Source organism: Triticum dicoccoides, chromosome 3A, assembly GCF_002162155.2.
Source record: "Triticum dicoccoides isolate Atlit2015 ecotype Zavitan chromosome 3A, WEW_v2.0, whole genome shotgun sequence".
Taxonomy (NCBI): Eukaryota; Viridiplantae; Streptophyta; class Magnoliopsida; order Poales; family Poaceae; genus Triticum; species Triticum dicoccoides.
The window spans coordinates 378,770,060-378,842,148 of NC_041384.1; the positions used below are offsets into that span (position 1 = coordinate 378,770,060).

General features: G+C 46.4%; 2 pseudogenes; both read right to left on the bottom strand.

Moving 5' to 3' along the window:
* Positions 1 to 4,495: 4,495 nt before the first annotated feature.
* LOC119268250 lies at positions 4,496 to 9,609 on the bottom strand (annotated as a pseudogene).
* Positions 9,610 to 10,118: 509 nt separating this feature from the next.
* Positions 10,119 to 47,918, bottom strand: LOC119272315 (annotated as a pseudogene).
* Positions 47,919 to 72,089: the final 24,171 nt, after the last annotated feature.

The window sequence follows — 72,089 nt, forward strand, 5'->3', positions numbered from 1 at the left end:
ATGGTTTAGGGCAGAACAGGACCAAACCTAATATATGCACATGGGGATTTACCGGAATTGTTGTTCGTTGTTTCCAGCCTCATTTAAACTTGCCTAGATAGGTAGTTTTCTTTTGCTTCACCCTCTTGCCATGTTTAACAACATTTAATATTGTTGGGTACATAAACGAGATCGAACTAAATAACTTATCGTGGTGTTTCGTCAATATGCAACTCGTTGCATATTGAGCTCCACTTAATTTGTAGGGTTGCTTGTGCATTTTGCCATGCCATGCCTCTTTAAACCGGACATGCATCATACTTGATTGTGCATCATGCCATGATTATGTGTTGGTTGTTTACTATGTTGTGTGCTCCTTTCCGGTATTGCTTCTTCAGGTTGGTTCCGATAACGTCGTGTTGTGAGGATTCGTTCGACTTCGTCCGTTTGTCTTCTTCATGGACTCGTTCTTCTTCCTTGCGGGATTTCAGGCAAGATGACCATACCCTCGAAATCACTTCTATCTTTGCTTGCTAGTTGCTCGCTCTTTTGCTATGCCTATGCTGCGATACCTACCACTTGCTTATCATGCCTCCTATATTGTTGAACCAAGCCTCTAACCCACCTTGTCCTAGCAAACCGTTGATTGGCTATGTTACCGCTTTGCTCAGCCTCTCTTATAGCGTTGTTAGTTGCAGGTGAAGATTGAAGTTTGTTCCTTGTTAGGACATGGAGATGTTGTTCCTTGTTGGAACATGTTTACTTGTTGGGATATCACAATATCTCTTATTTAATTAATGCATCTATATACTTGGTAAAGGGTGGAAGGCTCGGCCTTATGCCTGGTGTTTTGTTCCACTCTTGCCGCCCTAGTTTCCGTCATATCGGTGTTATGTTCCCGGATTTTGCGTTCCTTACGCGGTTGGGTGAGAATGGGAACCCCTTCACAGTTCGCCTTGAATAAAACTCCTCCAGCAATGCCCAACATTGGTTTTACCATTTGCACTAACAACCTACCACCTTCCCTTGGGTTCTGCAGACTCAAGGGTCATCTTTATTCTAACCCCCCCGGGCCAGTGCTCCTCTGAGTGTTGGTCCGACCGAGCAGACTGCGGGGCCGCCTCGGGGCAGCTTGAGGTTTGGTTTTACTCGTAGGATGTCTCATCTGAGTGTGCCCTGAGAACGAGATATGTGCAACTCCTATCGGGATTTGTCGGCACATTCGGGCGGTGTTGTTGGTTTAGTTTTACCTTGTCGAAATGTCTTGTAACCGGGATTCCGAGTCTGATCGGGTCTTTCCGCTAGAAGGAATATCCTTCATTGACCGTGAGAGCTTGTGATGGGCTAAGTTGGGACACCCCTGCAGGGATTTGAACTTTCGAAAGCCGTGCCCGCGGTTATGGGCAGATGGGAATTTGTTAACGTCCGGTTGTAGAAAACCTGAAGTTGACCTTAATTAAAATGCATCAACCGCGTGTGTTACCGTGATGGTCTCTTTCCGGCGGAGTCCGGGAAGTGAACACGGTGTTGGGGTAATGCTTGACGTAGGTTGTTTTAGGATCACTTCTTGATCATACTTTTATCGACCATGCTTTGCCTTCTCTTCTCGCTCTCATTTGCGTATGTTAGCCACCATATATGCTAGTCGCTTGCTGCAGCTCCACCTCATACCTTTACCTTACCAATAAGCTTAAATAGTCTTGATCGCGAGGGTGTGAGATTGCTGAGTCCCCGTGACTCACAGATACTTTCAAAACCAGCTTGCAGGTGCCGATGAGTCCGTGCAGATGATGCAACCAAGCTCAGGAGGAGCTCCATGAAGATCTTGTCCTTTGTGTTGTTTCGTTCTAGTTGATCAGTAGTGGAGCCCAGTTGGGGTCGATCGGGGATCTGTGTAGCATTTGGGGTAGTCTTCTTTTGTTTTGATTTCGTAGTCGGACCTTGATTGTATCTAGGTGATGTAATGCTTTATTCATGTATTGTGTGAAGTGGCGATTGCAAGCCAACTATGTATCTTTCCCTTATGTATTACATAGGTTGTGTGAAGATTACCTCACTTGCGACATTGCTTTCAATGCGGTTATGCCTCTAAGTCGTGCTTCGACACGTGGGATATATAGCCGCATCAAGGGCGTTACAATTAGTTACTCCTTTGTAAGATTTGTCTCGTCTATAAAATATAGGGGGGTGTTGATACTAGTATGTGTACCATGCAGTCCAAAGCACATCTCCAGAGTGCACACATCTAAGGGGAGCCCGTCTATATTTTATATATGTTGGGTTTGCCTATGCTTTATTTATATTCCTATGTGCAAATCCCGTATTGTCATCAATCTACCAAAAAGGGGGAGATTTAAGGACATATTTATCCCTTAGTAGTTTTGGTGATTGATGACAATGCTTTTGCGGACTAATCGTGTGCATTGAGATTTCAGATATATCATGTCTAGGCACAAGATGATCTGGTGCCCCTCGAAGACTATTGAAGATGGCGTTTCTCTACGTTTCTTTTCGGTGGTTTGAGTCGTAGGAAAGTCATACTATTAAGAGGGGGTCCGCGTTGGAAAGGTTTGGGTGGAATCGTACACGTCTGTTCCTTTTGCACCACCTTTCCTTTGGCTCTTTGGAGCATTCTTCGTTTCTCCGAATCTCTGCAAAATGATTGACTTCGAGTGTTGCTGAACTAGGGCATGCGGTAGTATTGCTCCTCAGAGCAGTAGTACCGCAGGCCCCTGCGGTAGTACCGGCCTTGGGCGCGGTAGTACCGCAGGTGCTCGCGGTAGTACCGCTTCTCTGACCCGGTAATACCGTGGCCTCAGGTCTGGCTCAGCAACACGAGCGGAAGTAGGGGCGGATGTAATTTTTTTACATCCGCACCCTACGCGGTAGTACTGCTCCTGGCTTCCGGTACTACTGTGTCGGATTTTTGCATAGATCTAAACTCAGTGGAAGTTGCCACGGATGTATTTTATATGTCCGTGCCTTGTGCTAGTACTGCAAGGGGGAGCGATAGTACCGCGCCAGCGGTTCTACCGCCCTCTGCTTCATCGCATCAGGGCTGTTTTGGATACTGTTGTGTGGGCGGTAGTACTGCAGTGCCTTGCGGTAGTACCGCAGGCCCTGGCGGTAGTACCGCGTCTCCGGTGCGGTAGTACCGTGCGTCGCAGGCTGAGTTGGTGGATAACGGTTGGATTTGTTATTTCACTATAAAAGGGGAGTCTTCTTCTCCGAGTTGACTTACCTCTTCCCCCCCAAGCTCCATTGTTGCTCTAAACTCCATTTTCGCCCGATCTCTCTCCCTAGCCAATCAAACTTGTTGATCTCCTAGGGATTGGTTGAGAAGGCCTAGATCTACAGATCCACCAAGAGATATTTGATTCCCTCCACTAATCCCTCGCGGATCTTATTACTCTTGGGTGTTTAAGCACCCTAGACGGTTGAGGTCATCGCGGAGCCATACTCCATTGTGGTGAAGCTTCATGGTGTTGTTGGGAGCCTCCAATTAAGTTGTGGAGATTACCCCAACCTTGTTTGTAAAGGTTCGGTCACCGCCTTCAAGGGCACCAATAGTGGAATCACGACATCTCGCATTGTGTGACGGCGTGAGGAGAATACGGTGGCCCTAGTGGCTTCTTAAGGAGCATTGTGCCTCCACACCGCTCCAATGAAGACGTACTTCCTCTCAAAGGGAATGAACTTCGGTAACACATCGTCGTCTTCACCGACTCCACTCTTGGTTATCTCATCCCTTTACTCGTGCAAGCTTATCTTGTGTTACATCCCTTGCTTGCTTGTGTACTTATTGTTGTTGCATCATATAGGTTGCTCACCTAGTTGCATATCTAGACAACCTACTTTGATGCAAAGTTTAAATTGGTAAAGAAAAACTAAAAATTGTTAGTTGGCTATTCAACCCCTCCTCTAGTCAACTATATCGATCCTTTCAATAAGTCTATATATAGCTTAAATATGAGATCATGATGAGTATGTTGAGTCATGGTTGGTCAAGTGTTGAAGCAAGTAATTCAAGTGAAGGATTCATTGTGCCTCTTAAGAGCATGTGATGGATAACGAACAATACCATGCGATGACCAATATGATACTTGGTCATACGAGAATTGAGATCATGATAGATCGTGGAGTAAAGATGAAGGTTTACCAAGATAAATATCAAAGATTAATTTACCACATGGGATCCCTATGGTAAGAAATTATGAACTGCGCTTTGTGGACTAACTCATCTTAATTGAGCTTTTGTCCAAGCAAAAATCTAAGTGTCAACAAAATGCATTTTGGAGCTAGGGCTCTTTGAGCTCCTTCTCAAAAGAAGAGATCAAAAATAAAATTTTGAAGTTCCATTTTTTTTGGAACCACATCCATGTGTAATATTAGCAGAACATCGATCTACAAAAAAGAGACAAATTCATTTGCTATTAAAAATCCATGATTTTGTCTTCTATTTGTATAGCTTGCATGTTAGTATCTCATATCAATACATTCATATGTACATGTGGAATTGTTTTCAGAAATTATTACACTTTGGATGTGATTTTTTTTAAATGAAAATTTCAGTCCACACAGCCCAAGGTTCAAAACACCTCTCTATAATAGTTCCACATATTTTACAGCATACTTTTCCAACTATTTAGTTAATAAATAACGCAAACCTAAAGCCTTGCAATGCTTTATTGCTTATTATATCCCGGAACTAAGAAGTAGAATGACCATGATCTAGAATTGTGGTGTTGTTCGGAGGGGAGCTTCTGTAAAGCAGAACTGTTGTACAAAATCCTACAGCAGAAATCCATCAGAATTCATTGATCTTCTAGCGTGGTATCACTGGTCTGCCAAATCAATCATCGCAGTGAAATTAAAGGCGCTGTCAAACCAGAAGCGATACTGCAGAGAACGACATATAAAATGGCATTCTTCGGTACCTTGTTGGATGTAATGAAACCCACTACAGCATCAGAAAGTTCTTTACGATGTCTGGTGTAGCAGTGATCTGCTCCCTCGATGACACACAGTTTGTGGGTCGGTATATGCTTTGCAAACTCATATGCATCTTCCACGGGAATGATCTCATCAGCAGAACCATGAACTATGAAGAAGCTGAATAAAGACAGTAAATTAATTGCCTGATATCTGCAACACGGGGGGTTTATTCTAGCACAATATGAAACCTATGCCCAACTGCAAACACGAGATATTTAATGTTTTCAATCCTGGGAATGCATGGGAATGACTATTTAAATGAAGGTAAATGTGTCATGTCGGTGCCATGGTGCCCCTTGTTTCAGTTGGTAGTTGGAATACGAAGGTAGTTCATTCCTCAAGTAGTTTCCTGACCTGCATTCCTTGCTAATGGAGAGGCTTGTTGCACGCATGTCAGTGTTCAGTCGTTCCATCAAGCTCTCTTTTGTTACCCTGTATAAAACATTTCCTACATTGCAACCATTGGATAGTCAATATATGACAACGAAAGAGAAGCTATATACACAGTACACAAAATTGCTACCTGACTTGTTTGTGACATCAATGTAACCTTCCTTATTTATTCTGTCAAGAAATTCTTTCCCTAGGCGTTCCTCAATGCCTTTCTCCAAATAAAATCGGCCGGATAGGTTAACAACCATACGGACATCGTCATATAGGGAAGCATAAAGAACAACCACATCTCCTCCTGAATAATAATGTAAATTAAGTGACTACATTTTCTAATTTGCGAGTTAAAAGCACAACGACATACGGTAACACTCAGGTCATGAAGGGGTGTGATCTGTGAGTGTCAGGACATCTACAATGGTAGATAAGGCAGCCTTTTTTAAGCCTCAATGTCATATATGATGAAAACAGAAACACACCATAAAATGGATTATCTTATCTGTAACAACTAATGTTTACATGCTCTTAACATTATGGTGATTAAAATAAACTAGAAAACATTTGACTAGGATGAGACATCCCCTACAATGGAGAAAAATGCCATATCTTTCATACCGAGAAATCTCTTCGCTATGACAATTCGAGCATCTTGTTTTCATTTCTCTCTTCCAACTCAGCAATCATCCTATGTGGCATGCTAAGGCAACGGCATTGTAGGTGCCCTCAGGGATTATGATCTGGCCCCTAACTCCGTTGGAGACAAGGAAAATGATATAAAAGATATATTTAGTTGGGGAAGAAGTGACTTAGTTAGGAAGATAACAATGTGGTGTGTTAGGCAATTAGGGATCCTATTCTTAGGGGTCAAGTCAGCCTTCCCTATTAAAAGGATATAAATATTGTGTAGGCATGTACTCCAATATGAATTATCCAAGAAATGAGAGAGCAAAAACTAATCCCAGTGGCCAACCTTCTCTCCCTCTCATCCCCAGAAACATTGCCGGCCTGCCCTTGCTTCTCGGAGCCGTACCCCTATACTTGGCATGCAGCAGTGAGCGAATAAAATACTGCCAGCAAAAGTATTGTGATTAACTGTTTAGGGAATTCATGGTATTCCTAGTGATAGATATCTGAGCAACCTGATCAGGGTTGGACTAAGCTAAATGTAGATGACTCCTTTGTTACTGCTACTGTCCAGGGAGTGCTGGAAATCTGGGCAAAAACCGCAAAGAGGATGTTCTTTTCTCAGGATGCCTTGCTTGGTCAGATGAAGATGGAAGTTAAAGTGCCCCTCTATGCTGGTTGTGCCGATGAGATTTGTGATGGCGGTTGGTGGTGGTAGTGCGTCCGGCTTCAGGTCGTCAGTGGTTTGAGCTTCTCGGGGCCTGATAACGACAGTGCTTGGTATTGTTGAGCGGCCAATTTCTCCCTGTGTGCTCTTCTTTGGCAGTTTCTGGGGTTCGGCTGTAGGCGCGGGTGTGTTGTTTCGGTTGTGTCTCTTCTCCCCTTGTTCCCCCTGTGTACTCTGGTTCACTTGAACCTATCCTGTATGGAGCCGTGAGGCTTCTAGGCAAAATCGGTTGAATATATTTAGGTGACGATCCACTTCCCACATTGACCATTCAAAAAAAAAGTGTGACCCCAAAAAGCAATTACTAGATGAAATATGTTGTGCTCTCACTGTGCAGAAGTTCAGGATGTGCAAATGGAATATGTTTTATAGGTAAAACAGACAAGGACATCCAATTAAGTATACATATAGTGCCAGCAGAAACCAATCTTACGGAGATGTCACAACTAGATTTTAATGTTATGACTAATGGACTACATATGCAGGCAAGAGACTCCACCATTTTTACTTTTGCAGAGTGTATGTGCAAGTTGCTGAAAAACAAAACAAGCTCTTCCACGTGCTAATGATAAAATTCAGTGAAACAACTTAATAATTATTGTGCCGCCTATTCAGCCGGATGATTTCTTAGAGAAATCATCCGCCTATTCAGCCGTTGGATTAGCGTGCTGGTGACAGTTGGATCACAACAGCGCCACAGCAGCAGCGAGCGCGACAGCTTCGACACGGTCAACACGGTGCCATCGCAGCCCCGGCGGAGTTCCAACGAAGCGCCGAGGGCGTCTGGCGAGCTCCATTGCAGCTCCACCGAAGCACCGATGCTCCGGCGAAGCTCCATTGCAACTCCGGCCAACTTCCATTGCAGCCCGGATGGAGCTCCAACGCAACGCCGACGGCTCCGGCGAAGCTCCATTGCAACTCCGGCGGAGCTCCAACGCAGCACCGATGGCTCCGGCGAAGCTCCATTGCAACTCCGGCGGAGCTCCAAGGCAGCGCCGACGGCTCCGGCGAAGTTCCATTGCAGCCCTGACGGAGCTCCAACGCAACACCGAGGCCTCCGGCGAAGCTCCATCGCAACTCCGGCGGAGCTCCAATGCAGCGCCGATGGGCTCCGGCTCCACGAGTTGTGTGCAGCTTGCTGCACTGTAGATCCGCCGCCATGGCGAGATTCACGTTGCAGCGTACCTCATCGACGGCGAAATCGTGGGTCGCAGGCTCGCAACGCTGATGTGCTTGCGTCTAGAAAGAAAAGAGAGGAAGCAAGTGGAGCGATTGCAGCAGCTGGTGGCGATTGGTTGGCTCTTGCAGCGGTGGCTGCCGCCGGTGACGACAGGCCGGTGGCCGATGGTGTCTTGCTGTTGCTGCGTCGGAAGGAGATGGGGATTTGAACAAGCGGATAAGATTTCAGCGGTGAGTGGTGGAAGACGAGGAAAACAGGGGACACGCGGAGGGGATAAGCCGTGCGCGTTGCCGGTCCACGTGGGGACACGCGTCGCTAGGACGAGGCGACTTATGTGTCGCTGTTATCATCCGACTGAAAATAAACGATTTCCTTGCAATAATAAACACAACTATACAAACCAAACAACGTATATCACCAACCTTTGCTGTGACCAACAACAGCTGCTACATCATACTTCTCCTGATACAGATATGAGACAACAGAATGCAAGTCTTCAGCCTCTTTCCCGTAATTGCCATACTGGAATACGCCTTCGCTCTCTCTGAAAAGCAATATGATCAAAGGGACAACATGAATGAGGTTAGAAACCATGCATATGCCTATTTCAAATAAAGTTTATTGAAAAAATTGTGTACCAACAAATATATATTAAAACAACAAAAATGCAATTCATAAAATTTAAATGGAAAAGAATTTCTGCCATATTTTTGTCCATGAAAAAGGTGCAGGTCTAACAGATAAAATAAAACCAGAGGATCAAAATGATAGTATATGTCATACATGAACCTGAGCTCATTCAGTTATAAAGACTTTCAGAAAAGGCTAGACTAGCATTTAGCACAACAACTTTAGTGAAAATACAAGCAACAGCATATCCATGATTCTATGAGTAACTTACCCGTTTCCACTAAAGTCAAAGCGAAAGACACTAATCCCTTATTTTATTATTCATCTGCCAAATCAACAATAACGCCAGAACTCTGAAGATAAGTGTTAAACGTCAGTAGAAGGGTAGTAAAAACTACTACTCCAACGGTTCAATTCGCTGCATCTCACATAAGCAAAATGAAACCTGGCCTTAGCGGCCCTAATCTTGAAGTGGACAAGGCGAATTTATTGTGGTCACGAAATAGTTATGTACCTTGGAGGCCGTAAAGCCATGGCACAAGACTACAATCCTGTTCAAACCCGTGGGATGCAGCAGCCCCACAAGTTTCTCTCTATGCTTGTTCGTTATCAATACCCTGTGTGTAGCAGCTGTTTCATAAAACCACACGGTGTCAACAGTTTGGACTCAAAATTAGCTTCACGTATCTTCTCTTCTGTGACAAGGATATAGGAGTAACTTCAACTCAGATGAAACCATCCTTTGACTGAGACTACTAACACTATTCGGATTTGCAAATAGCTCCAAAATCCTTAGGTTTATGCGGCCATCTGAGCGATTCATAGTAGCACAAGAAACCATCTATACTAGTCTAAGATGGCTATGCAGATTCTTGAGATCAAATTTGAAGTATGGTAGTTGTCGCCCAAGAGAAGGTACGGAAGGTGAAATCAAGAAAAGGGGCTTACGGGGATTGGAAGCATCCCGGGAGGAATTGAGCGGTTGCGACATGGACGACAGATGGCGGCGGCAGCCTCGTGGGGTTTGGGGTGGGAGGAACCCGAGGCTAGTCGACCCGCCGGCGGTGTCACGAGCAGGATGAAGGTTAGATTCGCCGGGCAAGTGGAGGAGGCCAGGAGGAGGGCGTGGAATTTAAGGTGTCCAAAAAAAGAACGCACTAAGAAGGCCCATTGGATGGACCCAACGAGGCCAACTCTACCTCGCGACCTCGAACGAACGTCCACTTTGCTTTGATAGGCCCATAGGGTCGTGTCCGGACCTGTTCTGAGATACGGTGGTCGTGCGTCCAGCGCGCGGCCACATTCTTTGGCCCCATCTTGTCCGTCTCCATTTTAAAAACAAGTACCAAGCCCTAGTTTAGGGCAGCGGCCCTAGTTCACGCCGGTAACGGAGCTAGCGGCCTACACGTCCTCGCCGACAACACACCTAGCCTCCAAAATGAATAGTTTCGTTCGCTGGCAACACAGCCAGCGGCCGGCAACACAGACAGCCTTCAAAAGCGAATGTGTTTCTCGCCGGCACACAGCCAGCGGCCCAGCGGGCGGCACCCATGCCAGCCTCCAAAAAAGAACGATTACGGTCGATCGGACGACCTAGTTCAGGTCGTCGGCGTCGAACATCTCCTTCTACCTGGCCTCAAACCATCTCCTCGTCTTCTCGCTCATCTTGGTCAAGTCCACACTCATGATCGCAAGGGTCACCTCCTTTGCTTTCGTTGCGACATTGGTGGCCTTGATGTCGAGCCGCCTCTGCCTGATCGTGACATTGGCGGCCTCGATGTCGAGCTGCCTTTGCCGGGACGCCTCCTCCAAGTCGATCTTCCTCTTCTTGGCCGCCTCCTCCATCTCCAGCTTCTTCCTTTGAAATTCTAGGTATTTCTTCATTTGCTCGTCTTTGCATTGCCGCTTCTTCTCGCCCCTCGCATCCTTTTGAGACATCATGCCATGCAAAGTCTCATGCAAGGCCATGGATGAGGCACCACGTACGTCGTCCACCTTGGAGTTGGTCTTGCCCCTCGGCCTCTTCAATGCCTCGCCATCTCCGCCTCCGGCGAACTTGGCCGTCTTCTTGCCTCTCTTCCTTTGAAGTTCATGGTATTGATCCTTGAATTTAGGGCAATTGTTGATAATCGTCCAACAATGCATAAGAGTGAATGGCTTGTCATTGTGCCAGGCCTTGAATGCTTCCAAAGATTGAAATGCCTACACTATATTTAGATACATTAAAACTAAGCGTCTTTCCAACCCTCTCAGGGCATCAACACTCCCAGCCATCTGATCGTCAGTTTGAAGCATTTTTGGCCGTTAGATAAGCTGTGAATCGCTCCTAATCCGGTTCCGTTCGCTAATAACGGTTGCTAACCATCCCGGGCCGCTGCTCCGGTCACTTTTTTGAGCGCTCGGGATAAATTGGGCCTAATGGGCCTCTAGCAGTCTCCTTACAGACATGATGTTACGGAGCCCTAAAAAAATACCTACAGGCGAAGGAGGCACGACGATGCCGGTCTCCTATTCCCTAGGTACGCCGCCGCCGCGTCTGTCGATCTCTCTTCGCTCTAGGCCACTGCTACTCTTGCAGCCGTCGTTTCCAGTTTCCACTCATCCCCAAACCTGGTTCCTCCCGATCCCTCACCTCTTACAACCGAGGATGAATCATTGGTGTGCTGCCACCTTGAGCGAGATGCCGCCGATGCGCAAGGAAGATGTGAAGGGGCAGAACTACACTCGCAACCGGCAACCCTATTGAGGCTGCAGCGGTGGACGCCCCTTGACGGGCAGGCGGCGAGAATGGCGCGGTGAAGAACTCTCGCGTCCTGATTCCAGTTCGATGTCGCATTTGACAACCGGCGCCAGGGAGAAGGTCAATGCTAAGGTATTTCGCGGAACTCTGCCCTACACACCTGATTCCATTTCACTTCATGACGATGCCGCTAACGCCCATTCTGAATTTAACAGCAACCAAGCAGTAGGATTATCCGTCCGGTTCTATCAATTTTTGCAGTCGTTGTGTCCGTGTTGTGTTCGTTGGCCGGTGACCGGTAAGCATCCACATTTCCCTTCCCCTTTCATTTCAGATGTTTACTTTTTTGGTACAAGGTACTGTGGTTGAGCTCCTACTTCACAATACTAATTTACACGTCAGTCAAGTAACTATTTGTATATATTGTGCAGATTCAGTTTTGCATATGGGGATACTAATGTGGATATTTGATTTTTAGTTCAAGTAATTGGGTTCCTGCCATTTCTATCTGTACATACATCCAATTTCTAAGCATCAGAGGTAATCAGTCCAGTCAACCAGAAGGTTTTGATTCTCTACCTGTCGGCATTAGTCTGTACTGTACTCTTGTGCCTGTTTTCTGCCTGCCCCCTGTCTCCTATGTGGCTCTCTGAATCCTGCTGGCATGTAGATGACTTATTTGGCCTTCTGGAAGATGTCTCTTGATTTATGTAAGTATTTTTTTGATCAAGCTTACCTGTTAAATTTTCAGATGGCTCTTTATTCATTTCAGATTTCACACATGCTCTAGCTACTCATTAGTCATTAGTCCAAGCTAATTGGAGTTTCATATACTGATCCATGTTGAATGTAGCGTATAGATGAAACCAAACAAGAGGCTCAAAACCATATTCTATGTGTTACAACATTTTTTAATGTCTAATATATTCGTCAGCTTATGCAATTTCAATTTTATGTTTCATAATTTTGTAAAATATTGTAGAAACTCGAGATGGTTGGTGTGGATTATGAGCACACACGCACACCTTGCCGCTGGTTGGTGTGGATTCGTAAAGCAGGAGCCTCTCCTTCAGCGAGGCGGCAGGTGGGAGAAAGATTGATAAAATGGTGGTGCCCGGCGGCTGGGAGGACCACGGCGAGCCTCTCCTTCAGTGAACTTTGTTCCTTGAGTTGATCACATGGCTGAAGAAAATAACACGCGAAGATATTAATTATTATATTAATGTACGTACAACATATGTTAGTTCCTCTGAAGAAAATAACATGTGAAGATATATTCTTATTAATGTATAGCATATGTCGACTTTGATGATTTGTACTTATCAAGTGTTAAGATTTTGCTTATTTTTCTTTTAGGAAAGGAAGCTATTTTCTGTATTGTACCAATATATTCCAATGTTCTTTTATTATTGTACAACATATGTAGACTTTGCTGATTTGTGCCTATCAAGTGTTAAGATTTTATTCAATTTTTTTTAGGAAAGGACGTTATTTTCTGTACTATTTACTCATACAGAAAGAATCTAAAATTCAATATCCCATTCATTGTGTGGTCAAATTAAACTATGGCATACTCGTGATTATGTGGTCAAATTAAATGGTCAACTAAAATATTTCTAAGTGTGCTGCAGTTTGTTTGGCATATTTGGACCATCTAGATAATGCAAAGCTTATCTTGTGTGCGTGTAATATATATTTGCACAAAGAACATATCTTAGTATTGAACTTTAGCCTCAACAATCACGGAGGATTATAATTCAAGCTCTTTTTTGCGAATGAATTCAAGCTTGATATCCGAAGAAGTATTCTTCTAAAACCTCTATCAAAGCAATGGTTTTTCAATTGGTATATGTACTGTTTTGTCGCTCAATATATTTGTCTGATGTAGGAGAACTGAAACTACTAGATTTTGATGGATTTATCAGTTTACACAACCACGAATTGATAAAATGCATTAAAATAAGGAAAAATGTGTGCCTTATGATCAGAAGGTCAAACAACCAGGTACAATCAACAAGAGAAACCAAGATTGCACATGGTGACCTATGTGCTTATGATTTTAGTTCTTAGAGAGGTCGTTTGAGGCTGATCGTGTGTCGCCTTCAGAGTTCTGTGTGTTTTTTGCTAAAACTTCTAGCATATAAGAACACACCTATGATCAGGCTTTGCTGATTTATCTTACATGAGACATTTGCTATATGTTTCATTGTATATATTTAAATAAATTCCTTGTATGCTACCAGAAAAGAGATGTGCATGGCAATGTACAGGTGCTCAGGCATCGACGTACTAATAGAGCACCAAAATTTCATTTGGCAAGATGTTATCTCTGAGGAAATTCCATCTTTTTTGTTCAAGAATCAGTTATACTACCGATGATGACGATGACGACGACGACGATGATGATGATATCTTTCCACATTTATGGTATGGGTGCCTAATAATGTTTAAATTTTGTATAAGGCATGAAATTGCTGAGTTAATGCCCTGGTTGGACTCCACTAACATACTCCTACAAAAAGATACTAATTAAGTTACATATTATATCATAATTCATATACTAATTTTGTTAAGAGTAAAATACCTCAAATAATTCCATCTATCTCTAACATTACAGTGCCAAAGTAGACGGGCGCAGCAACGCGCGCCTTCAATGATCTAGTGATCAACAACAATTGAACATGCAAACATATACAAGGCCGAAGTCTCTTGGCCGTAGCAAGGAAAGAACTAGGATGAGGAGAGCATACCATGTCCCCAACGCCGAGACCACTCACGGGCCGTGCTTCAACGCTCTCAAATGCGGCGCAATACTTGTTGCACTCTTGTTGGATGAACAACCACCTCTTCTGAATCGAGGTGATGTCATGGTTGCTTGTAATTTGGTAGTGTTGGGGAACGCAGTATTTTCAAAAAAATCCTACCACACGCAAGATCATGGTGATGCATAGCAAGGAGAGGGGAGAGTGTTGTCTACGTACCCTCGTAGACCGTAAGCGGAAGCGTTATGACAACGCGGTTGATGTAGTCGTACGTCTTCACGATCGATCGATCCTAGTACCAAAGGTACGACACCTCCATGACCTGCACACGTTCGGCTCGGTGACGTCCCACGAACTCACGATCCAGCAGAATGTTGAGGGAGAGATTCGTCAGCACGACGGTGTGATGACGGTGATGATGATGCTACCAGAACAGGGCTTCGCCTAAGCACCGCTACGATATGACCGATGTGGATCATGGTGGAGGGGGGCACCACACACGGCTAAGAGATCAATGATCAACTTGTGTATCTATGGGGTGCCCCCTCCCCCGTATATAAAGGAGTGGAGGAGGGGGACGGGGCGGCCTCCTAGACGCGCCCCAAGGGGAGTCCTACTCTCATCGGGAGTAGGATCCCCCCTTTCCCTAGTTGGATTAGGAGAGAAGGAAGGAGGAGGAAGAAGGAAGGAAAGGGGGGTCGGCCCCCTTCCCAATTTGGATTGGGCTTGGGGGGGCTCCTTTGCTCCCTTCTCCTTTCTCCCACTATGGCCCAATAAGGCCCATATACCTTCCTAGGGGTTCCGGTAACCTCCTTGTACATCGGTAAATGCCCGATCTCATCCGGAACCATTCCGATGTCCAAATATAGTCGTCCAATATATCGATCTTTATGTCTCGACCATTTCAAGACTCCTCATCATGTCCGTGATCATATCCGGGACTCCGAACTACCTTCGGTACATCAAAACACATAAACTCATAATACGATCGTCACCGAACGTTAAGCGTGCGGACCCTACGGGTTCGAGAACTATGTAGACATGACCGAGACACGTCTCCGATCAATAACCAATAGCGGAACCTAGATGCTCATATTGGTTCCTACATATTCTACGAAGATCTTTATCGGTCAAACCGCATAACAACATACGTTGTTCCCTTTGTCATGGTATGTTACTTGCCCGAGATTTGATCATCGGTATCTCAATACCTAGTTCAATCTCGTTACCAGCAAGTTTCTTTACTCGTTCCGTAATGCATCATCCTGCAACTAACTCATTAGTCACTATGCTTGCAAGGCTTATAGTGATGTACATTACCGAGAGGGCCTAGAGATACCTCTCCGACAATCGGAGTGACAAATCCTAATCTCGATCTATGTCAACTCAACAAACACCATTGGAGACACCTGTAGAGCACCTTTATAATCACCCAGTTACGTTGTGACGTTTGGTAGCACACAAAGTGTTCCTCCGGTATTCAGGAGTTGCATGATCTCATAGTCATAGGAACATGTATAAGTTATGGAGAAAGCAATAGCAACAAACTAAATGATCATCGTGCTAAGCTAACGGATGGGTCAAGTCAATCACATCATTCTCTATTGATGTGATCCCGTTAATCAAATGAAAACTCATGTAAGAAAACTCATGTATATGGTTAGGAAACATAACCATCATTGATTCAACGAGCTAGTCAAGTAGAGGCAAACTAGTGACACTCTATTTGTCTATGTATTCACACATGCACTAAGTTTCCGGTTAATACAATTCTAGCATGAATAATAAACATTTATCATGATATAAGGAAATATAAATAACAACTTTATTATTGCCTCTAGGGCATATTTCCTTCAGTCTCCCACTTGCACTAGAGTCAACAATCTAGTTTACATCGTCATGTGATTTAACACCAATAGTTCACATATTTATGTGATTAGTTCACATCTCCATGTGACTAATACCCAAAGGGTTTACTAGAGTCAATAATCTAGTTCACATCGCTATGTGATTAACACCCAAAGAGTGATCATGTTTTGCTTGTGAGAGAAGCTTAGTCTACGGGTCTGCAACATTTAGATCCGTATGTATTTTGCAAATTTCTATGTCTACAATACTCTGCACGGAGCTACTCTAGCTAATTGCTCCCACTTTCAACATGTATCTAGATCAAGACTTAGAATCATCTAGATCGATGTAAAAAGCTTGCATCGACATAACTCTTTACGACGAACTCTTTTATCACCTCCATAAACGAGAAATATTTCCTTAGTCCTCTAAGGATAACTTTTGTTGTTGTCTAGTGATCTACTCCTAGATCACTATTGTACTTCCTTGCCAGAATCATGCTAAGGTATACAATAGGACCGATACACAACATAGCATACTTTATAGAACCTATGACTGAGGCATAGCTAATGACTTTTCATTTTGTTTCTATTTTTTGCTGTGGTCGGGTTTTGAGTCTTTACTCAAATTCACACCTTGCAACACGGGCAAGAACTCCTTCTTTGACTATTCCATTTTGAACTACTTCAAAATCTTGTCAAGGTATGTACTCATTGAAAAATCTTATCAAGCGTCTTGATCTATCTTTATAGATCTTGATGCTCAATGTGTAAGCAGCTTCACCGAGGTCTTTCTTTGAAAAATTCTTATTCAAGTATCCTTTTGTGCTATCCAGAAATTCAGTATCATTTCCAATCAACAATATGTCATCCACATATAATATCAGAAATGTTACAGAGCTCCCACTCACTTTCTTGTAAATACATGCTTCTCCAAAAGTCTGTATAAAACTATATGCTTTGATCAACTCATCAAAGCGTATATTCCAAATCCAAGATGCTTGCACCAGTCCATAGATGGATCGCTGGAGCTTGCACACTTTGTTAGCACCTTTAGGATTGGCAAAACTTTCTTGTTGTATCATATACAACTCTTATTTAAGAAATCCATTAAGGAATGTAGTTTTGACATCTGTTTGCCAGATTTCATAAAATGTGGCAATTGCTAACATGATTCGGACAGACTTAAGCATCGCTACGAGTGAGAAAATCTCATCGTAGTCAACATCTTGAACTTGTCGAAAACCTTTTTGCGACAATTTGAGCTTTGTAGATAGTAACACTACTATCAGCGTCCGTCTTCCTCTTGAAGATCCATTTATTCTCAATGGCTCGCCAATCATTGGGCAAGTCAATCAAAGTCCATAATTTTTTCCTTATACATGGATCCCATCTCAGATTTCATGGCCTTAAGCCATTTCGCGGAATGTGGGCTCATCATCGCTTCCTCATAGTTCGTAGGTTCGTCATGGTCTAGTAACATGACTTCCAGAAAGGATTACCGTACCACTCTGGTGCGGACCATACTCTGGTTGTCTTACGAGGTTCGGTAGTAACTTGATCTGAAGTTTCATGATTATCATCATTAGATTCCTCACTAATTAGCATAGAAATTACTAGAACTAATTTCTGTGATGAACTACTTTCCAATTCGGGAGAAGTTACAATTACCTCATCAAGTTCTACATTCCTCCCACTCACTTCTTTCGAGAGAAACTTCTTCTCTAGAAAGGATCCACTCTTAGCAACAAAGATCTTGCCTTTCGGATCTGTGATAGAAGGTGTACCCAACAGTTTCTTTTGGGTATCCTATGAAGATGCACTTTTCCGATTTGAGTTTGAGCTTATCAGGCTGAAACTTTTTCACATAAGCATCACAACCCCAAACTTTAAGAAACGACAACGTAGGTTTGCCAAACCATAGTTCATACGGTGTCATCTCAACGGATTAGACGGTGCCCTATTTAATGTGAATGTAGCTATCTCTAATGCATAGCCCCAAAACGATAGTGGTAAATTGGTAAGAGACATCATAGATTGCACTATATCCAATTAAGTACAGTTATGACGTTCGGACACACCATTATGCTGTGGTGTTCCAGGTGGCATGAATTTGTGAAACTATTCCACATTGTTTTAGTTGAAGACCAAACTCGTAACTCAAATATTCGTCTCCACGATCAGACCGTAGAAACTTTATTTTCTGTTTATGATGATTTTCCACTTCACTCTGAAATTCTTTGAACTTTTCAAATGTTTCAGACTTATGTTTCATCAAGTAGATATACCCATATCTGCTCAAATCATCTGTGAAGGTTAGAAAATAACGATACCCACCGCGAGCCTCAACACTCATCGGACCACATACATTAGTATGTATTATTTCCAATAAGTTAGTTGCTCTCTCCATTGTTCCGGAGAACGGAGTCTTAGTCATCTTGCCCATGAGTCATGGTTCGCAAGCATCAAGTGATTCCAAAAGCCCATCAACATGGAGTTTCTTCATGCACTTTACACCAATATGACCTAAACGGCAGTGCCACAAATAAGTTGCACTATCATTATTAACTTTGCATCTTTTGGCTTCAATATAATGAATATGTGTATCATTACGGTCGAGATTCAATAAACCATTTATATTGAGTGTATGACCATAGAAGGTTTTATTCATGTAAATAGAACAACAATTATTCTTTGACTCAAATGAATAATAGTATTGCAATAAACATGATCCAATCATATTCATGCTCAACGCAAACACCAAATAACATTTATTTTAGGTTCAACACTAATCCCGAAGGTAAAGGGAGTGTGCGATGGTGATCTTATTAACCTTGGAATCACTTCCAACACACATCATCACCTCGCCCTTAACTAGTCTCTGTTTATTTTGCAACTCCTGTTTTGAGTTACTACTCTTAGCAACTGAACCAGTATCAAATACCGAAGGGTTGCTATAAACACTAGTAAAGTACACATCAATAACATGTATATCAAATATACCTTTGTTCAGTATGCCATCCTTCTTATCCACCAAGTATCTAGGGCAGTTCCACTTCCAGTGACCATTTCCTTTGCAGTAGAAGCACTCAGTTTCAGGCTTGGGTCTAGCTTTGGGCTTCTTCATGGGAGTGACAACTTGCTTGACATTCTTCTTGAAGTTCCCTTTCTTTCCCTTGCTCTTTTACTTGAAACTAGTGGTCTTGTCAACCATCAACACTTGATGCTTTTCTTGATTTCTACCTTCACTGATTTCAGCATCGCAAAGAGCTTGGGAATTACTTTTGTCATCCCTTGCATATTATAGTTCATCACGAAGTTCTAGTAACTTTGGTGATAGTGACTAGAGAACTCTGTCAATCACTATTTTATCTGGCAGATTAACTACCACTTGATTCAAGCAATTGTAGTACTCAGACATTCTGAGCACATGCTCACTGATTGAGCTATTCTCCTCCATCTTGTAGGCAAAATACTTTTCAGAGGTCTCATACCTCTCGACTCGGGCATGAGTCTGAAATACCAATTTCATCTCTTGGAACATCTTATATGCTCCATGGCGTTCAAAACAGTTTTGAAATCCCGGCTCTAAGCCGTTAAAGCATGGCGCACTAAACTATCAAGTAGTCAACATACCGAGCTTTGCCAAACGTTCATAACGTCTAAATATGCTCCTACAATAGGTCCGTCACCTAGCGGTGCATCAAGGACATAATTCTTCTGTGCAGCAATGAGGATAATCCTCAGATCACGGAGCCAGTCCGCATCATTGCTACTAACATCTTTCAACATAGTTTTCTCTAGGAACATATCAAAAATAAAACAGGGGAGCTATACGCGAGCTATTGATCTACAACATAGATATGCAAAAACTATTAGGACTAAGTTCACGATAAATTAAAGTTTAATTAATAAAGGCTCGTTCGGAGGCTCTCCACTCCTCGACTCTCTCCCGGAGCGGCCGGAGCTACAGTTTAAAATTATGGAGTGGCCGAAGAGGTACTCCGCAGATCCTCGTATTCTGCGGAGCTGGGCCAGTGCCGAACAGGGCCTAAAATTACTTAAGAACTCCCACTTAGATAGACATCTCTCTAATCATCTAAGTGATCACGTGATCCACGTCAACTAAACCATGTCCGATCATCACGTGAGATGGAGTAGTTTTCAATGGTGAACATCACTATGTTGATCATATCTGCTATATGATTCACGCTCGACCTTTCGGTCTCAGTGTTCCGAGGCCATATCTGCATATGCTAGGCTCGTCAAGTTTAACCCGAGTATTCTGCGTGTGCAAAACTGGCTTGCACCCGTTGTATGTGAATGTAGAGCTTATCACACCCGATCATCACGTGGTGTCTCGGCATGACGAACTGTAGCAATGGTGCATACTCAGGGAGAACACTTATACCTTGAAATTTAGTGAGAGATCATCTTATAATGCTACCGTCGAACTAAGAAAAATAATATGCATAAAGGATAAACATCAAATGCAATATAAGTGATATGATATGGCCATCATCATCTTGTGCCTTTGATCTCCATCTCCAAAGCACCCTCATGATCACCATCGTCACCGGCTTGACACCTTGATCTCCATCGAAGCATCGTTGTCGTCTCGCCAACTATTGCTTCTACGACTATCGCTACTGCTTAGCGATAAAGTAAAGCAATTACATGGCGATTGCATTTCATACAATAAAGGGACAACCATAAGGCTCCAGCCAGTTGCCGATAACTGTGTTACAAAACATGATCATCTCATACAATAAAATTTAGCATCATGTGTTGACCATATCACATCACAACATGCCCTGCAAAAACAAGTTAGACGTCCTCTACTTTGTTGTTGCAAGTTTTACGTGGCTGCTATGGGCTGAGCAAGAACCGTTCTTACCTACGCATCAAAAACCACAACGCGGTATAGTGATTGCTTTTTGATCTTCAGAAAGAACCCTGTTCATTGAATCCGATTCAACTAAAGTTGGAGAAACTGACACCCACCAGCCACCTGTGTGCGAAGCACGTCGGTAGAACCAGTCTCATGTAAGTGTACGCGTAATGTCGGTCTGGGCTGCTTCATCCAACAATACTGCTGAATCAAGAATCAACTAGTGATGGCAAGCAATATGTATATGCCCACACCCACAACTCCTTTGTGTTCTACTCGTGCAAATAACATCTACGCATAAACCTGGCTGTGATACTACTATCGGGGAACGCAGTAATTTCAAAAATATTCCTACGCACATGCAAGATCATGGTGATGCATAGCAACGAGAGGGGAGAGTGTTGTCTACGTACCCTCGTAGACCGTAAGCGGAAGCGTTATGACAATGCAGTTGATGTAGTCGTACGTCTTCACGATCGACCGATCCTAGTACCGAAGGTACGACACCTCCATGATCTGCACATGTTCGGCTCGGTGATGTCCCACGAACTCACGATCCAGCAAAGTGTCGAGGGAGAGATTCGTTAGCACGACGGCGTGATGACGGTGATGATGATGCTACCGGAACAGGGCTTCGCCTAAGCACCGCTACGATATGACCGAGGTGGATTATGGTGGAGGGGGGCACCACACATGGCTAAGAGATCAATGATCAGCGTGTGTATCTATGGGGTGCCCCCTCCCCCGTATATAAAGGGGTGGAGGAGGGGGAGGGGGGCGGCCTCCTAGGCGCGCCCCAAGGGGAGTCCTACTCCCACCGTGAGTAGGATCCCCCCTCCCTAGTTGGATTAGGAGAGAAGGAAGGAGGAGGAAGGAGGAAGGAAAGGGGGGGCTTCCCAATTCGGATTAGGCTTGGGGGGGGGGGCTCCTTTGCTCCCTTCTCCTCTCTCCCACTATGGCCCAATAAGGCCCATATACCTTCCGGGGGGTTGTGGTAACCTCCCGGTACATCGGTAAATGCCTGATCTCACCCGGAACCATTCCGATGTCCAAATATAGTCGTCCAATATATCGATCTTTATGTATCGACCATTTAGAGACTCCTCGTCATGTTCGTGATCATATCCGGGACTCCAAACTACCTTCGTTACATCAAAACACATAAACTCATAATACGATCATCACCGAACGTTAAGCGTGCGGACCCTACGGGTTCGAGAACTATGTAGACATGACCGAGACACGTCTCCGGTCAATAACCAATAGCGGAACCTAGATGCTCATATTGGTTCCTAGATATTCTATGAAGATCTTTATCGGTCAAACCGCATAACAACATACGTTGTTCCTTTTGTCATCGGTATGTTACTTGCCCGAGATTTGATCGTCGGTATCTCAATACCTAGTTCAATCTTGTTACTGGCAAGTTTCTTTACTCGTTTCGTAATGTCATCCTGCAACTAACTCATTAGTCACAATGCTTGCAAGGCTTATAGTGATGTACATTACCGAGAGGGCCCAGAGATACCTCTCCGACAATCGGAGTGACAAATCCTAAGCTCGATCTATGCCAACTCAACAAACACCATTGGAGACACCTGTAGAGAACCTTTATAATCACCCAGTTACGTTGTGACATTTGGTAACACACAAAGTGTTCCTCTAGTATTCGGGAGTTGCATGATCTCATAGTCATAGGAACATGTATAAGTTATGTAGAAAGCAATAGCAACAAACTAAATGATCATCATGCTAAGCTAATAGATGGGTCAAGTCAATCACATCATTCTCTAATGATGTGATCCCATTAATCAAATCACAACTCATGTCTATGGTTAGGAAACATAACCATCATTGATTCAACGAGCTAGTCAAGTAGAGGCAAACTAGTGACGCTCTGTTTGTCTATGTATTCACACATGCACTAAATTTCCGGTTAATACAATTCTGGCATGAATAATAAACATTTATCATGATATAAGGAAATATGAATAACAACTTTACTATTGCCTCTAGGGCATATTTCCTTCAAGTAGGGCTCAAACATCTTCCTTTTTTGGAATGTTTTGTGGTCTCTCGTCCAAAAAACAAGGCCCTTTTGTTGCGCGCCGGTCCTCGGGTCTTGGCTAATCTCCATCCAACATTGGCAAATCAACTTGTCCTCCTCTTGTGTATATGAACCCGTGCGAATGCTATTCCTCCTCTTTTGTGCTTCCGCTCTTTGGGTGAGCTCGTCGATAAACAATGGCTCACCACCAATATCAATGTCATTTCCTTCTTCTTCATCACCATCACCTTCGCAATAGATGTCATCGTGTTCATGCCACGAGTCACCATGGTCATAGTCAGAAAGGTCGCCGGCCTCTTCATCGGCAATGTACGGGGCGCGGCCATCCTGACTTTGGGTCTCTTCAGGATCGTAGGCATGGCCATGCCCACCCTCGAAGATCACATCCTCCATGAACTAGTTGTAGAAGGGGTCGTCGACCGGTGGTGTTGAGGTCGGCATTTCGTCGAACAAGACATGGGGGTGGCATGGTGCCTGTAAACGGTGGCCGTGCTTGCTTTCTTAGCATCTCGACGGACGGACGACCGCCGCCGCTGGACCCCAGCGTGATGTTGAGGTCGATGATGGCCGAGGGGTGCAGGGTGGACGGAGCGATCACGCCAACGTCCAGTGACCCCGAGAAACGGTTCTGGCCGTAGTGCCTTGGCGGGGAAAGCCGGGCGACATAGGCGTGGTCCGCAACTGGCAGTGCGGAGGCCTGGCGACCGATGACCCCGTGCTCGCCGGGCCGACGGCAGCTGTAGAGAAACCCACCGAATGACAAATGCCAAGCATGAGGAGGGTGTGCGCTTTGTTGACGAAGGCCTCCTTATCCTCGACCCCGGCCTTGCACCGCGCGGCCTCCATCACATCGTGATACGTCTCCAACGTATCTACTTTTCCAAACACTTTTGCCCTTGTTTTGGACTCTAACTTGCATGATTTGAATGGAACTAACCCGGACTGACATTGTTTTCAGCAGAATTGACATGGTGTTATTTTTGTGCAGAAATAAAATTTCTCGGAATGACCTGAAAATCAACGGAGAATATTTTTGGAATATATAAAAAATACTGGCGAAAGAATCCACGTCAGGGGGCCCACACCCTGTCCATGAGGTTGGGGGCGTGCCCCCTGCCTCGTGGGCCCCCTGACGCTCCACCGACCTCAACTCCAACTCCATATATTCACGTTCGGGGAGAAAAAAATAAGAGAGAAGGATTCATCGCATTTTACGACACAGAGCCGCCGCCAAGCCCTAAACTCTCTCGGGAGGGCTGATCTGGAGTCCGTTCGGGGCTCCGGAGAGGGGAATCCGTCGCCATCGTCATCATCAACCTTCCTCCATCACCAATTTCATGATGCTCACCGCCGTGCATGAGTAATTCCATTGTAGGCTTGCTGGACGGTGATGGGTTGGATGAGATTTATCATGTAATTGAGTTAGTTTTGTTAGGGTTTGATCCCTAGTATCCATTATGTTATGAGATTGATGTTGCTATGACTTTGCTATGCTTAATGCTTGTCACTAGGGCCCGAGTGCCATGATTTCAGATCTGAACCTATTATGTTTTCATGAATATATGTGAGTTCTTGATCCTATCTTGCAAGTCTATAGTCACCTATTATGTGTTATGATCCGTTAACCCCGAAGTGACAATAATCGGGATACTTACCGGTGATGACCGTAGTTTGAGGAGTTCATGTATTCACTAAGTGTTAATGCTTTGGTCCGGTACTCTATTAAAAGGAGGCCTTAATATCCCTTAGTTTCCAATAGGACCCCGCTGCCACGGGAGGGTGGGACAAAAGATGTCATGCAAGTTCTTTTCCATAAGCACATATGACTATATTCGGAATACATGCCTACATTACATTGATGAACTGGAGCTAGTTCTGTGTCACCCTATGTTGTAACTATTGCATGAGGAATCACATCCGACATAATTATCCATCACTGATCCATTGCCTACAAGCTTTTCATATATTGTTCTTTGCTTATTTACTTTTCTGTTGCTACTGTTACAATCACTATAAAACCAAAACTATTACTTTTGCCACCGTTACCGCTACTATCTTACTACTTTGCTACTAAATACTTTGCTGCAGATATTAATGTTTCCAGGTGTGGTTGAATTGACAACTCAGCTGCTAATACTTGAGAATATTCTTTGGCTCCCTTTGTGTCGAATCAATAAATTTGGGTTGAATACTCTACCCTCGAAAACTGTTGCGATCCCCTATACTTGTGGGTATCAAGACTATTTTCTGGCGCCGTTGCTGGGGAGCATAGCTCTATTCTTTGAGTCACTTGGGATTTATATCTGCTGATCACTATGAAGAACTGGAAAGATAAAAGAACCAATATTTTTCCCTCAACTACGAGGGGAGGTAAGGAACTGCCATCTAGCTCTGCACTTGATTCACCTTCTGTTTTGAGTAAACTTGCGAGACCTACACCTGCTATTCATTATGAAACATCGCATGTTATTGGTGATGCCACTTCTGCTTTGCATGATACTTATGATGAAACTACTTCTAGCCTTGATAATACTGTGCCACTAGGTGAATTTCTTGATGAACAACTTGCTAGGGCTAGAGAGAATGAAATTATTGAAACTGATAATATTGATGAAAGTGATGATGAAGATTCTCCCCCTAGATATGAATTGCCTATTGTGCCTGAGGGTTATGTTATGGATGCAGAAACTGCTAGAGACTTCTCAGCTTGCAATGATAGATCTGATCTTAAGAAATTATTAGCTAAGCTTAAAGAAAAGTCTTTGAATGCTAGAATGAAATATGACCCTGCTTTTGCTACTTCACCATCTTTATTACTGATAAGGATTATGATTTCTCTGTCGATCATGAGTTAATTACTTTGGTTGAATCTGATCCTTTTTATGGCTATGAATCTGAAACTGTTGTGGCACATCTTACTAAATTAAATGATATAGCCACCCTGTTTACTCATGATGAGAAAACTCGCTATTACTTTATCCTTAAGTTATTTCCATTCTCATTAAAGGGTGATGCTAAAACATGATTTAATTCTCTTGATCCTGGTTGAGTGTGTAGTCCCCAAGATATGATTTATTACTTCTCTGCTAAATAATTTCCCACTCATAAGAAACAAGCTGTCTTAAGGGAAATATATAATTTTGTGCAAATTGAAGAAGAGAGTCTCCCACAAGCTTGGGGGAGGCTTCTCCAATTACTTAATGCTTTGCCTAATCATCCTCTCAAGAAAAATGAAATACCTGATATCTTTTATAATGGACTAACTGATGCTTCCAGAGACCACCTGGATAGTTGTGCTGGTTGTGTTTTCAGGGAAAGAACTGTTGATCAAGCTGAATTGCTACTGAATAATATGTCGAGTAATGAAAATGATTGGACACTTCCTGAACCAACTCCTAAGCCAACTCCGAAGAAAAGGGGTATTCTATTTCTCAGTCCTGAAGATATGCAAGAGGCAAAGAAATCTATGAAAGAAAAAAGTACTAAAGCTGAAGATGTTAAGAATTTACCACCTATTGAAGAAATTCATGGTCTTGATAACCCGACATAGGTAGTAAAGGTAAATTCTCTCTACAGATTTTATGAAGGTGATATTCCTCGTAATAAGTCTGCTAGCCAAAGCTTAGATGAGTTTGATAATTTTATTGTTAAACAAGAAAACTTTAATGCTTATATTGGTAGACAATTGAAATGCAATGCTGATATGCTTGGACACTTGAGTGATTGTATGTCTAGAGTTAAAGGTGAACTTAAACTTATTAGTAAACATGCTTCTCTGGTTACCACTCAAGTAGAATAAGTACTTAAGGCTCAGAACGATTTGCTCAATGAATTAAATAATAAGAAAAATGATAATGTTGTTAGAGTTATGACTAGAGGGGGTAAAATGACTCAGGAACCTTTGTATCCTGAGGGCCATCCTAAGATAATTGAGCAAGATTCTCAGAGAACTAATGTTGATGCACCTAGTTCTTCTAAGAAGAAGAAGAAGAAGAAGAAAAATGATAGGACTTTGCATGCTTCTAGTGAACCTGTTGTTGACACACCTGAGAATCCCAATGATATTTCTATTTCTGATGCTGAAACACAATCTGGTAATGAACATGAACCTAGTGATAATGTTAATGATGATGTTCATGTTGATGCTCAACCTAGCAATGATAATGATGTAGAGACTGAACCTGCTGTTGATCTTGATAACCCACAATCAAAGAATCAACGTTATGATAAGAGAGACTTTGTTGCTAGGAAGCACGGTAAAGAAAGAGAACCATGGGTTCAGAAACCCATGCCTTTTCCTCCTAAACCATCCAAGAAAAAGGATGATGAGGATTTTGAGCGCTTTGCTGAAATGATTAGACCTATCTTTTTGCGTATGCAGTTGACTGATATGCTTAAAATGAATCCTAATGCTAAGTACATGAAAGATATTGTTACTAATAAAAGAAAGATATCAGAAGCTGAAATTTCCACCATGCTTGCTAACTATACTTTTAAGGGTGGAATACCAAAGAAACTAGGAGATCCCGGAGTACCTACTATACCATGCTCCATTAATAGAAACTATGTTAAAACTGCTTTATGTGATCTTGAAGCCGGTGTTAGTGTTATGCCTCTCTCTTTATATCGTAGACTTGTTGAATAATTTGACACCTACTGAAATATCTTTGCAAGTGGCCGATAAATCAACTGCTATACCTGTCGATATTTGTGAGGATGTGCCTGTTGTGGTTGCAAACATTACTATTTTAACGGACTTTGTTATTCTTGATATTCCCGAGGATGATAGTATGTCGATTATCCTTGGTAGACCCTTTTTGAATACTGCAGGGGCTGTTATTGATCGCAACAAAGGCAATAACACTTTTCATGTTAATGGTAATGAGCATATGGTACACTTTCCGAGGAAACAACCTCAAGTCCATAGTATCAATTCTATTGGAAAATTTCAACAGTTACTATTGGAGGTTTTGAATTTCCTCTTCCTACTGTCAAGAAGAAATATGATATTCTTATTGTTGGGGACGTGCATATCCTCGTTGAGGTAACCTAGTGTTATCCGAAATTTCTCCGGTTTCATGCGATTCCGAATGAGTTTGTTAACAAGACTTGATCAACCTTGTTAGTGGATTCCTTTTGATGAGCATGAGATGGATGAAGTTAGAAAGCGCAACCTTCTGTACCATCTTTTTACTTTCTATTATTTATATTAAATAAAGAAAAATAGTATTTTCTGTCTGTTTTCTGAATTATCCTTGCAATAAAAAATACCCCGAAAATAAAAGTTCTCCAAATGCCCTGAAAATGAAATATGATTCTTTCCAGAATATTTAAGATTTATTGGCACTGAGTACACACCAGGGGGACCCACCGTGTGCCCATGAGGGTGGAGGGCGCGCCCACCCCCCTGGGCGCGCCCCCTACCTCGTGGACCCCACGTGGGTCCCCTCCACTTATTCTTGCACCCACACACTTCGCCTTTCTCCAAAAAAAAATCATCCACCAGCTCAAACCCGAGTTCTAGCTCATCTTGCTGCCATTTTCAATCTCCTTGCTCAAAGCTCCATTCACAAAATTGCTTTGGGGGATTGTTCTTCGGTATGTGACTCCTCCAATGATCCAATTAGTTTTTGTTCTAATGCTTTATTTATTGCAAATTTTTGCTGCTTAGGTGACCCTGTTCTTGAGCTTGCATGACAAATTTATGTGGTCAAAAGTAGTTTTTAATGCATGATATAGCCTCTAGACACTTGTAGGAGTAGTTGCTACCAATTTTGTTGAGTTTGGTTCACTTTTATTTTGAGTCACTAAAAATTTCAGAAATTTTTCAGAGGAAGAAATATGTTTAGGAAAATGTACCAAGGTGGTTCCTCAAAGAAGCAAGGCCCAAGGCCCGCAATACACGAGCCGGACAATGAACTACCAAGGGAGGCTCAAGTGCGGCCTTGTGAATGGCTGTCAGAGGATTTCATGGTCCAGGCAGGCATCAAGGAAGAATTTGACGCATATGTGCGTAACGCTGATCTTGAGAGCTTCGAGTCAAATAAGTGCCGACAATACCTCTATTTAACTGATTCATTTGTGAGAAGGTTTAGATTTACATCGTCGCGCAACTCTCACAATGTCCTATTTGATCTTTATGATAAATCTTATACCATGGACTTAGAAGATTTTAATACTGCTTGTAAACTCCCGCAGTGGGGTAGTGCTAGTGAACCTCGCAAATCTGAATTTAAAGAATTTCTTGCTAGTATCACTATGATCTAGAGAAATAACACAAGCTACCATAGGGAGCATTCATTTTCCTGCCATACATTATTTTGCTCTCTTCATGGGTAGATGCATTAATGGTAAAGATGAGGCTTGCCATATGTGTGTTCCTGATCTTAGTGTTCTCAAGAGTGTTGTATTAGGAGATAAACAATACAACTTGGGGGCTATTGTTGCACGTAGGTTGCATCTTAATGGTTTAACTGGAGATTTTTTTGGTTGAATTTATGCAACTTGTGTAGCTAACTTTCTTGGTATACCCATACGTGGGGATAATATTGAGTTGCCTCCTGCTTATCTAGATTATAATGCTATGGTTCGTCATCAGTTTGTTGAGAGGAACGATCAGTTCCTCCAGTACCGACTAATCTTTGACAGACGGCGCACCGTCCACGTTGCTCTCCCTGCTCCTGCTTTCTTTGATTTTCAGACAAAAGGGAGATATGTTATAACCAGGGAGGAGGTGAACGAGTACGAGAGGAGGACGGAGGCAGCTCGCCTCCAGGCTACAGCTCATGAGGCAATTGCCGCTGCATCTCAGTACGACCCCAGCTACAATGGCATAGACCAACTTAGGCCAAAAGCCTAAGCTTGGGGGAGTACGTATTTCTCACCGACATTACATTCATGTTCACACACTCATGCCAGTTGTCGGTGCTCATACTTTTTCATTGTATCGTCCATGCTAGTTTATTTTCTTTTTAAGATTTCTTCTTGTGTGTTTGAAAAACCTTAAGAAAAACCAAAAAATTAGTTGTAGCTTTTAGCTAGTTTATTTTCATTGCTTGTAGTAGTAATAATTAAAAAGAAAACCCAAAAAGATTCCTCATTCTTCTTTTGCTTGTTGGGAGCTTTCCCGTGTAAATAGTTTTATTTCCTTTCTTTTCCTTGGGGGTCGAGAGGAGAAGACCATGATGAAAATGTTGAGTGGCTCTCATATGCATTATTGTCGATCTAACAAAGAGCCCATATTACCTTGTCTTCTCCCTTGTATTGAATGCTTGCAGATTCCTGCTTAGTCCAATGCACATGCACTATTATTATTATCCACACTATTCGGTCGTGCAAGTGAAAGGCAATAATGACGATATATGATGAACTGATTGAGATGAGAAAAGCTGGTATGAACCCGACCTCTCTTGTTCTTGTAAATATGATTAGTTCATCGTTCCTGATTCAGCCTATTATAAATGAAACATGTTTGCAATGACAATTAGAGATTATAGTTGCTCATGCCATGCTTAATTTGCTAGGAGTTTATAATGGTTTACCTTGCGTGCTAACATGCTATTAAAATGGTTGTGATGTGGTATGATAGGGTGGTATCCTCCTTTGAACGATTCGAGTGGCTTGACTTGGCACATGTTCACGCATGTAGTTGAAACAAAATCAACATAGCCTCCACGATATTTATGTTCATGGTGAATTATATCCTACTCATGCTTGCATTCAGTGTTGATTAATTTTAATGCATGTTCATGACTGTTGTCGCTCTCTAGCTGGTCGCTTCCCAGTCTCTTTCTAGCCTTCACTTGTACTAAGCGGGAATACTGCTTGTGCATCCAACTCCATAAACCCCAAAAGTTATTCCATATGAGTCCACAATACCTTCCTATATACGGTATCTACCCACCGTTCCAAGTAAATTTGTATGTGCTAAACTCTAAACCTTCAAATAAAAATTATGTTTTCTATGCTCGAATAGCTCATGTATCAAGTAGCGATGTCTGTATCTTCCATGCTAGGCGGGTTATTCTCAAGAGGAGTGGACTCCGCTCCTCACTCACGAGAAAATGACTGGTCACCGGGATGCCTAGTCCCATGCTCAAATCAAATCAAAATAATTGCAAACAAAACTCCCCCAGGATTGTTGTTAGTTGGAGGCACCCGTTGTTTCGGGCAAGCCATGAATTGATGCTTGTTGGTGGTGGGGGAGTATAAACTTTACCATTCTGCTTGGGAACCGCCTATAATGTGTGTAGCATGGAAGATATCGAGATCTCTCGGTTGTTATGTTGACAATGAAAGTATACGGCTCAAAATATTATTCATCTCTATTTCAAAATCGAGCTTTGGCACCTCTACAAATCCATGCTTCCCTCTGCGAAGGGCCTATCTATTTACTCTTATGTTGAGTCATCATCCTCTTATTAAAAAGCACCAGTTGGAGAGCACCGCTGTCATTTGCATGTATTATTGTTAGTTTACATTGAGTATGACTTGACTGGATCTCTTTTACCATGAATTACAATTTCCAGTCAGCCCTTGATCTTCAGGGGTGCTCTGCATTTATGTTTTGCAGTCTCAGAAAGGGCTAGCGAGATACCATCTTTTTATATCATATTATGATTGTTTTGAGAAAGTGTTATCATCCGAGATTTATTATTATTACTCACTAGTTGATTGTGCCATTGATATGAGTAAACATGAGACCTAAATGTTATTGTGAACATGGTTAGTTTATAACCTTTGCTGAAAACTTGAATGCTGGCTTTACATATTTACAACAACAAGAGCAAACAGAGTTTGTAATATTTTTTTTCTTTATCACTTTCAGTTTATCAACTGAATTGCTTGAGGACAAGCAAAGGTTTAAGCTTGGGGGAGTTGATACGTCTCCAACGTATCTACTTTTCCAAACACTTTTGCCCTTGTTTTGGACTCTAACTTGCATGATTTGAATGGAACTAACCCGGACTGGCGCTGTTTTCAGCAGAATTGCCATGGTGTTATTTTTGTGCAGAAATGTTCTCGGAATGACCTGAAAATCAACGGAGAATATTTTTGGAATATATAAAAAATACTGGCGAAAGAATCCATGTCAGGGGGCCAACACCCTGTCCACGAGGGTGGAGACCCGCCTACCCCATGGGCGCGCCCCTACCTCGTGGGCCCCCTGACGCTCCACCGACCTCAATTCCAATTCCATATATTCACGGTCAGGGATAAAACAAATAAGAGAGACGGATTCATCGCGTTTTATGACACGGAGCCGCCGCCAAGCCCTAAACTCTCTCGGGAGGGCTGATCTGGAGTCCATTCGGGGCTCCGGAGAGGGGAATCCATCGCCATCGTCATCATCAACCTTCCTCCATCACCAATTTCATGATGCTCACCGTCGTGCATGAGTAATTCCATCATAGGCTTGCTGGACAGTGATGGGTTGGATGAGATTTATCATGTAATCGAGTTAGTTTTGTTAGGGTTTGATCCCTAGTATCCATTATGTTCTGAGATTGATGTTGCTATGACTTTGCTATGCTTAATGCCTGTCACTACGGCCCGAGTGCCATTATTTCAGATCTGAACCTATTATGTTTTCAGTAATATATGTGAGTTCTTGATCCTATCTTGCAAGTCTATAGTCACCTATTATGTGTTATGATCCATTAACCCCGAAGTGACAATAATCAGGATACTTACCGGTGATGACCGTAGTTTGAGGAGTTCATGTATTCACTAAGTGTTAATGCTTTGGTCCGGTACTCTATTAAAAGGAGGCCTTAATATCCCTTAGTTTCCAATAGGACCCCGCTGCCACGGGTGGGTAGGACAAAAGATGTCATGCAAGTTATTTTCCATAAGCACGTATGACTATATTCGGAATACATGCCTACATTACATTGATGAACTAGAGCTAGTTCTGTGTCACCCTATGTTATAACTGTTGCATGAGGAATCGCATCTGACATAATTATCCATCACTGATCCATTTCCTACGAGCTTTTCACATATTGATCTTTGCTTACTTACTTTTCCATTGCCACTGTTACAATCACTACAAAAACTACTACTGTTACTTTTGCCATCGTTACTGCTACTATCATACTACTTTGCTACTCCCTCTGTTTGTTTTTATAAGACGTTCAGACAACTTGCTTTGTGCTGTTTTTGAACAGTGTCTGAAAGTCTAAAGCGTCTTATAAAAATAAACAGAGGTAGTATTAAATACTTTGCTGCAGATATTAAGTTTCCAGGTGTGGTTGAATTGACAACTCAGCTGCTATTACTTGAGAATTTTCTTTGGCTCCCCTTGTGTCGAATCAATAAATTTGGGTTGAATATACTCTACCCTCGAAAATTGTTGCGATCCCCTATGCTTGTGGGATATCACATCACGCTCGACGGCGATCTTGGCCGCGGCGACATTGCCCTTGACGACCTCCCTCCGGTTCCTCCTCTTCTTCGATTCCGCATCCAACTTGGCGAGCTCCTCCGGCGTGCACTCCGACCGCGGCTTCTTGGGCACCTTGGCCGCCTTCTTCTTGACCTTCCTGGGTGGGTCGACGGCCAGGCCATCAGAATTCGGCTGGGCATCCGCCATGGACGGGAGAGGGAGGGGGGCGGCGGGATGTGGGAGGGTTTGGGGGAAATGGTGCCAAATGGAGCGTGCGCGGGGGGTGGGGGGTTGCTTTGTGCCACCGACAGGCGGGCCAGGGGAGGACAAGCGCGCCCGTCCCGCCCGTCTACGCGCTGTCCGTTTCACCCCAAAATCGGCGCAAACTTGGGCATGAGATGGGTCGAAAGCGGACACAAAACGGACAAAAGTCTGTTTGCTCCTGCCCGCTGGGCCATCTCGTTCGTCCGTTTTACCACAAACAGACGCACCCGGACAGGATGGGGTCGCGCGGTGGAGTTGGCCTGATAGCATGAAGGGCTGGAAGCCGTTGGATTGGGATTTCTTGCTCGCGATTTTCTTCCTTACAGCCGCTCGCCCGATTTTCGACTAAAAAAGGACCCTTAAAAAAATAAAAAAGGATTTTTACTATTTATACCACTAGTTGTGTAATACTTAGTTTTGCCATTAAAAATTACAAATTCTTAAAAATATCATCGTTCAGTGGGATGTTTGCTCAAAATGACATTAGACACCAAAAAATGCATATTTTCGGTAGATATTTGCTCAAAAATAGATGGGGCGAGGCTAAACCGCGCGTGCTGGAACGCTCGCTTTCCGACAGGAAGTCTTTGACCAATTAGAAAACCGCGTCACAGTTTCATTAAGATTTCCTACAGGATTAGTAGGGAAGTTTGGTTGGTCCTTCCCACCCCCACGCCTGAAAATTGGGGGGGAGGGGAGATTAGGTGTACATCGCGAGTGGGCTGATTGCAGGAGCAGGTGGGGCCATCGTTGTTGATTTGGAAAGGGACAAATCACGGTTGGAAACATATGCATGGAGCCATTTGCGTGTTGCAACGAGGGCTAGCCAAAGAGTCTTTTTGAAATAAATGTCATTAGACAGTGTTGCTGTGAGGTCAAACTCATTGAGCAAGTTTAAGAATTAAGCATGATAATGATGACATCCCAAAGATATCATGTTAACGCATGGAAAGAACCCGCACTTGCAACTAGCAACACTATAAGAGGGCTGAGCAAGCGGTGACATAGCCAAACAAATGTTTGCTAGGATGTGAAAGTTAATTGTTGTATCATGGCAATATGCAGGCTGCAAACATGCGGTAGGTAATGAGACCAAACGATAGCATCAAGACATCTAGCAAGTAAATCTAATAATAGTATCCAAGGTAAGGATCATCCTTGCATGTTATCCCGCTTTGAAGAAGATCGAATCAATGAAGCGCACTCGAACGAATCCTTACACTCCATATCAATACTGAAACTCTAATGAGAAGAACCAAACCGAAAAGAAGCAAACGATACAGTAAACAAACAAGGCATGGCATAGACAATATGTTAGGGCATATTTCTCCCTTAGTGGTTTTGGTGATTGATGACAATGCATTTGTGGACTAATCGTGTGCATTGAGCATTTCAGATAATCTATCATATGGTGCAAGATGATTCGTGCCCCTCCGAGCTATTATGAAGACGGTGTTTTCTTGCGTTTCATTGTCGGTGGATTTGAGTCGTAGGATCATCGTACTATTAAGAGGCGGTCCGCTTCGAAAAGGTTTGGGTGGAATCAACACGTACATAGTCCTTTGCACCCTCTTTCTTTCCCGACAATTGAGCTTGTCCTTTCCTTGTGCATGAGCTTTCCAGAGCATCCTAAGTGGTAGTACCACTCTGCTCAGCGGTAGTACCACTCAAGCAGTTCAGCGCAGTTGTACCGCTCTTGCGATACTGTGGCCCTGACTACCACCGCACTACCGCAGATTTACTGGGCATGATACTGCTAAGCGGAAGTACCGCTCGCGCGGAGTGGTAGTACCGCTCATGTGGAGCGGTAGTACCGGTCCGGCGGGACTACCGCTATTCCACTACTACATAGAGTACCGCTTATATTTTGCTCTCTGATAGATCTGTCCCTCGAGCGGAAGTAGAGCGGCAATTGCTAGTGGTAGTACCGCCCCGGGCGGCACTACCGCCTTAACTTTATCTTCTACGGATGGTTCCGGCTGTAGTTGTGACGCCCTCGATGCGGCTATATCTCCCACGCGTCGAAGCACGACTTAGAGGCATAACCGCATTGAAAGCAATGTCGCAAGTGAGGTAATCTTCACACAACCCATGTAATACATAAGGGAAAGAGATACATAGTTGGCTTACAATCGCCACTTCACACAATACATGAATATAACATTACATCATCCAGATACACACAAGTTCCGACTATGGAACCCAAAATAAAGAAGACTACCCCAAATGCTACACAGATCCCCGATCGTCCCAACTGGGCTCCACTACTGATCAACTGGAAACAGAACAACATAACAAACACAAACTTCATTGAGCTCCTCCTTGAGCTCGGTTGCGTCACTTGCATGACATCATCGGCACCTGCAAGCTGGTTTTGGAAGTATCTGTGAGTCACGGGGACTCAGCAATCTCACACCCTCGCGATCAAGACTATTTAAGCTTATGGGTAAGGTAAAGGTATGAGGTGGAGCTGCAGCAAGCGACTAGCATATTTGGTGGCTAACATATACGCAAAAGAGAGCGAGAAGAGAAGGCAAAGGCACGGTCGAACAACTATGATCAAGAAGTGATCCTATAACAACCTACATCAAGCATAACTCCAACACCGTGTTCACTTCTCGAACTCCGCCAAGAAGAGACCATCACGGCTACACACGCGGTTGATGTATTTTAATTAAGATCAACTTCAGGTTTTCTACAACCGGACATTAACAAATTCCCATCTGCCCATAACCACGGGCACGGCTTTCGAAAGTTCAAATCCCTACAGGGGTGTCCCAACTTAGCCCATCACAAGCTCTCACGGTCAATGAAGGATATTCCTTCTCCCAAGACAATCCGATCAGGCTCGGCATCCCGGTTACAAGACATCCTCGACAATGGTAAAACAAGTCCAGCAACACCGCCCAAATGTGCCAACAAATCCCGATAGGAGCTGCACATATCTCGATCTCAGGGCACACTCAGATGAGCGCACCATACAACTGAAACCAAACCTCGAGTGTCCCCGAGGGGGCGCTGCACAGGGCTCTAGTTTGGACCAACACTCAGAGGAGCACTGGCCTGGGGGTAAAATAATGATGACCCTCGGGAGCGCGACTCCCAAGGGAAAATAGGCTAGGTGGCGAATGGTAAAACCAACATTGGGCATTGCTGGAGGAGTTTTATTCAAGGCGAACTGTCAAGGGGTTCCCATTATAACCCAACCGTGTAAGGAACGCAAAATCCGGGAACATAACACCGATATGACGGAAACTAGGGCGGCAAGAGTGGAACAAAACACCAGGTATCGGTGTCAAAACCGGCAGATCTCGGGTAGGGGGTCCTGAACTGTGCGTCTAGGCCGGATGGTAACAGGAGGCAGGGAACACGATGTTTTACCCAGGTTCGGGCCCTCTTGATGGAGGTAAAACCCTACGTCCCGCTTGATTAATATTGATGATATGGGTAGTACAAGAGTAGATCTACCACGAGATCAAGGAGGCTAAACCCTAGAAGCTAGCCTACGGTATGATTGTTGTATATGGAGTTGATTGCCTACGGACTACAACCCTCCGGTTTATATAGACACCGGATAGGGTTAGGGTTACACAGAGTCGGTTACAATGGTAGGAGATCTTGAATATCTGCATCGCCAAGCTTGCCTTCCACGCCAAGGAAAGTCCCATCCGGACACGGGACAAAGTCTTCAATCTTGTATCTTCATAGTCCAGGAGTCCGGCTACCCGAACACCCCCTAATCCAGGACTCCCTCAGTAGCCCCTGAACCAGGCTTCAATGACGACGAGTCCGGCGCGCAAATTGTCTTCGGCATTGCAAGGCGGGTTCCTCCTCCAAGTCCTTCATAGAATTGTAAACACCAAGAGTAGTGTCCGGCTCTGCAAAATAAGCTTCCACATATTGCCATAGAGAGAGTAATATTAACACAAATCAAATTTGCTGACGTATTCTGCAGTGCGTCATCACACTATAGCCAAGTTCTTCACTCGAATCGTTTTCACTTTTCCACCTCAGTGTGTTTTGCGAGGCGGTTTCCTTGGCACATCTTGTCAAAGCAGAGATCGTGTGCCCCCCTTTTACGGGATTCTCATCAATACGGATGTGGGTAACCCAACCGCGCCATTTATCACGACGCTTGGGAGGCAAGCGAGTTTTACTAGGCTGGTGGGGACGCACAACCGCATCCGCCCATATGAGGGGATAAGGATCCACCTTTTTACCTACGCCTTCTTCCTCCTTTGCATATCCATCTCCTGCGCACTCGAGCTCCAGCGCCCAAGCCCGCACTTCCCACCTCAACCTTCTCCAGCAATGTCCGGAGCGGGAGGCAAGTGGATGGTCTCCTCCGTCACGGAGGGCCATGTCAAAAAGCTAAGGAAGGCCGGATACTTGTCCAAAGACATCGCGCACCGGCTTCCCAAGGAGGGGCAGCTTCTCCCCACCCCAAGGCCCCATGAGAGGGTAGTATTCCTTCCCCACTTCCTTCGCGGACTGGGTTTTCCACTCCACCCATTTGTCCGGGGGCTCATGTTTTACTATGGCCTGGATTTCCACGATCTGGCCCCGAACTTCGTCCTTAACATCTCGGCGTTTATCGTCGTGTGCGAGGCTTTCCTCCGCATCCGCCCCCATTTCGGCCTCTGGCTCAAGACCTTCAACGTCAAGCCCAAGGTGGTGCGCGGCAGCCAGGCGGAGTGCGGAGGCGCCATGGCAGGCAAGATGGCCAATGTCCTATGGCTCGAGGGCTCCTTCATGGAGACCCTGAAGGGGTGGCAATCGTGGTGGTTTTACATCACCGAGCCGCGCGATCCAAAATGGACCGCAGCCCCCGAGTTCCGATCCAGACCCCCCACGCGGCTTATGTCCTGGAAAGAGACGGGCCTGTCGTGGGGCGACGAAAAAGAGGTGACCGGACTGCAGACATGCATCCAGTCCCTGGTGAGCAAGCCGATCAAGCTCGTCAATGTAGTCCAGGTTATGCTTGTCCGCCGGATCCTCCCGTGTCAACAATGGGACTTTAATCTGTGGGAGTTCGACCTGGCGCAGCACCAAACCCTTAACAGGCTCTTCGACACGACGTATGAAGACGTCTGGAAGGTGCTAACCAAAGGCGCAGAGGCTCCCACATCCGCTTCCGAGGACCGCGGATACAGCTCGCGGCGTCACGCTAGCGAGGTAAGCTATTTTCACCTTTTATAGGATGTTAAGTTTTTTCATAGTTTAACTCTATGCGGGATCTAAACTCCCTCACCTTTGACAGGCTTGGCAGGCGCAGTCTGGATCGATTCACTGTCTGGCTCCCTTGCCCGAAGACCCAGCCCCTGCTCTCCTAGTGAAGTTGCTGGTTCCGGCGCCTTATGTGGTGCCGGAGAAGAAGGCCAAGAAGAAGAAGGCCACGGGGACTCGAAAGAGTGCCCGTAATGTGGTGGTGTCGGACTCGTCATCCGATAAGTCCGAGACGCTCTCCTCCCATGAGAACGAGGAGGAGGAAGAAGAAAACTCTCCCCCTCCAGCGGGGGGAGGAAAGAAAAGGAAGGCCGCCCCAACGGGGGAGGCCAAAGGGTCCAGGAAGAGGAAGACCCCTCCGCCGAACTACTCCCCCGACGCCGAAGAGGACGAAGAGGAGTGGCCAGATAGGGCCAAGCGTCCGGCGAAATCGTAAGTATTCGGATATCAGAGTAACTCATGACGTTCCTTTGTCACACAACTTTCCCTAATGTCGAACATAATTATGCAGCCCGCCCCGGGCCGAACTCAACGAGTCGTCGAGCGGCTCCCTGGATTCATCGGACGTGAACTCAGTTCCGCCCGCTGTCTCCCCTCGCACTACAGACGACGCCGAAGTGGCGTCGCGACAAGCTCCGGGGCAGGAGGAGGTGGTCCTGGAGGAGCCGCAAGGCGACCTCCCGGACCCCAGGAGTAAAGGGGACAAGACCCCCCAGGGCTCCAAGTCCGGCTTTGTGCCGGACACCGCGCCGGAATCTTCAATAGTTCCGGACCGCGGTAGGCGAACTCCTTCCAAGAGGAGCAAGCCTTCTGAGCCAGCGGCCTCCGTCCAACCGGAGGTGCCGGACAATCTGCTGGAGGTGCTTGACGGCGCCTCCATCGACGAGGAGCACCGTACTATTATGAGTACGGTGATCCAGAAGGTTCAGTCCGCCAAGAGCGGACTGAGTGAAGCTTGCGCTAGCCTCCTAACAGGCTTCGAGGTAAGTAAAAAATATGTAAAAATATAACCGCATAGACAGTAGCCCCTGATGCTCTGTTTGGCGTTCGGAAAGAAAAGCCGAATAGAGGATCTATTAAATTTCGCAGGAGTCTAACAACAAAGAGTCAATATGCGTATGCAGGCTTCGCTGCTAGCCACCGCCGAACTGACTGCAAAGGTGGGTGCCCTGAAACAGGGCCTCGAGCAGACCAAGCAAGAGCTCGGCCTTGCCAAGCGGCAGATCGAGGAGAAAGAAGGTAAGAAAATACCTTACAGAATAAGTGCCTATAAAAAGACGTGATTGCAAAAAATAACAGGATTGTACTGCGTATTGTAGGGGCCACGACTGAGGTGGCGACCCTCAAGCAGGCGCTGTCCGAGGTCGAAAAGAAAGCGGCCGCGGAGCGCACCGAGCGAGAGAGACTTGAGGCCCAGGTCGGCGAGGTGCAGCAAGAGCTTCAGGCTCTCATGAAAAAACATGAGAGTTTGGAGCTTGAGTCAAAGACGCAAGCATCCGAGCTCGCGGCGGCCCTGGAGACTGCCAAGTCTACCAAGGCCGAAGCCCAAAAGGCCCTCCAAGAGTTGGAGGAGATGAAGAAGATTGCAGCGGGTAAGGCATTCTTTATGCAAAGCAGAAATATAAAAGTAAACTACTTGTTACTTACCCGAATCCGGAGCTCTCCAGGGGCATTCGTAGATCTTCCTCGTAGCGTATCCGATGCCGCCGCATTCTACCGAGCTTAAGAGGGCAGCTCGACGGAGAAGGTGTTCTGGTCTCAGTATGCTAAGGCCGGACACCCTGTGCCCTTGAGCGACCAGCTGAAACAGCTGGTCGAGCTCCACAAGGCGGCCGAACAAGCCATGAAGGGCTTCATAGTTCGGCTGTGGCCCGGAGAGGCCATGCCTGGGAGCTACTTCGGGCTGGTGCGGCGGCTGGTGGAGGCCTGTCCAACGCTCGAGGTCATCAAGCGCTCCGTCTGCATCGAAGGTGCCCGTAGGTCCCTTGCCTGTGCAAAGGTGCACTGGGGTAAGCTAGACGGTGAAAAGCTTGTGAGGGATGGGCCGCCGCCGGGGAAGGAGCATCGCAAGCCCGAGAACTACTATAAGGATGTTCTTGCGGGTGCCCGCCTTGTGGCGGATGAATGTACCAAGGATGTAATTTTTGAATGAACTTGCTCGTGTTTATCCTGTGCGCTGAAAACTTGTTCATATGCGCTAAGCAATTCTTGTTGAATTTAAAATATTACTTTCTGTGCGGCCGTTTATCAAAAAATTGAGAGATGGCCAGTCGTCGGCTTCTGCCCCCATGCCACTAGTGCTGGGGTGTTCGGGATAAACCTGAGCGCTCTTTTTCCCATAGTTGGGTCCTTCGAGGGAGGCGCTCAGCACAACGAACCAGGCAATCGGACTATAATGCTTGAACACTCTCGCTTAGCCATAGAACTCTATAATTTTAAATTTCGGCGAAGCCCCTAGTTCAGAAGACCGAGTTCGGGGCGCTATCCACGCCTTGGCCGGACAAAGCCAGCTCCTCGCTCGAAGCGGCATAAGCCTTTAGGGACTCGAAAAACCTCTCGAACAGCGACCGGTCTCTCGCCACATCATGACAGTCAGTTTTAGCTTTCTCCACTGAGGTGCTTAACCCAGCTGAACCGGGGCACAATCGCAGTGGTTCTCCTAGTGCTACCTTAGCCGATAGAGCGGAACGTAAGGCACCAAAACATAGGAGCCGGGCAAACCCAACTATTGACCCAAATCATGATTCGGAGCCGATGCATATAGTGCTATAAGTTCGGGGTGCCGCACTTGTGAAAGTGTACAGACTTCTCACACCATTATGAGGGGTACTGAAGCCCCTGGCGTGTTTGCCGTACCACGGTGTACGGGTGCAATCATGTCATTTAATAAACATATATGTGAAAAGAGGATAATGCAAAAAATAGACAAAAAGCTATGCATTGTTTATAGAGAGGCTATTTATCAAAGCCGAATGATACAAATAGTGCGGTAAGCAAAAGATATTGGACTATTCAGTATGTCCTGACTAGGGGCAGGCCGTGGAATTGTATTTAAAACAGGTATACCGCTCGTAACAGAGACCACCTGGGAGTTCCATAATGCGGCATGGCTTGTCTGCCTCCCTGGATCTTGCATCGTTTGTGCGGCAGTCGAATTGCCAAACAGGTCGTCCGAAGTATGGAGTCCTGAAAGTAAGAAAAAATTAAAAAAAGAATCTGGCAGCCCCTAGTACGTTTTAAGCCGTATTTTGGGCGTGCCGTTATTGTGCCCCTTCCCCTGTGCCCATGGTATTTCAAGGGCGTAGTTATGTACGCGAGGTACTGGTTTCGCTATGTCGCAAAAGCTGGGGTTGGGGCCGCATTGCTACGCTTGCTCAGAGTGTGCCAGGCGGTCCTGCTGTGGGTTACTCCGGGCGCGCTTGGCAGTGTCTGGCTTTTTAATGGCCGGACTGGAGAATTGCCTGAGAAGGCTACTTTGTACCTCCGCTGCGAGAGCCGCCGTATGCTCCTCTGTACGAAGGGAGCGTTCGGTGTTTCCGTTGACCGTAATTACTCCTCGAGGGCCTGGCATCTTGAGCTTGAGATATGCGTAGTGCGGCACCGCATTGAACTTTGCGAATGCGGTTCGTCCGAGCAGGCGTGATAGCCACTGCGAAACGGGACTATATCGAAGATTAACTCTTCGCTTCGGAAATTGTCCGGGGATCCGAAGACCACGTCAAGTGTTACTGAGCCTTACAGTTGGCTTCTACACCTGGTATAACGCCTTTAAAGGTCGTTCTTGTGGGCTTAATCCTTGAGGGATCTATGCCCATTTTTTGCACTGTATCCTAATAAAGCAGGTTCAGGCTACTGTCGCCGTCCATGCCGGATGCTAGTGGGATGGTCCCTTCGATCAAAAGTGATCGGGCAGGAGGACCATGGGTGGAACTTTGGGGCGACTGGCTCTATCGCGTATACGTCCCGTAGCGCACGCTTCCGCTCCCGCTTTGGAATGTGGGTTGCGTATATCATGTTCACCATCCGCACTTGTGGGGGAAAGCCCTTCTGTCCATTGTTGTTCGGCGGCTTGGGCTCCTCGTCGTCGCTGTGCAGCCCCTTGTCTCTGTTTTCGGCCCTTAACTTGCCTGCCTGCTTGAACACACAACAATCCTTGTTAGTGTGATTGGCTGGCCTTTCGGGGGTGCCATGTATCTGGCACAAGCGATCGAGTATTCGGTCCAAACTGGACGGGCCCTGAGTATTCTTTTTGAATGGCTTTTTCCGCTGAATGGATTTATAGCCTTTGAATCCGGCATTGACTGCCGTGTCTTCATTGCTGTCGCTGTTAACGTGGCATTTTTGCTTATTCCGACGTGTCCTACCACTTTTGTCCTTGGTATCCGAATTACCAGGGTTCTTTGATAAGTTGTTATTGCAAGCTAGCCAGCTGTCTTCTCCCGCGCAAAAGCGGGTCATGAGTGTCATGAGGGCTGCCATGGATTTCGGCTTTTCCTGTCCCAGGTGCCGAGCAAGCCACTCGTCGCGGATGTTGTGCTTGAAGGCTTCTAGGGCCTCTGCGTCCGGATAGTCGACTATCTGGTTTTTCTTTGTTAGGAACCGTGTCCAGAATTATCTGGCCGATTCCTCTGGCTGCTGAATTATGTGGCTTAAGTCATCGGCATCCGGCGGTCGCACGTAAGTGCCCTGGAAGTTGTCGAGGAATGCGGCTTCCAGGTCCTCCCAAGAACCAATTGAGTCTGCTGGCAAGCTGTTAAGCCAATGCCGGGCCGATCCTTTAAGTTGGAGCGGGAGGTATTTGCTGGCGTGTAGATCATCGCCACGTGCCATGTGGATGTGAAGGAGATAATCCTCGGTCCATACCGCCGGATCTGTTGTGCCATCGTATGATTCGATGTTTACGGGTTTGAAACCCTCTGGGATTTTATGATCCATTACTTCATTCATGAAGCATAGCGGGTGTGCGGCGCCTCTGTACTGGGCTATATCACGACGCAGCTCGGAAGAGCTATGTCTGTTGTGTTCGGCCCGGCCGGATTTGTTGTATCCGAAGTGAAGATCATTGTCACATGCCGTAGGGCGCCTGCGCGATCCGTAGATCGATCTTGTTTGTCTTGCCTTATCCTCCAGTATGTCTCGCAGGTCGGGCGCATTTTCCCGTGCCTTAGTTGAGCGACGTCGGGGCATGGCTTGGGTGGAGGGCCGAGAGGCCTCTCTGTCGCGGCCGCGAGGTGGCCGGTCTGCCATGTCATGCACTGGTGATGTAGGTGCTTCCTCCTCTGATCGGGGTAGCAGCCTGCGCTTCGGGTAACTCTTGGAGGGGCGTTCGAGTTCATACTCTTCGGCCGCAAGGACTTCAGTCCATCTGTCAGCTAGCAAATCTTGGGCAGCTCTAAGTTGTTGCTGATTTTTCTTGAGGCTGCTTGCCGTGGCTAAAAGCCTGCGTTTAAAACGCTCTTGTTCGGCGGGGTCTGATGGTATGATGAATTCGTCGTCATCGAGGCTTGCCTCGTCTTCGGAGGGAGGCGTATAGTTATCATCCTCGACCTCTCGGTCTGCCGCTCTCTCATGAGGGCTGGCTTCTCCATCTTCCTGTGCCGAATCTTGCTGAGGTGGGTGTTCCTTGGCGTTATCCGGGGTAGTATTATCTCCCGTGCTGGAATCACCATTTTTGCTTTGGCGGGATTTAGAGTGGTGCTGCTGACGCCGGCGCTTTGGATGTTTCTTGGGGGCGTCATCCCCCACTGTTCCATCGCCATCTCCATCTTTTGGAGTATCCACCATATATATGTCATATGATGAGGTGGCCTTCCAGCGCCCTACAGGTGCTGGTTCCTGTTCGTCTCCTACATCGTCGTCCATGCCGTCGATGTCTTCGGAGCTGAAGTCAAGCATGTCGGTTAGATCATCGACAGTGGCTACAAAGTGGGTGGTGGGTGGGCTTTGAATTTCCTCATCGTCCGTATCCCACCCTCGCTGACCGTAGTCCGGCCAGGGCTCTCCTGATAAAGAGAGAGACTTAAGAGAATTCAGGATGTCGCCAAAAGGCGAATGCTGAAAGATGTCTACGGCGGTGAACTCCATTATCGGCGCCCAATCGGATTCGATTGGCAGGGGCGCGGGGGGTTCGGAGTCCGGGGAGGAGTCCAGATCCTCGGAGTCATGGGTCGTGCAGAGTGCGGGGCTAGCGTTCGGCTCGATCGCTTTCGGGATCGCAGCCCCCGAGGTGACGTCCAACCGCTCATCCTCGATTGGCGCAATAGGCTCCGAGTTAGGGGTCGGAACCGATGCGTGTGCGGCCTCCAGGACACTGTCCGGGGGCAGAGCTAGATCATGCCCCTCGAGATAGTGCGGCGCGCTTGGCCGTGGCTCGAGCCCGTCGAAGATCAAGTCTCCTCGGATGTCAGCCGTGTAGTTTAAGTTTCCGAACCTGACTTGATGGCCAGGGGCGTAGCTTTCGATCTGCTCCAGGTGGCCGAGCGAATTGGCCCGCGGAGCAAAGATCTGTCCGGGGAGCAAAGTCTCACCCTGGACCGCATTGTTGTTGATGATCAAAGGAGCCATCAGGCCTAAAAGCGATGACACAGAGGAACTCTCAATGAAAGCACCAATGTCGGTGTCAAAACCGGCAGATCTCGGGTAGGGGGTCCCGAACTGTGCGTCTAGGCCGGATGGTAACATGAGGCAGGGAACACGATGTTTTACCCAGGTTCGGGCCCTCTTGATGGAGGTAAAACCCTACATCCTGCTTGATTAATATTGATGATATGGGTAGTACAAGAGTAGATCTACCACGAGATCAAGGAGGCTAAACCCTAGAAGCTAGCCTACGGTATGATTGTTGTATATGGAGTTGATTGCCTACGGACTACAACCCTCCGGTTTATATAGACACCGGATAGGCTTAGGGTTACACAGAGTCGGTTGCAATGGTAGGAGATCTTGAATATCCGCATCGCCAAGCTTGCCTTCCACGCCAAGGAAAGTCCCATCCGGACACGGGACGAAGTCTTCAATCTTGTATCTTCATAGTCCAGGAGTCCGGCTGAAGGTATAGTCCGGCTACCCGAACACCCCCTAATCCAGGACTCCCTCACCAGGCATAAGGCCGAGCCTTCCACCCTTTACCAAGTATATAGATGCATTAATTAAATAAGAGATATTGTGATATCCCAACAAAATATCCATGTTCCAACAAGGAACAAACTCCAATCTTCACCTGCAACTAACAACGCTCTAAGAGGGGCTGAGCAAAGCGGTAACATAGCCAAACAAGGTTTGCTAGGACAAGGTGGGTTAGAGGCTTGGCTTAACAATATGGGAGGCATGATGAGCAAGTGGTAGGTATCGCATCATAGGCATAGAAAAAGAGCGAGCAACTAGCAAGCAAAGATAGAAGTGATTTCGAGGGTATGGTCATCTTGCCTAAAATCCCGCAAGGAAGAAGAACGAGTCCATGAAGAAGACAAACGGACATAGATGAACGGATCCTCACAAACGCGACGTTATCGGAACTAACCCGAAGAAGCAACACCAGAAAGGAGCAAACAACATAGTAAACAAACATCACATAAGCATGGCATGATGCACAACCAAGTATGATGCATGTCCGATTTAATGAGGCATGGCATGGCAAAGTGCACAAGCATTCCTACAAATTAAGTGGAGCTCAATATGCAACTCCGTTGCATATTGACGAAACACCACGTGACTTGTTTAGTTCTCTCTCATTATATACCCAACAAGATTAAATGTTGATTAACATGGCAAGAGGTGAGTCATAACAAATCTACACCATCTAAACAATTTAAATGGGGCCGGATATAACAAATAACGAATCCGGTAAATCCCCATATGCATTTAGCAAATTGGTGCAACAACAAAGTTAAACATTTAAATGTTATTAACATGATGCGGAGGACATGTTCAAGATTATGCAATTTTAATGAAAATGGTGATAAGAGCATTATGAAGCATTTTGTCATCGTGGTGGAAAACGAAAAAGGGGTGCCACGGTGATGAATCCGAAAATGATGCCACGGCAACATATCGATTCCGGTAGATCACCGGTGTAAAGGAAGGGTGGCGGGAGCGTGCAAAAGATGGCGAGGTGATCCCGGTTACCGGGTTCCCACGGATGGACGGCATGGCAACGAGGAGGACCGAGCAAGTGACAACTCGGACACGGTGCAAACATAGGGTGCAACTCATACATCGCAAGCATTCATCCACGGGTCTCGTATCGATGGTTATACCTTTGAAGCGTGCGTTATCGGAGGGGTTCGAGTTCGATGCAACGTAGAGGAAGTAGACATTCTCGCGACGACGGTAGTGGAAGTAGTCATTCTCATACGCTCTAGGGTTGACGGTAGAGGTTCTCGCGATCTCGGCGACGGTAGTGGTACATGTTTATCGTTGCACGAGTTTCCGTAGACGTTCATGTCACCGATGTCGTGGTACTTGGGGTCTTTGGACTTTCCGGTCCCGTTCTTGTGATGGTAGTCGTTCACATTCGTTTCGGAGAGGTACTTGATGACTCCAACATCTTCGGGGCGATGGTAGTTGTACACGGTCCACGAGACGTCGATCGTTCGGGGCCCGACTTGCGGTTCTTGCCGACATGAGGCATTTTTGTGTAGACAAACTTGGCGCGTCCGAAGGGTCACACCTATCGTCGTGGGAACTTGGTGAATCCGAGGTCTTCGAGGGTCGTCGTGGTACTTGATGATATCCAGGACAATCTTGTGACTTGCCGGTCTCGACAAACCATCGGGGTACTTCGTCTCGGGTTTTTGGCGACGGTAGCGCAACTTGCGTCGGTCGTCGTGGTACTAGGGCCCTGACCTTGGCATGATCCAAAAAGAAGACACGATGTTGGGGAAAGACCCGAAAGTGCTCCTGGGGTCAAACATAGGGTCATGCGCAGCGGTCGAGCTACTGCTGCTCGATGCAGGGGGCTGTCGTAGGGGAGGTCGAGGTCGCCGGAAACAGAGGCTGAGACGCGCCGGAGGTAGTGGTGCTCGCGGGTGTAGGCCGACCGGTGCTGGGGCTCTTGTTGGGTGCAGAGGACGCCGGGTGTGGGGTGCAGGTACTCGAGGAGCTCCTCTCCTCGAGCGCTCAAGCGATGGGGACTCGGCGAGGAGGAGGCGCGCTTGCGGCCTGGCGCTGCAGAGGGAGGCAGGAGGTGAGGCAAGGCGAGCTCGCGCATCGGGCGGCGTTAGTGGACGAGGAAGGAGGTTGTAGCCTCGCGAGTTCCGGTGGCGGGACACGGCTCAGCGACGAGCAGCAAAGTCGCCGGGCGCTGCGTGCAGGTCCATGGCGAGGACGCGAGGGGAAGGGGCAACGCAAGGCGGCGCTGGAGGGAGTAGCAAGGTGGCGCCCTGGTTCCTGGATGGCGGCGACGCCTCTGTTGGCTCCTGGAGCTGGTGCTGACCATGGAGGGAGGTAGGTGGCGCGAGGTGGAGGAGAGGTGCTGCTGGTCGAGAGCGTGCGGCAGCGTCGGAGGGAGATCGAAGAGAGGAAAGGGGATCGATGGAGAAGGAGACTGCGGCGCTGGAGGGAAGAGGGATCGAGTGGTTCTAGTTCTGCGGGGTTGGAGGGAAGGAGACGGAGGAGATGGGATCGAATGAACGCCAGGGGTGCGAGGCGATGGTCTCCTGGCGGCGGAGGGAGACGAGGGAGTCAGATGGGATCGGGCTAGGGTTAGGATTAGGTGGGGGCGCAGCTGGGCCAACGGGTAAATGGGCCTAGGAGGCCCAAGTGGCAAGGCTGGGCTCTCTCTCTCCCTCTTCTTAAATACTTCTTTATTTCCTGATTTAACAAATAAACCGAGAAATAAGAAATGTAGAGAGAGATAGGAGAAGAATTTGTGCAGGGCGCCAATTTTCTTACACTCGTAAAAAGGAGCTTGATCCAAGAAAAATACATTTGGCACCGTTTGGAAGGATTGCATTCGGACACATTTGAATGTGATTCAAATGAGTTTGAATTAGGAAAACATTTTTTTGGAGAGTCCAAAAATGTTCGGAATTTTTGAGGAGAACGGGAAAGCGGTGAAAGAAGTTATGGACAAAGTTTGGGGACCAAACTTGAAGCAGAAAAGTCATGGGAAATATTTGCAAGTGTGTTATGTTTAATTCCAAAAAGAATGGAATATTTATTATAGCTCCCTAATATTGAGAGGATATGTTATAAAGATAAGTCACTCTTCCCTCGATTTAAATGGATCGAAGATCCACACAATTTATTTAATTGAGATGCAAAAGATTTATGACATGATGGCATGATGCAATGATGAATGCAACGAACCAAACAAAACACACGACGAAACCCGGTAATCATGGAAGGCACCTGAAGCTCCGGTCTTGGGGCGTCACAGTAGTTCAACACTAAGCGGAAGTACCACCCGTGGGAGCGGTAGTGCCGCCGGACCTGACCTGCTTAGTTGAACTCAGCACCTGGAACTTCCATGCCAGCGGAAGTACCGCTCATCTGAGCAGTACTAACGCTTGTGCACGGGGTGTGGGTGCATAACGGTTGGATTTCATTCCCCACTAGAAAAGGGAGTCATCTTCTCCAAGTTGACTTACCTCTTCCTCCCCTAAGCTTCATTGTTGCTCACAAGTTCATTCTTGCCTAATCTTTCTCCCTAGCCAATCAAACTTGTTGATTCTCTAGGGATTGCTTGAGAAGGCCTAGATCTACACTTCCACCAAGAGAAATTTGATTCCCCCCACTAATCCCTTGCAGATCTTGTTACTCTTGATGTTTGAGCACCCTAGACGGTTGAGGTCACCTCAGAGCCACATTCCATTGTGGTGAAGCTTCATGGTGGTGTTGGGAGCCTCCAATTCGGTTGTGGAGAGAGCCCCAACCTTGTTTGTAAAGGTATGGTTACCGCCTTCAAGGGTACCACTAGTGGAATCACGACATCTCGCATTGTGTGAGGGTGTGAGGAGAATACGATGGCCCTAGTGGCTTCTTGGGGAGCATTATGCATCCATACCGATCATACGGAGACGTACTTCCCCTCCAAGGTAAGGAACTTTGGTAACACATCCTCGTCTCCTCCGGCTCCACTTGTGGTTATCTCTTACCTTTACTTTGTGCAAGCTCTACTTGTGTTTTTATCTTGCTTGATTGTGTTGTTGTTATTGCTAGCATCATATATGTTACTCACCTAGTTGCATATCTAGACAACCTATTTGTTGCTAAACCTAATTTATTTTGAAAAGCTAAAATTTGGTGGTTGCCTATTCACCCCCCTCTCGTCAACCATATTGATCCTTTCAGTTGGTATCAGAGCCTCGTCTCTTTATTAAGGGTTTCACCACCCGAAGAGCATGGTTGGCAATGGGGATGAGAATGAGTAAGTACCCGAGGCCGTGGAGTTGAACTCGGTCACCCGAGATGACTTAAGTGAAGCTATGGCTTCACTTAAGACATCTATGATGGCCGAGGTCAAGTCCATGCTTAAAGAACTTCTTGAGGGGTTGAAATCTTCTCCTGATCCGTTGCTTCTGGTCAATCCCACCACATCGGAGTCGGAGGCCAATTCCGGTAAGGAAGCGATTAAAGGTACTCATACCTCTTCCCCTCATGGTAAGAATGGGACGGGAACCGCCTCGGTTCCCCCTCCCCCGGTCTATGGAGTACAGGTCCCTACACCGCATATTAATAACATTGGTCCTCCTCCTAAGCTTGTGAAGGGTGATTTTGCTAATTGGGTTTTTTGTGTCAAGTCCCCTTTGAATCACAACTCAACAAATCTTTGGAGAATCATCGAGCAAGGTTACTTCCCACATGATCGAAACAACCTCACTCCAAGAGAAGAGGCGGATAATCAATACAATCACTCCGCATTGTTCATCCTCCAATCTAGAGTGCCTCCAGAAGATCTAGCTCACTTGCGTCCCTTCTCTCATGCAAAGGATTGTTGGGAACATATTATATCATTGTACAAGGGGAGCTCAAACATTCAACGGTCAACTTTGAGGTGGTTCTTCATGAGGTCGATGAATTTGTGATGAATGAATATGAGGGTCCTCGTGATCTCTACCGAATATTGACAACTCTTGCAGTCACTCTTCAAGATCATGGGAGCAAGGATACAAATTATAATTGGATCAAGCACAAGTTTCTCAAGGCCATCATGCCATTCAACAAGGCCATGTCCTCCGTGATCCTTCATGGCCGGACTTCCACACCTTGTCTTCAAGTGAGGTGTTGGATGAGTTTATCACCATGAACATCATGAACAAGACCGTCGACAATGCTCTAGCTTGTGTCCAACAGTCAAAGAAGGCACCACCCAACCTAGAAGAAGAAGAAGAAGAACAAGAACAAGAAGAAGAAGAAGAAGAAGAAGAAGAGAGTTTCCCCAAATACACCAAATGTGCTTACCACGAGCACTTGGCTCTTGCGTCAAGGCAATTTTGGGGCAATAAGAGAAACTCAAGGCCTAACTTCTTCAAGGACAACTCAAGTGGATCAAAGGGCAAGCAACGAGTGAGGACATGCTACAGTTGTGGAAAGGTGAGTCACTTTGTGGTGGATTACCCCTATGAGAAGAGGGAAGACAATGGTGGCAAGCTTATCCGCAAGGACAAGGCCAAGTCCTTCCCAAACAAGAACAACTTCACCAAGAAAGTGCCTCAAAAGGGGTTGGTGGCACAAGAAGAGTACATCTCCAATGATGATGATGATGATACAAGTGGCAAAGGAATGGCAATGGCCACTGTGGCCATTGCCACCTCTTCCCCAACCAAGGTGTCTCTTTTCGATGCCCCCAAGAACCTCATTGCCAAGTGCCACATGAACAAAGGTACCAACAAGGTAACCTCCAACATCAGAACTTCCATCACTACTACTCCTTCTTTGTTGGGTCGTGGGGATGATCATGTGGAGTCAAAGGTGGATGAGAATGAATTTGATAAGTTCTTGAGTAATCTAAGAGGTGAGACTAAGAAGCACTTTGTTGCTCTGTTGGAGCAACTTGCTGAGGCCAATGATATCATTGAGTCTCATGAGGATACCATCTCTAAGTTAGAAGGGCATAGTTGTGACTGTGCCGATGAGATTGCTAATCTTTCCACTGCTCTTGAGGAAGAGCGAGGTCTTCATTTGGCTCTTGAGGAGTCACACAATGTTGATCTTGCTAAATTGAAAAAAGATCTTGATCATGCTCGTGTTCTTACTCGTGTGATTAAATCCGAGAAGGTTGAACTTGGGGTTGGACATGATAGACTCAAGGAAGAGTTTGACATACTTGACAAGGCTCACAAGGTATTGAAGGGTGTTCATGCCTCTCTCAAGGAGTCTCATGATAAACTCCAAGTGAAACTAACCAAGGAGATTACCACTTGTCCTCCTTTTGTTTTAATTGATAACTCCCATGCTACTAACCCTTGTTGTGCATCTTGTGGAGGAGAATGCCAAGTTGAAATAGCAACTTGAGAAGGGCCTTGTGACTTGCATACAAGGTGAGAAGAACCTCAATGACCTTTTGAGCAATCAAAAGGAAGTTGTGGAAAAGGAAGGACTTGGGTTCGCACCCAAGTCGAAGAAGAAGAAGATCAAGACCAAGCAACCTCTCCCGCTTAAGGAAGCCTTTGTCAAGGCAGGACAGGGTGCTCATGAGAAGAAGAAGCACAAGGAAGTGGGTGTTAATGCTAATAAGGGCAAGACCACCCCTCCCAACACAGCCCGCAATTTTAACCCCACATATGTTTTATGTCGTGCTAGTGATGGGCATGTTTATGCCAAATTTGTTGGTTCGTCTTATGAGTACATTGAATGATCTATTTGGGTTCCTAAGACCCTTGTTACTAACCTCAAAGGACCCGTTCTAAAATGGGTACCTGTAACGCCCTCGATGCGGCTATATCTCCCACGTGTCGAAGCACGACTTAGAGGCATAACCGCATTGAAAGCAATGTCGCAAGTGAGGTAATCTTCACACAACCCATGTAATACATAAGGGAAAGAGATACATAGTTGGCTTACAATCGCCACTTCACACAATACATGAATAAAGCATTACATCATCCAAATACAATCAAGGTCCGACTACGGAACCAAAATAAAAGAAGAACCCCAAGTGCGACAAAGGTCCCCGATCAACCCCAACTGGGCTCCACTACTGATCAACTAGAACGGAACAACACAAAGGACAATATCTTCATCGAGCTCCTCCTGAGCTTGGTTGCGTTATCTGCACGGACTCATCGACACCTGCAAGCTGGTTTTGGAAGTAACTATGAGCCACGGGGACTCAGCAATATCGCACCCTCGCAATCAAGACTATTTAAGCTTATGGGTAATGTAAAGGCATGAGGTGGAGCTGCAGCAAGCGACTAGCATATATGGTGGCTAACATACGCAAATGAGAGCGAGAAGAGAAAGCAAAAGCATGGTCGAACAACTATGATCAAGAAGTGATCCTAGAACAACCTACGTCAAGCATTACTCCAACACCGTGTTCACTTCCCAGACGCCGCCGAAAAGAGACCATCACGGTTACACACGCGGTTGATGCATTTTAATTAAGGTCAACTTCAGGTTTTCTACAACCGGACATTAACAAATTCCCATCTGCCCATAACCGCGGGCACGGCTTTCGAAAGTTCAAATCCCTGCAGGGGTGTCCCAACTTAGCCCATGACAAGCTCTCACAGTCAATGAAGGATATTCCTTCTAGCGGGAAGACCCGGTCAGACTCGGAATCCCGGTTACAAGACATTTCGACAATGGTAAAACAAGTCCAGCAAGACCACCCGCTGTGCCGACAAATCTCGATAGGAGCTGCACATATCTTGTTCTCAGGGCACACCGGATAAGCTAAGCGTACAGGAGCCGACGTAACCCAAGTTGCCAAGGGATGGCCCTGCACGGTGCTCTGGGTTGGACCAACACTCAGAGGAGCACTGGCCCGAGGGTTTAAATAAAGATGACCCTTGAGTCTGCAGAACCCAAGGGAAAGAAAAGGCTAGGTGGCAAATGGTAAAACCAATGTTGGGCCTTGCTGGAGGAGTTTTATTCAAGGCGAACTGTCAAGGGGTTCCCATTATAACCCAACCGTGTAAGGAACACAAAATCCGGGAACATAACACCGATATGACGGAAACTAGGGCGGCAAGAGTGGAACAAAACACCAGGCATAAGGCCGAGCCTTCCACCCTTTACCAAGTATATAGATGCATTAATTAAATAAGAGATATTGTGATATCCCAACAAGTAAACATGTTCCAACAAGGAACAACATCTCCATGTTCCAACAAGGAACGAACTTCAATCTTCACCTGCAACTAACAACGCTATAAGAGGGGCTGAGAAAAGTGGTAACATAGCCAAACAACGGTTTGCTAGGACAAGGCGGGTTAGAGGCTTGGTTCAACAATATGGGAGGCATAATAAGCAAGTGGTAGGTATCGCAGCATAGGCATAGCAAAAGAGCGAGCAACTAGCAAGCAAAGATAGAAGTGATTTCGAGGGTATGGTCATCTTGCCTGAAATGCCGCAAGGAAGAAGAACGAGTCCATGAAGAAGACAAACGAACGTAGTCGGACGGATCCTCACAAACGCGACATTAACGGAACTAACCCGAAGAAGCAACACCAGAAAGAAGCAAACAACATGGTAAACAACCAACACATAAGCATGGCATAATGCACAACCAAGTATGATGCATGTCCGGTTTAAATATGCATGACATGGCAAAGAGCAACAACCAAAACTACAAATTAAGTGGAGCTCAATATGCAACGAGTTGCATATTGACAAAACACCACGTTCAAGTTATTTAGTTTGATCTCGTTTATGTACCCAACAATATTAAATGTTGTTAAGCATGTCAAGGGGTGAAACATAAAGGGATTATCTATCTAAACAATTTAAATGAGGTCGGATATAGCAAACAACAAATCCGGTAAATCCCCATGTGCATTAGTAAATTAACGCAAACAACAATTTAAACCATCTTAATGTTGTTAACATGATGTGGATGACATGATCAAGTTTATGCAATGTTTATGAAAAATGTTGGCATGATAAGATACGAGGCATTTGTCATCGTGGCGGAAACGAAAGGGGTGCCACAGCAACGAATCCAAAAGTGATGCCACGACAACATATCGGTTCCGGTAGCTCATAGAGATACTGGTGCAAAAGGAAGTGGCGGGAGCGAGCAAAAGAAGGTGGGGCACTCCCGGATACCGGGTGTCCCAGGTGTCGGCGGCATGGCAACCGAGGGTCGTACACGTAACAAATGGGCACGCTGCAAACACGGGGTTCATCTCGTATCACATAACATGCATTCGGTCCAAGGACGGTCGTGTCGATGGTTATACCTTTCGAAGCATGCCTTATCGGAACGGATCAAGTTCGTAGAGGGAGGTAGGCGTTCTCGTGACGCCGGTAGTGGAAGTAGTTGTTCACGCGACGGTAGTCGGACTTGACGATACCGTTACACGGGTCTTCGGCACCGGTAGTGGAACCCATTTTTTGTAGTTGTGCACATTCCGTAGATGTTCGAGGTCACGGCGAGGATCTTGACGACCACGGAGTCTTCGCGGTTCGACGGTACTTGACGTTCCAAGTGGTACTTGGCGATTCCGCGTAGTTGTACACATGTTGTAGTCGAACTTGACGGATCCGAGATCTTCGAGGGTCATCGTGGTACTCGTCCATGTTGTAGTCGTACATGTACTGAGGTCGAGGTCTTGGTGGACTTGCAAGCCTTGGCGGTTCCGGAGACGCCGGCAAAGGTACTGGACGCGACACTGTATACTCGTACACTTGTCGGAGAGGACGTTTCCATGAAGCCCAAAACGAAACAGCCCCAAACGGAGGCAATAGAGGCGGAGGCGCACGAGGCAGCGAGGCGGTGGTCCCGCGAAAATAGGAGGTCGACGACGGCGCGGCGCATCACGGGAAGAGCAGCAGTAGAACGGAGTGGCTATAGGCACGGGAGGAGAAAGTCCATGGCAGAAGCGGGCGCTGGGCGCTTCGGGCGCCAGCGGCGGCCTCAGCCAAGAGAAGAAGGGTGCGACTGGGTGGCCTGGAGGTCAAGGAGGCAGGCAGGTTCGCGGGATGTAGCACGGCATGACATCGAGAGAGAGACCCGCGGCGGCGCCATGGCTGCCGAACAGGGCGTCGGCTCTCCTGGACAAGGAGGAGGCCGTGGAGGAGGCGCGGCGGCGCTCTCCGGGAGCTCGAGGCGAAGGTGAACGGCGGCGAGGAGGCCATGAACATGAGGAACACCGCGGCGCTCGCTGGACGGAGCTTGCAGGCGGCGAGGATGGAGCCATGCGGGGACGGGGCGTCGAGGTGCGCTGGCGAGGACGGGGACCGAGCACGGGGCCTCCTGCGTGCATGGGTGGGGCGAGAGACCTCTCCTCTCTGGCGGCGCGAGCAGGGGAGAAGAGAGGGTCGGGAGAGAGCAAGTCTACGAGGGAGATGGGGGAGTCGGGCGCTGCGGGAGGGAGAGATGGGATCGATGGAAGGGAGCGTGCGTGCGTGCGTGCAGCGCTACTGGCGGCGGTGAGGGAACGAGGAGGAGGGAGAGATCAAGGGTTCGGTCAGCGCTAGGTTAGGGAGGGAGTGGGCCTTGGGCCGGCCTGGGTGCAGGTGGTGCAGGTGGGCCGGCGCGGAAAATGGCCTAGGGAGGCCCAGTTGGGCTCTCTGCTTTCTCTCTCTCTTTCCCATCTTTTCCATTTAAAACAAAATAGAAAAAGAGAAAGAAAAGAAAGAGAAGGTAGGGGAGGACTCTGGGCATGGGGATAATTTTCACGAACTCGTGAAAATGTGCACAGCCTGAGAAAATAGAAAATGTCAAGTTTGAAAGATTAAATTCAAATTCATTCGAATTTAATTCAAAAGGTTTGAACTAGGACAGGTTTTTCGAAGTGCCCAAAAATGTTGAGAATTTAGGTGGAGCTCCGGAAAATGAAGAAAAGATATATGACAAAGTTAGAGACCAAGAGTTGAGAAGGAAAAAGGCATGAGGATTATTTTTGCATGTGTGTTATGGTGAATATCAAATTAAAGAAATATTGAATATAGCTCCCTACTATCGGGAGGATAGGTTCTAAAGAGAAACCACCATGTGAGTTCCCTCGATTTAAATGGACCGAAGATCCATGCATTTTATTTAGTGAGTTGAGGTGCAAAGATTTATGAGATGATGGCATGATGACATGATGCAATGCACATGATGCAAAGAAGAATGCAACCGACGAAACAAATCACACAATGAATCTCGGAAACCCTGGAAGACATGTGAAGCTCCGGTCTTATGGTGTTACAGTACCTAAATCCAAGCATTGATCTCTTGGAGGAGTTTTCTTCCAGTGGGGTGTCATGGTTGCTCGATAGTGGAGCAATAAATCATATGACTGGGAGCAAGGACTCGGTGATGGATGTGCAACTGAACCCATCTATGCCCACCCATGTCCAATTCAGTGATGCTTCAACATCTAAGGTATTGGGTCTTGGCAAGGTGGTCATCTCTCAAGATTTATCTATTGAGAAGGTCATGCTTGTTGAGTCCCTTACATAGAATCTACTTTTCGTTCGTCAACTTGCACTCATGGACTTGGCAAAATTCCTTGATCTTGATACAGTGGCCCTTTTGTGGAGCAAGACTCTTAAAGTATCATTTGTTGGGCATGTCGAGAATGGTCTATATGTGGTTAACTTTTCTGAGCGACCCACTAAGACCGCGACATGCCTAATGGCTAAAGTTGATGTGGGATGGCTTTGGCATCACCGACTAGCCCATGTCAATATGAGAACTTTGCAAATTCTCCTCAAAGGGGATCACGTTCGTGGACTAACAAATGTGAGTTTTGCAAAAGATCGTGCTTGCAGTGCTTGTATTGAAGGAAAGCTACATGAGACGGCTCATCGACCCACAACTATCATCTACTCAAAGAGGCCTTTGGGGCTCCTTCACATGGATCTCTTTGGTCGTCCATCCTTCGATAGTCTCAGGGGGAGAAAGTGTTGCTTGGTGATTGTGGATGATTACTCAAGATAGACATGGGTATAGTTCTTCAAGAGGAAGAGTGAGACCCAACAAACTGTCATCGACTTTGCAAATGAAGCTCAACGTCAACATGATGCAAAGATATTGATGATTAGAAGTGACAATGGAACTAAGTTCAAGAACTACACCTTGGATGAGTTTCTTAGTGATGAGAGGATCAAGCACTAATATGCCGGACCCTATACCCCTTAACAAAATGGGTTGTAGAGAGGAAGAACCGGACGTTGATGGATGCGGCAAGGACCATGATGGTGGAATTCGAATCTCCGTACAACTTTTGGGCCGAAGCCATCAACACTGCATGTCATGCATCCAATGGGCTCTATCTACACAAAGGGTTGAACAAGACTCCTTATGATATTCTTACTGGTAACAAGCCCAACCTCAAGTACTTTCGGGTGTTCGGGTGTAAGTGTTTCATTCTCAAGAAAGGTGTTCGTTTGTCTAAATTTGAACCTAGAGCTCAAGAGGGTATATTTGTTGGTTATGCTACAAACTCTCATGCTTATCGTGTCCTCAACAAGTCCAATGGACTCATTGAGGAGACATTTAACGTGGAGTTTGATGAAACTAATGGCTCCAAAGTGGAGCAAAGCGGTCTTTGTGATGCAGGTGATGAAATTCCTCCTCAAGCATAAGTAGAATGGGGATTGGTCAAATACTCCCCATTAAGGTACCCCTTGTGGCCGAAGGAGAAGGACAATGCATTATTCAAGTGGAGCCATCACCGACACGAGACCCACTGTCACACCCTGCATTTTGTAACATGTCATTTGCATTAATAAAGCAAGAAAAGTTGGGCCAACAAAAACTTTTTCATTATTTGGCTTTTATTTTGGATTTGGTTTTCTCTCTGTGATTTTTCAAGTGCTCTTTAAAGTCAACTACTCCACCTTCTGTACTTCATCTCCTTGCCCCAAACTTCTGCCCAATGATCATGCCATGTGTATAGTACAATATAGTATTTTCTTACAAAAATAATTTGGCCAAATAGTATTTTCAAAAATTAGTTTTCCAAAAACCCCTGGATTGAGGTTTGCACTGCAAGTACCTGATTTGGGGTATGAAAAATATTTCAAAAGGTATATTTGAAACCTATTAGATATAGGATTCCCATAAACCCCAAAAATATAATTTTAAAAGTTATTTTCCTATTTTATTTAAAAGCTTTTTCTAAAGGCCAGAAATGGTTAGGGAAAAAATATTTTATTATTTTAAAAATATTGAAAAAAATCAGGGGAACTCAGTGGGCATATATTTCCCATATATAAGAGTTTCAACACATGGTCATGTTCAAAATATTGGACAAAACCTCCCAAAACCATTTCTGCCCAATTCAAGGATTTGAAATATTTCTACAGGAAATATTTTCATAAAAATCCAAGAAAAATCCAGCAAGTCACAAATGAATATTGTGATGATCTTGAAAAGCCTCACTTCAATCAAGGTCATTTTGGTCCACCAAAATGCCCCATAACCCTTTCTGTTCAGAACCTAATTTGAGCAAGTTTGTACTACCAACTTTCTCCCCTTAACCCCAACTTTTGTGAGCATGTTCACATGACCAAATGAGGCCTCTACACCAAGTAGTGCATCAAGGAGAAGTGTTATGCTCAACTAGATCTACACAAGTCTATTTCTGCTCATTTCTAGGGTTTACAAAAGTTGCATTGGCAACTTTGCCCAAATAAGCTCCAAATTGGTGAGAGGCCCTAATTATATGTGTCATTTCACCCTGTGGAGTCTCATGGCAATTGGAAATCATTTTCTTGCCAAAACCTTTATCAAACACCTTCTGCCACTTTTCAAAAATCACCATTTTGACCACTAAAACTATTCTCCTTGAACTCAACTTTTTACCACAGCCCCTCCTAGACCTCCTCTACCTCCAGTAACAATGGCTGCACCTCAGCTCAATGATTGAGGGGTGAAACCACTTCATTTACCCCTCTGGACAGCCCCTGTACCCCTCTTCCTCACATCCCTCCTCACTCTAGTGGCCATACATGGCATCCAATGCACCATCCCATTTCTTTACTCACTCCTAGACCTGCTAGACACCAAAAGACGCGCTCACCATGCATAAAGAATGGCCATGCCGGCCATTTGGGCGCTCTAGAGCGCGCTACAGTGCGCTCCCCTATTGTAGCCACCCTCTGCCCGACGCCTCCGACCACCTCGGGCCTCCCCCGCGCGCCGCCAATGCGCCTCGGCGTCCGCCGCACGCTATGCGGTCGGCCCCCTCCTCTCTCCTCCTCCTCGCGCCTCCGCGCTAGCAAACACCGGACGCCGGAGCGCGCCAATGGCGCGGCTCACACGCGCGCACCTCTGACCTCTCCCTACTCCCTCTCTCTGTCCCTCCCGACGTAGTCGACATCCAGGAACACCCCGGACACCACGCCCTCTTCCCCCGAGCCTTGCAGCGACGAGCGTGAGCTCTCCGGCGCATGGGTCCACGGCACCTCGCCGCTCGCCTACTTAAAGGCCTCCCCGAGCCCTCCTCTCCTCACCACTCGCTCTCTGCACCACCAAAACATCCCCCTGCGCCCCCAGTTCCTCTCCAGAACCGCCCGAGCTCGAGATCGAGCTCAAGCTCCGCCACTTCGGCTCGCCGGAGTTCGCGAGGTACAGGCCTCCCCCGCTCCTCCTCTGCCCCGATCTGAAACCGCCTCCTCCCACTGATCATTTCCCCTCTCTCCCCCGCCTCGTTTGTAGCCGGAGTCGACCGGAACGACCACCACCCAAAGCTCCTCCGCCGCAAGACCTCGTCGCTGGCGAACCAGGCCAACCCGGCGACCAACTCCACCTCCATCCGAACAGCGGATCCTCCCTGAGCACAACGGTACCACCCACGTATCCTCCCGTGCCCTATATCGCCACCGGCGAGCTCGCCATCGCCTCTGGACGGAGGTAGACGACGACGGCCATGGGCCCTGTCCGTCAGCCTCACGCCCTGACGGGTGGGACCCACCCGTCAGGTTTAAAACGTATGCGCGCGCGTACCGGTTTGCTGCGTCGGCTGAAGGCGTATTTTGCCTTTACGCCTTCGACGTGGCAGCCTGGCGTGGGCTGAAACCCATCTGGGACTGCTGCACTGTGGCCCTTCTGGCCCAGTTGCACAGTGCTGTTTCACCTTTTCTTTTTCTGGAAACTTGCAAATATTCCACAGGATAAAATATATGTCCAAATAAATTAATTCCAATTCCTAAATTCCTAAAGTATTGCAACCTACTTAATGGTGCAACTTTCATTCAAATCCAACAACCTTTTCTTCACTGTAAATATTTAAATGTGATTTTAAGCATTTAAATAAACCTTTGAAAACCCATTTCTCCTATTCTGCTACTCCAAATCCAAAACTAGGAATTTTCCCCTTCTTAGTTTTCAACCTAGAATTTTACAAAAATGAGTTGACATTTTTCTGAGCACTTTGGTTTTTCTGTTTTATTATTGCCTTATTTTTCTTCTTATTATTTTGCGACGATAGATTGTGTTGCTGACGAAGGAGTTGGACCAGAAGACTTTGAAGACCCAGAAGACTTTGTTGAGCCAGGCAAGCAGCCCTTTGACCATGTCTAAGAAACCCCTTTTATGCATGTCATATGGCACTTTTATTGCTTGCATCGAGTCATGATAAAATGGTGACCACTTGGGGTGGTTTGCCTCCGTTGCTTTTCTCAATGACACTTGCATGATGCATGACCCTACCTTTCTATGTGGGTTATGCCGGTGGGAGTAGATAGGATGCTAAAGTAGTGCTACGCAAAAAGGGACGGGAATATGCATAGTGATGGGGACAAAGTATTTTCAAAAACCCCCATCGGGTGCCACTTATGCCCGGGGGAGATGATGAATTGGGTAACCACTTGATGACGAAGTGGTGTACCGAGGCAAATGTGTGTTTTTTTTTTCAAAATGGATTGGTTTAAGTTGCGACCGTTATTCCAACCTTACATGCGCAACCACTCTACCCTTGTATGGGAAAGGGCATTATTGATTACCTAGGCCGATACTAGCTTGGAGCCCGCATTACTAGTGACGAGAGAGTTGTTGGTGCGCTCTCTCGGGACGGGGTCATGCCAGGTAGGGCGGCCATGACTGTTTTCACAGGGCACCGGATACACTGTTGTGTCCCCTCTCAGATGTTACGATCTCGAGTGAGTCTCGTATGGTGTACATCGGGAGGATACGGAACAACGAGTGGACTCCTTGTTAGTGTCGTCTAGGGAAAGATAGTGATCGGGTGCTTACCCCGGGTACTTGAGGCACCGCGGGTCGTGGATGACACGGAAGTTCCCCGGATCTTGTGGGTAAAGTGTGCAACCTCTGCAGAGTGTAAAACTATTCGAATAGCCGTGTCCATGCTCAAGGACAGTTGGGTAACCGCTCTTAGGCTACGTCCACATGTTTAAAACCAGTGTATGTGTTTGGATAAGTGTGAAGAACTACTTGGGTCAAGTCAAAGGACTTGACATGATTGAGTTGGGTTGATGCCCACTCTATTTATGTTGATATCTGTAACCTATCCTCATGGTTAATTGAATTCTCCTGATGCATGTCTTACAAGTTGTTGAACATGTCATTGCACTCAAAACTAGCTTTCCGCAAAAATTTACCTATATCATGCATTTTTGTACCTTGAACCAAAATATGGGTTGCTTGCGAGTACATTCAAAGTACTCATTGGCTTGCCACTGGTTATTTAATTGGCCAGGCATGGAAGAATAGGAGTTCGAAGAAGAGTTCTTTGGAGACGAACATGCGAACTAGGACGTTTCCCAGTCAGAATGCATGTAGGGTTAAGGCAGATGGCATGGGTTCTACTTATCGACGAAGATTTCCGCTGCTTGTGTTTCATTTGATGTTCAGCCCTTAAGGCTTTATCAATGTAAGACTTGACCATAATGGTCATAATTTGTGTAAGACGGTATGTATGGATGTAAGACTCTTGTTATTCAGCTTCTGTGTGTTCAGTGAGCATTGATCTCTAGGATCAATGTACACGTGCATTCGGTGATCTCGACTTATGAGTCGGGGTCCCCACAGAGCTGGTATCAGAGCCATCCTGACTGTAGGAAGCCTTAGTTAGCATGGGCGTTAGTTAGCTTGAGACCATCTAAACTTCTCTTCTTTTCTAAAGCTTACCCAACCCAAGATATATTTCCCTTATTGACCTCTCCCATTCAACCTTTGTAGATGGCTGCCGTACCTGAAGACTTCCTGACCACAGGATTTCCCGTGCTTCTCGAGGATAGCCTCAAGAAGTGCCAGTTTCACCGAGCCCCCATTTTTGCCTACCATGAGCATTGGATCAATGACACCGAGACGGAGTATCATGTGGAAGTGATCGTGAAGGCCAATGACTCTCCAACAAGCTGGTTCTTCGAGGGACCCCAAATGGCAACATTGGTTCTTGCCGTCGAGACAGCAACCCTCAAGGCACTCACCCGCCTCTGACACCTTCTTCCAGAGATGGCAGACGAGTTGGCAACCCGTTTCTTGCCTTATCGGAAGGAAGGTGAGGATGAGAGCAGTGCACCAGCTCCACCATTAGAAGAAGGACTTCCACTCCGATTCCAGACCTACTTCAGCCTTTGTGCCGATAGTTTGGCACAACACTTGGCCTCTGAATCAATGGAACTCCAAAAGGAACATCATGAGACCAAGGCACTTCTTATTCAAGCACAAGGAAAGACGGATAGGATCAAGAAGGAAGGTGCTCCCCCTGGACAACCCGCAATCACATACAGAGGCGGAAGACCCCCAAAGGATGGAGAACCAGCACAACAACACCGCATGAGCGCAAAGGAATACCGCAAGCTCTTCGCACCACCAGCAAAGCAACACCGTGTTGAGCTCCTCCACTCCCCCACCCCTTCAGGTGAAGAGGAAAGTCAGGCCACCGATGACAAGGAGGAAGACCCAGAAGAGCTAGACTACGCGACCAAGCATTCCACCACTTAGGCATCATTCGCAACCCGGATATGCCCGTTAGTAACCCTTACGGTAGGATAGGTCGTGTACCCCTATGCGAAGTCGAGTCCTTGTAATGGTTCATATGAAACCATGTAGTATTGTGTTTGCTTTTGATGTGTTTGATGGACGTCGTACTTTCCTTCGGGAACTTGTAAGCGAGTACATCACCCATTTGGATTTTAATGAATGTGTTTGGCCTTTTGGCCCTTGCATGAAAACAATTAGTGTCATACCAACCCCCTTACTAGGCGTCCCATCTATATTGTTATCCCCATCTTTCCCAATCATGAGACCTTGACCGCTCCAACAGGATGCCTGTTGTAACTCGTACTGGTACCTCTACCCAGCAGCAAGAAGCCGGAGAAGGAGCCAGTCAGGACCAAACCCAAGGACAAGCTCCACCACCGCCACCACTTCCAAACATGGACATGGCTCAGCTTCACCAAGCCTTCCGAGAGGAACGCCAAGCCAACACTGCAGCCCTCTAGATGATTGCTCAAGCTGTCAATCGCCAGCCGGTGGGAAACGGCAATGGACGTTCCATGTTGGTGGAGTTCAAGAAGCATGCACCACCCACCTTCATCGAAACTTCTGAACCCCTGGATGCAGACGACTGGGTCCGCACCATTGAGGATCTATTGGAACTAGTCGGATGCACTGAGGACCATGAGAAGGTGGCATATGCTGCTCACTGTCTCGGGGGAACTGCTAGAGCTTGGTGGGATGGATTCAAGGCCATGCATGCTGAGCAAAACATCACTTGGAATAACTTCAAGGCAGAATTCCGCAAGGCCCACATTCCTTCCGGAATCCTGGCCATCAAGAAGCGTGAGTTCCGAGCCCTGAAGCAAGGTAGTAGCATTATCAAGGAGTACATGCAGAAGTTCAGTGTTCTCTCAAGGAATGCCCCTGAAGATGTCAGCACTGATGCTGCCAAAAGGGAGCGCTTCATGGAAGGCCTTAACCAGACTCTGCAATACTCGCTTGTTGTGTGTGACTGCCCGACCTTTCCTGATCTGGTGAACAAGGCACTCATGCTTGAAGACAAGTGACGTGCTTTGGATGATACCCGTAAGCGCAAGATGATCAGCAAGGGTAGCTCCAGCAACCAGAAGCCTCGCCCATGGCAGCCCGCCCCGGTCAAGCCAGCCTATCAGCAGCCAAGAGTTCCTGCACCCCGCACCAACTATCCACCTCAGCAGTATGCCAACCCCAGGCCAGCTTACAACAACCCCAATAACAATGCCGGCAAGAGCAGCAACCCCAACCAAGTCACTTGCTTTGGATGTGGTCAGCCAGGACACTACTCCAAGAATTGCCCCAACAAGAAGCCCGACGCCCCGTGCCCCAATGCGCAGAACCCAGGACAAGGCCGTGGAATGCCACCAAGGAACCAAGCTCCCCGCAACCCGCCCAACAACGGCAAGGGTCGTGTGAATCATGTCACTGCAGAAGAAGCCCAGGAAGACCCGGACATCGTGCTGGGTACGTTCCTTGTCAACTCAGCACCTGCAACTGTCTTGTTTGATTCTGGAGCCACGCATTCATTTGTCACCCAAAAGTTTGCATTAAAAAGTGGCATGACCCCTACACCCCTGAATAACCCTATGGTGGTACAAACCCCCGGAGCAGAGATGAGAGCCAAGATAGGATGTAAAGGAGTCGGGATTGTCATTAATGGGGTAGACTTCCAAGCAGACCTTATCATCTTAAGATCGCAAGGCTTGAATGTGATCTTAGGAATGGATTGGCTCATCAAGCACCAAGGCTTGTTAGATTGTGCCAACCGGACCGTCATTGTGACCAATGACCAAGGAGTCGAAGTTAAGTTTGCTCCCAACCCCTCCTCTGCTCAAGGTGCCAAGTCAACTGTCTGTCAGAAGTTGGATTGGAGCAAGTGTTGGTAGTATGCGAATACCCCGATGTCTTTCCTGATGAGCTACCAGGAATGCCTCCTGACCGAGACATTGAGTTCATCATCGAGCTCATGCCCGGAGCAGGACCCATCTATAAGAAGCCTTATAGAATGGGATCGGAAGAGTTAGCAGAGTTGAAGAAGCAACTGGAAGAGCAGTTGAGGAAGGGATTTATCCGCCCTAGTGCCTCCCCTTGGGGATCACCTGTTCTGTTTGTGGCAAAGAAGGACGGTACCATCCGCTTATGCATTGACTACCGCTCCCTCAATGAAGTTACAGTCAAGAACAAGTATCCACTTCCCAAGATTGAAGATCTGTTTGATTAACTCAATGGGGCCAAGGTGTTCTCCAAGATTGACCTCAGATCTGGGTACTACCAGCTGAAAATCAGACCCCAAGATATTCCGAAGACGGCATTTGTAACCAGATATGGCCTGTATGAGTGCACGGTCATGTCCTTTGGATTGACAAATGCCCCAGCTTACTTCATGTATCTCATGAATAAGGTCTTCATGGAATATTTGGACAAGTTTGTCGTTGTCTTCAGTGATGACATTCTTGTCTTCTCGAAGACGGAAGAAGAGCACGAGCAACACTTGAGGATGGTCCTAGACAAGCTTCGAGAGCACCAACTGTATGCCAAGTTCAGCAAGTGCGAATTTTGGCTGTGTGAAGTTGGATTCTTGGGTCATGTTTTGACCGAAGAAGGATTGTCGGTCGATCCCACTAAGATTGAAGCCGTGACTGAATGGCAATCCCCAAGCAATGTGAAGGAAGTTAGAAGCTTCCTCGGACTCGCGGGATATTACCGCAAGTTCGTTGAAGGATTCTCAAGCATTGCCCGACCCATGACTCAGCTCTTGAAGAAGGACAAGAAGTTTGAATGGATGCCGAAGTGTGAAGAGAGCTTCCAGGAGCTGAAGAAGAGACTGACCACCGCCCTAGTTCTAGCCACACCAGATATACACAAGGAATTTGTGATATATTGTGATGCGTCGAGAACCGGACTGGGAGGTGTTCTGATGCAAGAGGGCAGAGTCGTAGCTTACCTTTCAAGGCAACTACAGCCTCAGGAAGAGAACTATGCTACTCATGACCTTGAGTTGGCAGCTGTTGTTCATGCCCTGAAAACATGGCGACATTACCTCCTAGGGAAGCGGTGTGAGATATACACGGATCACAAAAGTCTGAAGTATATTTTCACTCAGAAGGAATTGAACATGAGGCAGAGAAGGTGGCCAGAGTTGATCAAGGATTATGACCTCAGTGTTCAATACCACCCTGGACAGGCTAATGTGGTAGCAGATGCATTAAGCAGGAAGGCTTGTTCCTTGAATGCTATGCTTAAGGAAAGGCTACCCTCCTTGTATGTAGAACTTGAAAGCTTCGGGTTGGAACTGGTTGCACCAGGATTCTTAGCCAACCTTGAAGTCAAGCCTACCCTGATGGATGATATTAAGGAAGCTCAGAAGGGACACGAAAGTATTGAAGGCATCAAGAGGAAGATCAAGGCAGGCAAGCCCCCAGGATTTTCAGAGGATGAGCAAGGAAATGTGTGGTTTGGGAATCGCATTTGCATACCAAATAAGATTGAGCTCAAGAATTTGATCTTGCAAGAAGCTCATGACACCCCATATACCATCCACCCAGGAGGGACTAAGATGTATCAAGACCTGAAGGAAAGATTCTGGTGGCATGGCATGAAAAGGGAGATTGCCACCTATGTTGCAAATTGTGATGTATGCCAAAGGGTCAAAGCTGAATATCAGCGACCTGCTGGATTGCTCCAACCACTCAAGGTTCCCGAGTGGAAATGGGATAAAGTCGGAATGGATTTCATCACTGGACTACCTAGGTCAAACAAGGGACATGACTCCATCTGGGTCATAGTCGATCATTTGACTAAAGTAGCCCATTTCATTCCTGTGAAGACTACCTATGATGGCAACCAGCTAGCGACTCTATACATCAACAGAATCATAAGTCTTCATGGTGTTCCCAAGGAGATTGTGTCAGATCGAGGAACCTAGTTTACCTCAAGGTTCTGGAAGAAGTTCCAAGAGGCCATGGGGACCAAGTTGTCCTTCAGCACTGCTTTCCACCCATAGACCGGAGGTCAGACAGAACGAGTGAATCAGATACTCGAAGACATGCTCCGAGCCTGTGTCTTAGCATATGGAGCTAGGTGGGAAGATTACCTCCCTTTCACCGAGTTCTCCTATAACAACAGTTATCAGTCAAGCCTCCAGATGGCACCATTTGAGGTGTTGTATGGGCGCAAGTGCCGCACACCCCTCAATTGGTCAGAAACCGGAGAAGGACTAGTCTTTGGGCCCGATATCCTCCGTGAAGTAGAAGAGCAAGTCCAGCTTGTCAGAGAGTGTTTGAAAACTGCCAAGTCAAGGCAGAAGAGCTACGTTGACTCACGTCGGAGAGACATGACCTTCCGAGTTGGAGACCATGTCTATCTTCGGGTCACACCTCTCAAGGGAACCCAACGTTTCCATGTCAAAGGAAAGCTCGCCCCAAGATACATCGGCCCCTTCAAGATCACTGACCGACGAGGAGAAGTGGCTTACCAGTTGGAACTGCCACCTGAACTATCCGATGTGAACAACGTATTCCATGTGTCACAACTCCGGAAGTGTCTCCAAGTCCAAGACAAGCCTAATCTTTACAAGGACGTCGATCACCAAGCCATTGACCTTCAGCCTGATTTGACTTACTGTGAGAGACCCATCTGCATTTTGGATGAGGCTGAGCGACGCACTCGAAGCCGCACCATCAAGTACTTCAAGATCCAGTGGAGCAACCACACTGAAGCAGAAGCAACCTGGGAACGTGAAGACTACCTTAGATCCGAGTTTCCGTATCTCTTTAAAGCCTAGTTTAGGAATCTCGGGGACGAGATTCTTGTAAGGGGGGTAGGTCTGTCACACCATGCATTTTGTAACATGTCATTTGCATTAATAAAGCAAGAAAAGTTGGGCCAACAAAAACTTTTGCATTATTTGGCTTTTATTTTGGATTTGGTTTTCTCTCTGTGATTTTTCAAGTGCTCTTTAAAGTCAACTACTCCACCTTCTGTACTTCATCTCCTTGCCCCAAACTTCTGCCCAATGATCATGCCATGTGTATAGTACAATATAGTATTTTCTTACAAAAATAATTTGGCCAAATAGTATTTTCAAAAATTAGTTTTCCAAAAACCCCTGGATTGAGGTTTGCACTGCAAGTACCTGATTTGGGGTATGAAAAATATTTAAAAAGGTATATTTGAAACCTATTAGATATAGGATTCCCATAAACCCCAAAAATATAATTTTAAAAGTTGTTTTCCTATTTTATTTAAAAGCTTTTTCTAAAGGCCAGAAATGGTCTTTAATAGGGAAAAAATATTTTATTATATTAAAAATATTTGAAAAAAATCAGGGGAACTCAGTGGGCATATATTTCCCATATATAAGAGTTTCAACACATGGTCATGTTCAAAATATTGGACAAAACCTCCCAAAACCATTTCTGCCCAATTCAAGGATTTGAAATATTTCTACAGGAAATATTTTCATAAAAATCCAAGAAAAATCCAGCAAGTCACAAATGCATATTGTGATGATCTTGCAAAGCCTCACTTCAATCAAGGTCATTTTGGTCCACCAAAATGCCCCATAACCCTTTCTGTTCAAAACCTAATTTGAGCAAGTTTGTACTACCAACTTTCTCCCCTTAACCCCAACTTTTGTGAGCATGTTCACATGACCAAATGAGGCCACTACACGAAGTAGTGCATCAATGAGAAGTGTTATGCTCAACTAGATCTACACAAGTCTATTTCTGCTCATTTCTAGGGTTTACAAAAGTTGCATTGGCAACTTTGCCCAAATAAGCTCCAAATTGGTGAGAGGCCCTAATTATATGTGTCATTTCACCCTGTGGAGTCTCATGGCAATTGGAAATCATTTGCTTGCCAAAACCTTTATCAAACACCTTCTGCCACTTTTCAAAAATCACCATTTTGACCACTAAAACTATTCTCCTTGAACTCAACTTTTTACCACAGCCCCTCCTAGACCTCCTCTACCTCCAGTAACAATGGCTACACCTCAGCTCAATGATTGAGGGGTGAAACCACTTTGTTTACCCCTCTGGACAGCCCCTGTACCCCTCTTCCTCACCTCCCTCCTCACTCCAGTGGCCATCCATGGCATCCAATGCACCACCCCATTTCTTTACTCACTCCTAGACCTGGTAGACACCAAAAGACGTGCTCACCATCCATAAAGAATGGCCATGCCTGCCATTTGGGCGCTCTGGAGCGCGCTACAGTGCGCTCCCGTACTGTAGCTGCCCTCTGCCCGACGCCTCTGACCACCTCGGGCCTCCCCCGCACGCCTGCCGATGCACCTCGGCGTCCGCAGCACGCTACGCAGTCGCCCCCCTCCTCTCTCCTCCTACCCGTGCCTCCGCGCTAGCAAACACCGGCTGCCCAAGCGCGCCAATGGCGCGGCTCACACGCGCGCACCTCTGACCTCTCCCCACTCCCTCTCTCTGTCCCTCCCGACGTAGTCGACGTCCAGGAACATCCCAGACACCACGCCCTCTTCCCCCGAGCCCTGCAGCGACGAGCGTGAGCTCTCCAGCGCATGGGTCCACGGCACCTCGCCGCTCGCCTACTTAAAGGCCTCCCCGAGCCCTCCTCTCCTCACCACTCACTCTCTGCACCACCAAAACATCCCCCTGCGCCCCCAGTTCCTCTCCAGAACCGCCCGAGCTCGAGATCGAGCTCGAGCTCCGCCACTTCGGCTCACCGGAGTTCGCGAGGTATAGGCCTCCCCCGCTCCTCCTCTGCCCCGATCTGAAACCGCGTCCTCCCACTGATCATTTCCCCTCTCTCCCCCGCCTCATTTGTAGCCGGAGTCGACCAGAACGACCACCACCCGAAGCTCCTCCGCCGCAAGACCTCGTCGCTGGCGAACCAGGCCACCCCGGCGACCAACTCCACCTCCATCCGAACAGCGGATCCTCCCTGAGCAGAACGGTACCACCCACGTATCCTCCCGTGCCCTATATCGCCGCCGGCAAGCTCACCGTCGCCTCTGGACGGAGGTAGACGACGACGGCCATGGGCCCTGTCCGTCAGCCTCACACCCTGACGGGTGGGACCCACCCATCAGGTTTAAAATGTATGCGCGCGCTTACCGGTTCGCTGCATCGGCTGAAGGCGTATTTTGCCTTTACGCCTTCGACGTGGCAGCCTGGCGTGGGCTGAAACCCATCTGGGACTGCTGCACTGTGGCCCTTCTGGCCCAGTTGCACAGTGCTGTTTCACCTTTTCTTTTTTCTGGAAACTTATATTCCACAGGATAAAATATATGTCCAAATAAATTAATTCCAATTCCTCAATTCCTAAAGTATTGCAACCTATTTAATGGTGCAACTTTCATTCAAATCCGACAACCTTTTCTTCACTGTAAATATTTAAATGTGATTTTAAGCATTTAAATAAACCTTTGAAAACCCATTTCTCCTATTCTGCTACTCCAAATCCAAAACTAGGAATTTTCCCCTTCTTAGTTTTCAACCTAGTATTTAACAAAAATGAGTTGACATTTTTCTGAGCTCTTTGGTTTTTCTGTTTTATTATTGCCTTATTTTTCTCGTTATTATTTTGCGACGATAGATTGCGTTGCTGACGAAGGAGTTGGACCAGAAGACTTTGAAGACCCAGAAGACTTTGTTGAGCCAGGCAAGCAGCCCTTTGACCATGTCTAAGAAACCTCTTTTATGCATGTCATATGGCACTTTTATTGCTTGCATCGAGTCATGATAAAATGGTGACCACTTGGAGTGGTTTGCCTCCGTTGCTTTTCTCATTGACACTTGCATGATGCATGACCCTACCTTTCTATGTGGGTTATGCCGGTGGGAGTAGATAGGATGCTAAAGTAGTGCTACGCAAAAAGGGACGGGAATATGCATAGTGATGGGGACAGAGTATTTTCAAAAGACTTTTCGAAAACCCCCATCGGGTGCCACTTATGCCCGGGGGAGATGATGAATTGGGTAACCACTTGATGACGAAGTGGTGTACCGAGGCAAATGTGTGTGTTTTTTTCAAAACGGATTGGTTTAAGTTGCGACCGTTATTCCAACCTTACATGCGCAACCACTCTACCCTTGTATGGGAAAGGGCATTATTGATTACCTAGGCCGATACTAGCTTGGAGCCCGCATTACTAGTGACGAGAGAGTTGTGGTGCGCTCTCTCGGGACGGGGTCGTGCCAGGTAGGGCGGCCATGACTGTTTTCACAGGGCACCGGATACACCGTTGTGTCCCCTCTCGGATGTTACGATCTCGAGTGAGTCTTGGATGGTGTACATCGGGAGGATACGGAACAAAGAGTGGACTCCTTGTTAGTGTCGTCTAGGGAAAGAAGTGAT